At 38.9% G+C, this 61,049-nt stretch overlaps 2 protein-coding genes across 2 annotated transcripts; one reads left to right on the top strand and one right to left on the bottom strand.

The window, feature by feature from the left end:
- Window positions 1-1,618: 1,618 nt before the first annotated feature.
- SEC6 lies at window positions 1,619-38,390 on the top strand. Its single transcript, XM_008786414.6, has 25 exons — window positions 1,619-1,968; window positions 2,804-2,842; window positions 3,081-3,169; window positions 3,326-3,416; window positions 3,763-3,852; window positions 3,990-4,069; window positions 6,479-6,571; window positions 8,131-8,157; window positions 13,572-13,679; window positions 14,591-14,729; window positions 14,856-14,900; window positions 17,909-17,964; window positions 22,857-22,965; window positions 23,135-23,275; window positions 23,371-23,550; window positions 27,897-27,980; window positions 28,071-28,157; window positions 30,792-30,836; window positions 33,562-33,640; window positions 34,306-34,375; window positions 36,107-36,194; window positions 36,302-36,391; window positions 36,665-36,781; window positions 36,986-37,048; window positions 37,887-38,390. The coding sequence occupies exons 1-25, from the start codon at window positions 1,846-1,848 to the stop codon at window positions 38,019-38,021; spliced, it is 2,268 nt and encodes a 755-aa protein (XP_008784636.3). The 5' UTR covers window positions 1,619-1,845; the 3' UTR covers window positions 38,022-38,390.
- Window positions 38,391-39,133: 743 nt separating this feature from the next.
- On the bottom strand, window positions 39,134-40,124 carry LOC103705366 (MIZU-KUSSEI-like protein (Protein of unknown function, DUF617)). The gene has a single exon (XM_008789047.5). It carries the CDS (start codon window positions 40,045-40,047, stop codon window positions 39,235-39,237), a length of 813 nt encoding a protein of 270 aa, XP_008787269.1. The 5' UTR covers window positions 40,048-40,124; the 3' UTR covers window positions 39,134-39,234.
- Between the last annotated feature and the right edge of the window lie 20,925 nt (window positions 40,125-61,049).

Below are 61,049 nucleotides of genomic sequence, written 5' to 3'. Positions count from 1 at the left end.
GTCATCCAAGGGGGCGTGTTATGAATCCACCGTATTTGGGTGGATGACCACTTAACCTTCACCTCTTGAGTTTCCCCACCTCTTGGGTTTTCCATCTTTTGTAACTCCTAGATGTGCCCCTTATCCCTTGGGGATGTCTACATTCATCCACCTTTTCACCTTCTCTTGTCCTTTAATTGTCTTGTGATTATGACTATTATATCTCCTCATTATAACCCTAGGCCTATAAAAGGGTACCTTGAGGAGGATGAAATGTACACAAGTAAAAAGAGAAAAAAAGGCATTAGAAAGAAATGGAAAATACTATTAGTTCATGAAGAACTAATTTTCTATAATTTCTGTGTCTTATTTATTTTCTTGTCTCCAATCTCTTTACCTTTTATTTTACAACATAAAATTATTTATTACAATTTTTTACCTGTTAGAATGGAGAATTGTAGGGGGGGTGGGATGCAGGGATGGGATTATTCTCCCGTTATAGTGTTAGAAAAATGTATTGGTTTATTTTTAAAAGGTTTAACATTATATTTAAGAATCCAGATGTTTAAATGCAAATAGGCTTGCATTTATTGAAATCCAAAAGTTTTAGATCTAGTTGGAATTTATGGGTTTTGGACTGTTGACTATACATGTGCTCGCTCAACTCAACGATGGTAAGTGTGATGCGAAGACCCACATGTTGTCAATTTACTATTCTTCTTTCCAAAAACTTTTTTCTCCTCCCTCAATTTTTATTTTTCCTTTCTTCATACTTATCCCTTTCTTTCATTCTTGGGCAACTAAAGAAGTCCTCTTGAGCAATCATGCTCATGATAATAAGAGGCTTAATGTTGCTGGAGTTTATTGGATTTTGAGGATGACCTTTCAATATACTTGCACGAGAGGGCGAATTCTCTCTCAATTTTTTCTTTTCTTTGTTTCTTTTTTCCCACTATTTGTTCTTTCATTTCTACTATTCCAAAGGTAGAATAGTATCTCCTCGAGTACAGCAGAGGCCTCAATCTGTAGCATGTGAAGGAGATCTAAGTACTTGAGGTGGAATAGTTTCTCCTAAATAGACCGTAAATTCAGCCAATTAGTAGATACTGTCAACCTTATTAACCCTATTATAAAAATCTTGCTAGGTAATTATATACTAAAAACCCAGCTCCGACTTTAATATCACTCTTTATTGATATATCTAAATTGAGCTTAACCTATCCAATGGAAGGGGAATCACACCCTTACTTTAGTAGCACAGGATTTAAGTAGCAAATATGAGTCCTTTGAAGTAGCTTAAAGTTTAATTTCTTAATTATATATTTTATGTACAGATTGTAGATAGATTGTAGGGTCTATACAAAGTATGCCGCAACAAGGATCATTAATGAGTTTCTGGATGTATTTGTAATTGTTTATCAGATGTAGAGTACATGTTTGCCGAGACTGCACATAAATACATAATGTTCAGCTTTTATAAAAAAAATCTGAGAAAAAAAATTATCCCCTAACCCTAGACGCATACATCTTTATTTGCCCGTCCCTAATTGATGAGTCTGATAATACAAATCAGTTACGGACCTAAAAGTAAATTAACCAAGTATACGGACCGCTAAATAGTTCTTGCAGGCTTCCATGAAAAAATCAAACGTCCATGCTCCCCCTATCAAAGGAAAAAAATTCGCCTAATAATCTCTCTCTCTCTCTCTCTCTCTCTCTCTCTCATCCCCCCCATCACCCGCCCTCCCCCCCCCCCCCCCCCCCCCCCCATCACCCCGCGCCCCCCCCTCCCCGGCGTCTGAAGGCGTGTCTGGAGATCACTCGATCCGCCCGCGGCGGAGATCGGCGGCCGGAGCTTGTGTAGTGATGGAGGATCTGGGCATCGAGGCGAAGGATGCTGCCGTTCGCGAGGTGGCGAAGCTCCTCCCGCTGCCCGAGCACCTTGCCTCCATCGCCTCTATCAAATCCGACTACCTCTCTCGCCAGCAGGTCTGGAATTCCCCAATTCTTCTCCTCCTCTAAATTTTACCGGATTCTGATTTGAAAGCTTGAAATGGTTGCAAGAATTCGATTATGAAAAAGAGGTGACGAAAGATATCGCAAATTTTGAGAAATTTTGAATATCATTGGAGGAAATTCGAGGAAAAATGAGGAAAAATGTGATGAATTTGATAAGAAGAGGAAGGAGGAAGGGTTTCAATGAGGTTTGATGCCCTCGTGACTCCTTCTTTGACATATCTTGATTCCGACAGAAGTAACGACTCTTTGATACGATTGAGCCAAATCACATGATATTTTTGTTTTCTTGTTTTTGTTCTTTCCTTTTCTTTTCCGAAGCATATGATCTTTATTATTTGAGAGCTATTGAGCTGTGTTTGATATCGCTCACCCTCTTAGGTTCAATGCTTTGCCTTATAGCACTTTGTCGCTTTTAATAAATCTATTTAATCAGTATTAATTATAGCATGTCAAGAGGATTCTTTTTTAAAAGAAAAACATGAAACCAAGCATGTTCTTGTACCAAGAAGATGATGAATGTATCTAAAATATTGACTCGATCAATGCTAATTATAATAGTTTAGTTTATACTGATAAAATAATGTCCATGATAGACAGTTCTATTTTCTCTATAAATTTTTGAAAAGGGACATAAAAATTGGTGGCGTAACGATGCTTTAAACCATGATGAAGTTTGTAAATTTTCTTTAAATTTGGTGCATTTTCTGGGTGTGCACCCTGGTTCTCATGAGACCAAGATGTTGTGTATTCGCTTAGAAGTTGTATTCTTAGGTGCACTGATCACACTATTGTTCTGTGCTTCCAGGCAAATGATGCACAGCTCAGCACGATGGTGGCAGATCAGGTAACATTATCTTTGTTCTACAATAAATGCTTACAGTTTTTGTCTTCAAATGTTGTTTGCGACTCCTTACTTGGATGGGAAAGGAAGTCTCTGAAGCAGGGAAACATTTACTGATGCAGACAGTACACAGCTTACAACTGATATAGACAATTACAAATTTTGTTTGTACAATAGTTGAGCCGTTCTTTCTTTTCATTGTTTTCATAGTTGTCTGCATATTTTTCAACCTTCTCAACAGGTTGAGCAGGCACGTGCTGGCATAGAGGCACTGGCTTTATCTCAGAAAACAATAAACCAGCTGCATGACAATTTTTTGTTTATTGAAAAGTAAGCACTTATGCATCACGCATTTTTCTCTTTGTTGTTTTTAGAATATCTGATGTGTAGTCTCAAGTTCTCAGTTTTGGTTCTTTTATCTCTTTTTCCAAACTAAGTCTAAGATTGTCTCCATGCATGTTAAATCTTCGCGTTATGTTGTAACAGCTTGTGTCAAGAATGCCAAACACTGATCGAGAATCATGACAAAATAAAACTTCTCAGCAATGCAAGGAACAACTTAAACACAACTTTGAAGGTTAGCCCATAGTTGACCATCTTCATGCTATCGCATAATTCTTGGTTCATTGTTGTTGTAATGTCACTGGCTACTGTGTTGAACCAATAAGAAAGAAAACCAAAGAAAAATCTACTCCATAAATAAAAAACTGACTTCTGCTTATCTGGAAACAAGTCTGAGGCTCTAAGCATTTAAGCAATAAGATACATTTTTTTTTTCCAAGCTCACCAATAAGAAAATCAAATCAAAGAAAAGTCTAATCCATAAAAAAACTGACTTCTTGTTATTTGGAAACAAGTTCCAAGCATTTCAGCTGTAAAGTGCACTTTTGCCAAGCTACTGAGTAGTTGCTTCCTTCTAACAGGATGTGGGAGGGATGATGTCCATCTCTGTTGAAGCAGCTGCAGCACGTGATTCTTTAAGTGATGACAAGGAGTTGATTCACACATTTGAGGTATTCTTATTTTCTTGAAGATATTGGCATTTTACCTATTATAGATATCTGATCGATCCAAACTTTGTTGAATTGCAATTTATATAATGCTCATGTTTTGTTTATTTGTTGCTTTGTTCCGGTTATGCTGGAGATAGAGGTTAACAGCACTGGATGGTAAAAGGCGTTTTGCCCTAGCAGCAGCTGCATCTCACAAGGAAGAGGTTGGCAGGCTAAGGTCAAGATATTTTGCTTTTATGCGCCATGTTTCTTTTGTAATATTTTTGGAGATGAACTTGGTCCTTGTTATAGGACCTGGAAACTATTTTATGTTTGGTCTTGAGTTTTGCATTTGTTGCTTTTAACTTCTGCAAATGGATACTGGTACAAGCCATCCAGGAAAATCCTCTACAATTTACAAATTCTGACATGCTTGGGTAGCAACTCTCTACCTCCCTCCCTGGTGGTATATAAAGAGAGAGGATCTATGATATGATTGAAGCAAACTATACTGGTTCTTCTGGTTCAAAATACAGAGTGGCCTCAAGTTTTAGGAATAGGAATCCACAATTAGTTATCCCTATACTTTTTATATTTTGTGCTAGGATGGTGAACTATAAGGGCTGCCTTCTCTTTTGACAATTTATAAAAGTTTTGAAAATAATATATCACTTAATATTTTCAAAAATTTATAAAAAAGCATTTCTCCAACTTTCTGATGTTTGCTTTGTGAATTGGTATTTGCCATTGGTTTCTAGCAAGGGCTATATCATCTTTCATTGATCACTTTTTTGAGTCCTTTATTATGACTTTCATCCATGTTACCTGGGCTTCATCCCCTCTTTCTTAAATTTTTGTCAAATGAGATTTCTATTCCAATTTCGCACATTTTCAGAAAACCTCAATCAAGTGCCACCTCTTCTCCATAATTGATGCAACTTGTATGCTTTCTCTTAGGTACTTACACCTAAGCATACCCTTGCTGTTCTAGAAATTCATTTTTTAATATCTATAAGGCTGCTTAAAACTTGATTGTCTTTGTTGCTAATATTTTGGGCCTTGTGGACATCATCTAAAATCATGTCTGCAAGTTGTGAAGGCCTGTAACTTGCATTTAGAAAGAATGTAGGAAGCACCTTCTGACAACCCCCATGCCGCTCCAATCCTATTTGATCTGCTTATCTTGCTCCTTATTCTGTAATACTAAAGGCAACAAAATTGAACACAATGGGATATCTCCTTTGCCATTGATTTGGAATGGGGACTCATTTTCATGTTATTGCACTGAAAATGCATTCTGAATTCTTTAATTTAGGGCATCTTTGCTTCGAAGTGGTAGGCTGGAACAGGGTTTCCAAAGGAAGTTGTCACTTACATGTGTTTGGTTTGGTGGAAATTGGCACCAAACTGCCGAGCTCGAGCCTTGACTTCCCCAAAAAAGATTGGTGGGGGCTGGCTGAAGTCAGTTTTGGGATGTGAACACTTGCACTTCTGAATTGTTACTCCAACTCATGTCCTTAGATCTGTTGCTCTTAGGACCCTCTTCCCCCAAACTATTCTCCATAGTTCTACTTCCTCTTAAACACCGATCGTGTCACACTACAGCTTTTATAAGCATTATTTTCAGTATTGATAGAAATTGCTGTACTTAGCGATGCTTGTGTCCAAATGTGTTTAAGGAAATTTTTATGTCAGGTTTTCGAATATCTTCAGCTACTTCCCGAATAGTGATGTAGAAAGTTTCATTCTATCAATTGCTACACTGTCAAAATTAGATTGAAGGATTAGAGATCATATGTTGGATTTTATATGGCTACATGTTTGGTAACATGGCCTTGGAGCTTCAAGGATGTGCAAAACTAGAAGTGGTAACTGATAGTCCATATGAAATCTACTTGGGGTCAGTCGGACAAGTATTATGATGCATTACCTAATCATAGTATGCTTCCCTATGGGCTATGGGATTGCATCCTTCACTTGTGTGCATCATATCACAGGATTGGACTAAATGGCATTCTTTCTATGGGAATCTTTTCCTTCTTTATCTGCTTTCTTTATTTAAAAGTAGAATCCTTTAGCAAACCATGATATATTTATTTATTCCTATCTCTTCTGCTAATATGTAGAAATATATAGTCACAGAATGCATCGTAGACAATTCTGTGTTGATACATGTAATTTTAAGATTGCTGGGCCTATATTGTAATGAAGTCAACTACTTGTGGTATACTTCCTACCCAGGATTGAATTAATGTGCTCTGGTAGTGAGCCGACCTGGCACTGGCATATTGTGCTGGCATGGTGGCATGCCAATTACTAAATCTGGATGGCTGTGTGCTAATGCTTCATGCCAGTGGTGCAGTGACACGGTACATTTCATGTCATGCTGTTCCGTGGTTTCCTGCAGTTAGATCCATGCCCTCTAGCACAAGCCAATATACCATAGAAAGGCTAACTTAATCAAAATTTTCAGAGGTTATAGATAACCTGTGGATTTACTGATAATTTTGTCATCATTGTATTTAGCTTTTAAGTTTATTTCTTCAATAGAAATCCCAAAAGCTTTGCTTATTTCCTTTTTGTACGATGTTTTAGCATAATCCTTATATATGAAAACTTTTGCTGATAACCTTTCTGTTGTTCACAGTCAATACTTTGAAGATGTAGATAGAACCTGGGAGACATTTGAGAAAACATTATGGGGGCATGTTTGCAACTTCTTTAATCTTGCCAAAGAAAGGTATGATTTTTTTCATGAGAATTTGGGTCACACGTTTATTGTATTCAGCAGATATTTTAATTAGGGCAGGCTTACCTAACTTTTTGTCCCCTCTCTTTGCAAAGATGCTTTAGTAAAGATGTGTTAATTTAGCATCTTATTTGAAATTCCAGATGCTAAATGAAAGTTAGGATAAATAAAATTTTAAGGTCACTAGTTATGAACAAATGTTTGTGTCTCCTTCTATGCTGCATTGATCCTTCTCATCTGTCACTCAAGAATATCTTTGTGGAAGGGTTGATTACTTGAAAACTCGCAAATCTATTCACAGTGTATTATACACTCTAATCATTATATTTAGATCTTAGGGTCCAAAACTTATTTGGGATTGTGAAATTATTTATGGAACACCAAACAATATCTAGACAGATGGTGTATATGAAGGTTTGCAGACATTAAAATTGAGAACGATTCTCCTGTTCTGAGCTAAACAGAGTAGATATCAAGTCCTAAACACCAGATATTCTAAACTTGGATTGAAGTTGTACTGTCACTGCATTAGTTTAATGGCTTTTATTATTCAGTACATGATGGGGAATGAATCCCCCTTTTATTAATTGCTATAATGATGTCCACTTCTTTCTAGTCTAAATTTGGGTTGTATTAGAGCCCCAGGGTTTAACATGATTTGCTTAGATGAGTTTTCTATATATTATATATGACTAAGGAATCAGATTGCATTTTGGATATAGTATTTCGGAATAAAGTTTATTTTTATTTCAATTCAATCTATAGAAGGGCTGCGACTGAAATCCTCATTCCATTATTGCATCATTATATTTCGATTCATTATATGTCGATCAATAGCAAACAGCTTCCCGATTAACAGCACTACTTAAAGAAACTTATTTATAGACTTATATCTTTGTAAGTTTGAAGAAAAGACTCATGACAAGAGAATGAAAAGGAGAAAAAAGAGAGCAACGAGAAAGAGTGATCTTGATGTGGTTTGGTAGCTTGTAACCTACTTTTCTTGTCATGTGAAACATAAAACTGTTTCATCTTAAAAAGATGTGACTTCTTCAAAATAAATGTGATTTTCTTTTAGGACTTATACTTAAATCACATATTTGAGCATCATTACATTTGATGTTAGTTATGTCTATCCATCTGTAGATATGTTGACAGTTTTATGTAACAGTAAAAATAGCGAGAGAGGTCGGAGTATGTATCTGTTTATGGCAATGCATGGCAAAGAACGATTCATAAAGCTGACTTCAAAGAAGTTGGATAAAACTTTTGAATACAGTTTATCCATTAAAAATGCATTCATTTAGAAGTTTATTCTCAAGGAAGTGACGCATTAATAATGAGCTCTTATTAAAAGCACATTTTAATCATACATGCAGTTAAGGGTAAATTGTGCATCTGCTCTTGTTTATGTTCAATACTTAAAGTTTTGCTAATGGGATTAGTTTTAGAATGAAACAGAACTTAATCTGTTATTTTCTTTTGCTTTATGCATTCTATAAAATGCTTTTAATGTGCATGTTCCTAATCATCTCTTTTCTGTTTTGTAGCCCACAGACATTGGTGAGAGCCGTAAGGTATGACCCATCAATCACACTGCTGCTGCTTTCCTTGTTCATCCTTTATTTATTCCTGCTGGTTATTATTGGTGTACTTCTTGCTGAATGTTTCTTGTTCCATTATATCTTTCAGATCTACTTTTTGATTTTAAACTTTTGACACAGTTGATCTATATTGAAAGTGTTTTGAGTTTGGCTAGAAGAAACAGGAGAATAAGTTTATTACTTTTATCCTGCCTAATTCAGGATGTTACAAATTATGTCATTAGTGGTTTCTATATAAAGACGACTCCAGGCGAGCCAATGTTTTTGATTTTTATTTTACAAATTCATATGTATTTTCCATCTGCATGGCAGGCCTTGGCACAATAATATGGTTGACCTAGGCATCACGGGTTTGAAACATGGAAACAACTTCTCTCGCTCATGAATAGGGCTGCGTATATGTGACACTCCTCGAATCCTGCAGTGGCGGGAGTCTCATGCAATGAGACAGCCTTTTTCTTGTCCATATGCATTTTCCTTGGTCTCCCCATTTCTTTCCTCTAGTTGTTTAATTTGATTCCAATTTCCAAGTCATCGAATTTTTATTTCTTGCCCTCAGCCACTTTTCCAAAGATTCCTTTCTCTCCTTTTGGACTCTTCAGTCCAAATCTAAGAGCCCTTCTGAAATGGACAGGCTTCTAAATATTTTATCATCAATGCTACCATGCAGGTTTTCAATTTTCTTTATGTACTTATTTATTAACTTTTTGCCAGCCCTGAAGACAATGGCCTAATCATCACTATCTTCGCTTCGCTCTCCACATTGAAATAACATCCCTTTACCTCTAATGGTTTTTTGACTCTATCCTTCTTAATTTTAACTATGACTCTACCTATCACACTCCAAATCGACCACTCGAGTAGGGCATGTGATAGAGCCGCACATTCCCTAGCATGGAAGGCGGTATTGTTCTGAATTGTCTGACTCGGGGCGCACCAGGCTGTACTAGGGGTAGACCAACATGGTTCTTCCCCTTAGTTCGAGAAACCAGCGAAGGAGGGGTAGAGGGAGAAGGAAAGAGAGGAAGAGAGAGAGGGAGGGAGAGGGAGAGGGAGGGAGAGAGAGGTAAAGGAAGGGGGAGAGAGAGAGGCCGAGATAGAGGGCTTTCGACCCCCCCTCTTCCGGCTGCGGCGTGAAACGAAATAGAAGCTCCGGCCCCTGATTTGCTGCCAACTTCACTTAAAAAAAAAAATAAAAAAGGATCAGGGCCCTTGTTACACCGTTACTGGAGGAGAGGGGGCTCGAAAGCCCTCTCCCTCTCCCCTTCCCTCTCTCTCGCTCCCTTCCTCTCCCTCTCCCTCTCCCTCCCTCCCTCTCTCTCTTCCTATCTTTGGTTACACCACAGACGGAGGAGAGGGGCCTCAAAAGTCCTCTCCCTCTCCCTCTGTCGGTCTCTCTCCCCCCTCTCTCTCCCTCCCTTGCTCCCCCTCCCTCTCTCTCTTCCTCTCTTTCCTTTCCCCTCTCTACTTTCCTCTCCGACTCCTCTGTCGGTAGGCCGTGAATTGGCACGGCATGGTACCGTATCATACCATACTGCCAAGCAACCGGTATGGGTCCCCATACCGGTTCTGTCGACCTTGTTCCCTAGGGCAAGGCCCAAGAGAATATACAAGACTAAAGATTGAACACAACCAAGGTCCAAGAGAATATACAAGACTTAAAGATTGGAGACAACCTCAACATTACTTGACAATGTAATCCTCATTTTAAGGAAAGATAAAATAATTTCATTGTTAACAAGTAGTAAGTGTTGTGCTATTACAAATTTTAGATAATTGACTGGTATTAATTATTCTCCAACTATTGCTTCTTGCACTAGTGATCCCAAACCATGTCAAGTACTAAGCATCCTACTGCTTTGAAAAGAAAAATGACAGGGTGGTATGAGCTAATAGCTCAGTAAGAACCTCGCCACACACACCAATATAAATAATTTAAAGATAGAAAATAGAAATAATCAATATCGAAATAAATGCAAATATCCAACACTGCTCAAACAAGATGGTATACATCATATATCATCAAATAACCATTTTACTTAAAAATGATATAGCATATATCATCAAAATATTCGTTCTATTCAATGATGATGTATAAAATAACAACTTGGCATTTTTTGATTAGCAAGATTTGGATCCAATAGCAATTATTTTTCGATTTTGGACTATCCATGGTCACTCCCCGGTCTGTGATTGGCAATCCATAATACGATGCTTCGGTCCATGGTGGCAAACCAAAATATCACTCTTCAGCATGTGACCGACAATCCATAATACCACGCTTTAGCCCATGATGGCAAACCAACATGTCACGCTTTGGTTTGTGACTGGCAATCCATAATCCCACGTTGTGGCCTATAATGGCAAACCAAAATATTATACTTCGGCTCGTGACTGGCAATTCATAATACAATACTTTGACATGCAGTGGCAAACTATAGTGGCACGCTTCGGCTTGTGATTGGCAATTCATGTGAACATGGCCAGTCCAAATCCTCTTACTCAACCATCTAGTTGTTCAATCTTATGCTTGCCAAATAAAATTTAATCTAATACTATATTCCTTGCAAAATTCACTAAATTGGGTATCATTTTCCATTCGAGCCAAAATCTTCGATATTTGATACAAATGTATATAAAGAAACATATATATTCATACAGGTGGTTACAAATGATTATCACATTCCATGCATAACCAAAATCATCGATACATGATACATAAATACATAAATAAACACACACATACACACATATATATCTCCATACAGGTGATTATGCATGGGGATCCACACCTAACATTTTAAAATCAATATAAAAAACCAACTTGTCCTTGCAACCACCATTAATATTAATTAATTAATTAATTATTTACTTATTTTCTAATTTTGGAGTTTTAATGTCCGAATTACTCTAAATCGTAGATTTCCATATCCTACCCTAATTAAAAATCAAAATAAACAAAACTTTAGGGTTTTATCTCGATTTAAAGACTAGAGTGTAAAACCTCTTGCTCAACATCTTTTTCCTCGAATGATTGCACCCCTACAAAGTCAAAACCAATAATTAAAAAAATATAAAGTGATTATGGTCGACGGAAAAATACTAGAGGGGAAAGGAAGGACACGACTTGCTAGGGTAATGATGTTCGCAGCCTGAGTGGGTCAGATTTGGGTGACTCAACTGGTGGATCACGAGGCATGAATTTGATCAGAGAAAGATGGCAGGACAGGGGGTCGTCAATGATGGATTTTAGGGATGCTTGACGAAAGTCAAGCTAGAAGCCGACACGAAGGGTAGCTACAATAATTTCGGTCTAGGATCCTCTACTAGGGTCAACTAGAGATCTGCAAAGAGGAGTATGGGACCCTTCGTTGGGTCCCCTGAAACATGTAGAGAGAAAGAAAGAGGAAGTGAAAGAATTAAAGTGATAGAGAGAGAGAGTGAAGAGAGAGTGAAAGAGAAGAAAATAGAGAGGAGAAGCGGGGTTGTCCCATCCCTCTTAAAAAGGAGGAAGAGGAGGTGGGAGGTGGTGGTGGTCCGGTGATGGTAGTGATAGGCAGCGGCCAGAAGACCGACGGTATTACGACAATGATGGTGGATGGCCGATGAGGAGAAAAAAAAAGAAATAAGGGATCGACCTGAAAACAAAGGTTTGAAAGGGTTTGATAGTCGATTGTGGCTCTACTCGCTCACTGGTAACTGAGGCTCTACCTTGTGGCCACAAGTTGTCAAGGGGTGTTCGATTGGAAAATTGGTGGGTGAGATTTGATCATGAAAGCAGGAGAGGAGTCGCAACCATTGAAATAGGGGAAAAGAGATCTTGGTTAATTTAGGCAATTGCTCAATGGAGTCAGCGATAACTGTCCTCGAAAGGGATATATAGAGAAGGAGAGAGAGAAGAATGAGTTGCTAAGACCTCATCTTCGGCGAGGTCAGGAGCGGCACAGTGAGGACAACGATGCATGATAGGAAGAGAGAGGAGGCAGTGATCAGTGTGGGGGATCAAAGAGGGTTGGGGTGTGAATTGTTAAATAGAGACGGAGGCTATGGTTTCCTAGCCTCAGGCTTCTCCTGGGACTCCGATTCCCATCGAGAGTTGTTGAGTTCTCCAACTCCCTTCAGGAATCTCAATAGGGCCCTAGCATGTGCGGAGCACATGTCTGCCTTGGGTGGGGGTGGGTCTGGTGGTTGGCCAGCAGTCCAGGTTGGTCCAGATGGACCAGGCCTTGCATTACCACAACAAACAAATCTATGCTAACTCTCATTTATTCTTATGTCCATCTTCCACTATTCTGACCAATAAAAGCTGGTGTTGTGATATGTTGATACTATGTTGTTGTGATTTCAGAAAAAAAGGATCTTCTAGCATTAAGCACATGAAGGGGCTGGTTGTTATCTGTTAGATTTCTTAAAACAGATAATCATAAAACCTGATTTTTTGTAAGGTAGATTTTATGAAAAAGGGGGGCATGTGTTTTTTATATAACTCATTTTTTAGGTTTGGTGACCAGACAGATTTTACATTGCAGGATTTATGAAAAGCAACCACTCATATTTTCGTAAAATTTGCTCTCATTTATTTATGTATAATCTAATGTTGCGGGGATGCAGACATTAAGGAATTGGATTTGGAGGTGTGTCCAACTGTTTGACTTGGCAAGAGGGGAAAATGGAGATATGGGGATACATAGAAGAAATAATTTTAACTAACATATATTTTAACTATTATATAAAAGAAAATAGGAACATATATTATTTGTTAAGGTCTCCAATTTGCATGTTGCTCATTCAAATTTCTCAATTAGCTTAAAGATTTTAGAAGAATTATATTCTGCAGAGTTATTTTAATACCTATGTTGTTGACCAAAACCTAGAAAAAGCTCACTTTTAACATCATTATAGGGGATTGAGCAAGGCTGCAATTAAAAAAAAAGATAATATGTAAATTTATAATGCATATCTGATTGGGATATGTATCCAACACCGAATTCTAGGAGCTGGATGAAAGTGTCCACGTAACACGGGGTAAACCCTCTTTTTTTTTTTTTCTTTTTTTTTTTTTGCAAAACCTCACAACTATGCATCCTTGAAAAATGCATTTACGCTGAAACCTAGATTGTTGAAGCTTTGTCAGCTAGGATGCCATGTCATTTTTAAAGGGACATAACAAACTTTTTGCTGTTAGCTCCAATCTAAAGATATGTCCTTTTTGTTGATGAAATTTTTGTGGACTTAAATATTAACTCATAATATTTATTACTCTTGAAGTGTTAAAAAGTATGTACTCAATGTTAAATGCATATTCAGGTTTTCTTGTTTCCTTTTTTCGTGTAATTTAATTCATTCAAGTAGGTGTTTCTACAAAGGTTCAATCTTTCTTATGGCAGGGTGATTGAAATGCAAGAAATCCTAGATCAGCAACTAGCTGAGGAGGCAGCTGAGGCTGAGGGAGGGGGTGCGATGGCATCAATTACCAATCCACGTAGATCTGCCAAGTAATGTTATTGTTTTCCTTTCATTTTTTAAAACTTTGTGTCTGGTGCCTAACATACAGCATTTTCAGTGTCTGCTGAGCTGCTACTCAGTGGTATCTAAATTTACTTCATTGCAGTGAAAATTTTAAATGCTGCTTATATGATAGAATTTTTATATTCATTATTTTCCATGCTCCAAGATCTTATCCTAGACAGAAAGACGAGAAGGCATGAAGATGGAAAATTGTGTAGACATTCAATAGCTTCAATCTTACTGTTACAAGTTTTCAGCCTCTGGCAGTATTTGCATATACTTGCTGTATATTATGGTTTCTATATCTGAATGGATGTAAAGAAGATACAAAATGGTACAAAGGAAACTACAAAGCAGTGTGTTAATTCAGATCCATTTTTTGTGTGGGCTTCGACAGAAGCTTGAATTTACTGATGGTACATTGTATGGTATATATCACCTTATTTTGGTATGTCCCACAGTTTGACTTACCATCAAAGTGTCTCCAAAAGTACCTGTTTCTATGGTTTTGTTGGGGTGCCTGGTTTTTTGAGTCTCACTGGGTCATAGGAGAAGACGTGATGTCCTTGATGAGTAGGATATATCTTGCTGTAGTGTCCCAACTCTCTCTTGTCTTTTAGTAATGTGGTAATAGAACACTAGGATTTTTTTTCATTTGTTGTGACAATCAATTACTTTATGTTTGAAGCTTATAAATTGATTTTTGTACCATGCTGCTTTAATTTGTAAGGGTGCCATTTAGATCTCTTAACCTGTCTGGTCTAATATATACCCAAGACCAATCCTTGAGTACCACTTTGTATTTTACCCAAAGTACTTTGCTTCCTTGTACTTTGTTTTTCAGAGAAGAATTCTTATTCTTACATCATATTATCATTGAATGATACATATTTAGCAGAAAAGGTACTGGCACAACAGCTTCCCCCAGAAATTTAACTCAAGAAAAGCTGAAGGGTCAAGGAAAATGTTATAAGGATAAGTGCTATGAGCATATCAGGAAAGCTGTTGAGGGACGGTTTAACACACTGCTGACGGAGGTAGGAATTCACATGTCTACTATGGAATCCTGAAATGTTTTCTCAGTAAGGATAAAAAGCTATTGTTACGTGTAGTGCATGTTCCTTTTACTGCATAATTTTCTGACAATAGTTCTGGTGATGCAGCTTGTATTTGAGGATTTAAAGGCTGCTTTAGAGGAAGCTAAAGTGGTATATAATCTTTCTAACCATTTTACTTTCTATCTGGAAGCTCATTGCTTCGAATATATGATTTGGTGGTTATGTGTCTGTGTATTCTAATGTATTTCATATTATTTTCCTGGCCACGAAGTTTTGAAGCCAGGATTTTGTTGCATCTGCTTCATGCATGGCAAAATTAGTATTATTTACTTCGTGAAACTGCTAAAGCCTTTGACATTCTTTCATTTGTTTATTGATGAGTTTATCTGGGAAATCTCTTTAGCTTGTTTTCATTCTTTTTTGTGTTATATTTCTTTCATGTGATGGCTCCCACATCACTATGATTGTAACCAAATTTATATTTTATCGGGATGCTTGGATATAATTGGTTTCCTATCCATAATAGGATAGAATAGGCATTGTATTTTGCTGTCTGTGAAGCTTTAAAATAAAATTCCTGCTATTTTTTGTTATAACTTTTAGTGAAAGTTGAAGAATTAATTTTTTTAAAATAATTCTTCCATGCATGTAGTGGACTCCATGTTATGCTGTTGATCATCGACTAAACCAAACCTTTTGTCTATCTCTAATCCTATCAATCTAAATTTGATCAGATTTCTCTCTCTTGCTGGAGATCAGTCCTCCAGAAACTGCTCTATAACATTTGGAATTGAGATTCAAGTGTAAATTTCAACTACGGAAGTAAGAATTTTTTAGATGAAGTGCAGACATCCTGTATCAGAGGGACGATCTAGTATTCTAGAGGCATGTCTTCGAGCCCTGGGTTGAATTTGACAAACAAAAATCCAATGAAACTGAAAAATAGACTGAAAGAAAAAGAAATCAGCACAAAAAATATTAGGATTTTTGTATGGATACCCTTCTAAATATCGGATTTTGCATGAATACCTTTTCAAAATTAATATTTACATGTATACCCTCGTAAAACTTTGTTATTATACAAATGCCCCTAATATAATGGTTGTTCTAACGATATTAAAAAAATATATTTATATTAATTAAAAATAAAATAAAATTTTAAAATTATGCTATTGTTTCTGTCTTTTTCTCCTACTATCGGGATCGCGATTTATTTGCATGTCTACCCATTAAGGGTATTTTAGTCATTTTAATTTAAAACCATTAATTTTTTAGCATCGTTAGATAGCATGGGTACATATGCAAAAACAAAAATAAAAATAGGGTAGAATAGCAAAACAAGTGTTTTACGAGGATATACATGCAAATATCAATTTTGGAAGGGTATTCATGCAAAATCCGATATTTAGGAGGGTATTCATGCAAAAAACCCAAAATATTATCATACGCAAAATTTTTTTCCCTGTTACACCATGTTGCTCCTTCATTTTATTACAAAGACATGGCTGAGAATAAGTCTGCGGAGCATAGGAGCAAACATGGTTGGAACTTGGAAGGCTGTAGTTTGACAATCAGACAGGCTGAAAAGAGAATGAAAGGAGGAGAGAGGAAGCAAAGCTAGAAACCACAACTAGCCCTGCTATTTCTTTTTCTTCTCTTTATTTTTTTCTTCTTTCCTTATCCTCTTTGTTTTTTTTTGCGCCCCCTGTTTTCCATATTCCTTTCCTATCTTTTCCTGACTTTTCTCCTTGTATCCTTGCCCCCTATTTTCTTCGTGCCAGAAAGAAACCACAGCCTATGTGCTATAGATGATGTGGTGTGCTTCTTCTCGCTGCCAAAAAATAGGGGCCTGTCCTAACAAGAACAGCTGCCTGTATGTGCCAAATTGAATTAATTATAGCCCTTACAACTTCAAAACCTGGATGATCTCTATTAGATAGGACCATGGACGATATCTAATTTCAACCTTTGTTCCAGAAGGCGCCTAATACTTAAAAGTAAGCCCCCCCCACCCCTCAAATTCAAAACAGTGATCAACAAAAATGAAACATTCTGCTTTTATTCAAACAACTCAATAGCATATAAAGGTTCGCCATATGGGTGTGTTCCACCCTGTACTGTGCCGGTACCGGACCGAGATTCGGTATAGAGGGCTTACCAAGTCTCCGTATGCGAAACTGACCCCCATACTGGGCGCATCGACGTTGTATCAGGATGGTACTGATACAGGATCCAATATTGAGATTGCGAACCTCGCTGCAACTAATTTAATCTTCGACCCTTCACTAGCTCATAGTTGTATCATTTCTGCTCAAGATCTGTTGTCTGTCTTGTAGATTCACTTGTTTAGATGAAATCCTCATCAAGAGTTCTTAATGTAAATCAGAAGAGAATGACAGATCCTATTAAAGTTTTGAGGAGTGATATGGGTCCATAGTTTTCCAATTTCATAATCTTGGATTATGTGTAGATATTGCATGAACTAATAAGAGTGGAATTTTGGTAGGAATTGCTCCAAGGCTTTGGTTGGTTGCTGGTAAAGTGAAACAAAATAGTGAGAGAGCATGTTCTTTTCCTTCACTTGTTCACCACCACCACCCCTTTTTTGCTCCTTAAGCAAAAGGAGCAGTAAGTTCCCCCGTAAATTACAAACTCTCAAAAGACACCTTTAAACTGCTTGCATTCGCAAAATACTATCAATTCAACTGAAAAATTGTTAACCTGAACTCTTTGGTTGTGATGTAGTAGTCGCTATGCTCACAAGGCAGTCCTCAGTTGATTTCCTTCAGCAGGATGTGGTTGGCTTTAGAAGTCTCCAGAGTGTTCGTAACGTCCCATATATCCTGAAAATAGGGAAGGGGACTACCAGACTTTTTATTGGTCCAATGAAATAACCATGGCTGAGTCCCTTTAAGAGGATTTTTTTCCCAACATTAATGTTAAAAAAATTCAAGAACAAGAAAATAAGGAAAATGATGTTAATGATTCTATTACTTGTATACTCATCAAGTTAAATGACTCCATTTTTAGTTATGCTCATTGAAGTTGGTAATTTGATTCTTATACATGTATCCATTATAAAGAATTTTTCTTTATGATCATGATAAATATGTCCTGCCCATTTGTTCACGATGCCATTGTTGGTTTTTGTATTCCAGATTGGTGAGGAGCTCGGGCATATTTATGACTATGTGGCTCCTTGTTTCCCCCCAAGGTTTGTAGATTTTTGATGCTATCATTTTCTTCTCACTCTTCTCTGAGTTAAAGATAATTTTTGTTGCACCTCAACAGTTCTTCCTGTTTTATCAACTACTCTTGTTATTCTGTGACTTCACATATGTTGCAAACAAAAATCAGTGGAATTTGTTATTCTGCAGCATTCTTGCATGGCTGTTCACATATATAGTGGAAGCCTAACCTGACTTATTACCACTAGTTTTCATCTTAACTCGTCTTCACTTCCTGCTGCAAGTAGTGAACTTGAGGAGAAAGTTGTCGGATTTTATTGGTACCTGAATTGTTTCTTTTTGTCAAATAGATTCTTCTGTTTGTTTGGATTTTGAACACGCTTTGGGAAAGAATGTGCTGAGAGTGATAGCCTTGGTCTCAAATAAGTTTGGAAGGTGGAAGCATGGACTGAGCTGTGAGTTCTGACATCAATTCTGTAATGCATCTAGTTTGATGCAGCTGTAAATTAGTGGAATTTAGATAGACTGGTGAAAGATGCTGGAAGATATTAAAAAGTAGTTATTTTTATCTTCATTGTATCACATGGCATTAACAGGAAAATCCTTTGCAACATGCCAAAAAGAAAAATTCCTTTAGAAATGATAGTAGAAGATTCATCATTTAAAGGATTCCAGATGTTTCAATGAGCAAACAAATGGAGACTTCTAAGGAGTAATGACCAAGTGATAACATCCTTTTAGATGTGTAAAAGTTAGCTCTCTTAGCTGCTAGTTCAATGAGTTTGAACTTTGAACAATGTTACCAGGACATGTAAATATTAGTTTTTTTTCTCCTAATATGCCTGATACTTACAATTCATGGAACTCCTTAAAATATGATAACATGATTTCCTATTGCTGTTGAGCACTTACTAGAAAACAAAGTTAGTCATCAGGTTTAACATTTAATCCTTAAATCCTTATCCTTAAACTATATAAAAATGGCTTAATTCTGCAAATTTCAAATCTAAGGACAACCCTTTTTAGATTTCTATATTACAAATCTTAAAACATGCTAGACTTCTTAGAAAGGATGCTAGACTTTTAAGAAAGGGCTCTAGACACTTCTAAACAAGATTTCTTAGTATATTTGGACTCTAGTAACTCTCAAGGGAGGAAGAAGAGAGATACTTCTGACCCAAAAGATAAAAGTAAGATAGTACGCATTAGATTTTGTGAGCCAGGGGTTGCCCTAGTGGTCGCACCTGTCTGCCATGCAAATAGAGGTTCTAGGTTCAATTCTTAGGTGGTGCATCTACAAAATATCCGACCTTGGGTAATTATACTGCTGGGTGAGTTTCCCGTTTTCAGGTATTTTAAAAATTTAAATTTTAGTTAAATGATCTCAAATCTAAAATCTTTAGCAGTCATATGCATCTGCCTGTGCATTATAACTAGTAGAGTAAAAAAGCTAATCAATTGTAAAATGTTTGAGGTAATTGGTTCATAAAATTATTTCCTGTATACATACAACATGTTATACTAACATTTAGGGCTATTTTAGAACTGGCAAATATGTGAACTCATAACTCAGTGACCTGCCCACAGAAAACTGGGTTTTGTCTGATGCTGACCTGATAAAATCTGGGTCAACCTAAACCAAGCCCAGCCATGGGTCAGATTCAGGATCAGCACCTGGGCCCAGCAGGTGGAGAGGGTGGGTCAGCCAATGCAGAATAAAAGGGACTGGGATCAGGCCATACAGAGATTTGAGAATATTTGAACTCTCTGCCTTTCGATCGCATGGACCAACAACCAGTCATGCTGGGAAGAAACAAAAGGGAAAAAAGGTACTCGTGCCTAAGCCTAATGTTGAATGCGCAAAGTCCAATTTGGAACTCATCAAAGAAAGTACCACTTAGAAGAGCAAAACAAAAGGAAATCTGGTTGTGGAATCACAACAATGCCATCCCATCCCTTGAAACACCATTTTCACATAATCTCCAATCTATGGTTCCAAATCGCACACATTTAAACAAAAGAAATGGAGAAAGGGGTCAGGGAAACCAAGAAGAGGTTAGAACTTAGGTTCCATGACCCGTTGGCTTTCCACTTTTTAGGAGCACACAAACTAGCCACAACAATAGCCACCTGCGCGAGCCTCCTTTTTGACACCCCTCCCTCTCCCCCCTCCTCTCTCTGTGTGTATGTGTCTGTATGTGCACGTGCAGGTGCTTGCATTTTCTTATGTTAAGTATAAATTATTTTAATTCATTAAATTTTAGCTAGATTGTTCTGAACTAGAGTGTATTGATTAGAGGTTTGCATTTTCTTGACCCAGTCAAAACTAGGTTTATGTATGAGCATTTGTTGATCTGACCTAAGCATTGCTGTTAGAATCTTAGGATCTATGATATTGATCACAGATCTAATCAAAGTGACCCTGAACAATTTGGTTCTCATTATGGGATCTAGATCAAAGAGGATCGATCATAAGATCCAGATCTATATCATGAATCATATGATCACTTGGATCATGACATCCAAGTTAATCTTTTTTCTCATATTAAACAAGATGTAAGTTATAAATTCTATCATTTTTTAAAACTTGTTGGTTTTAAATTTTTTTATTTGTTATTTATTAGCCTTGAACACTTGAAATTGATTTTTTTTCCAGATTTTTTACCTCTAAATATTGAAAAAGAATAAATCTTGGAGTTCAAGGTGCCAAAGGAAGAGGGAAATCTTCACATTCTTGCAATTATTTGTCAGAATCTGATTCTTTTTCCCCGTAAATCATTCTAGTCAAAGAACATTGAATTTATACATGTGGAGTGGTTGTATTTGAATCTCTCTAATTTCTAGATATGACATTTGCTTTATTGGATATGCTATTTGTAGGATCGTGATGATGGAAGCTAGACTTCTTACATGCATGTGTTTTTTCCCATTCATCTGTTTTACAATTGTCTCTATTTTTATAGTTTCATTTTTTATATTTTCAAGATTTTCTTTTAAAGAATTGTCTGCATGACCCAATCTAACCCCCTCTATGATTTATGACTCAATCTGGTTTTGACAATGCTGATTTCCAGGTCTGTCAATCAGCCAGGGTTGCTAGAGCAGGCCATGTTTTCCAACATAAAGTCCAATTGCTTCTGGGCCTGGGCCTAGGCTTAAATTTCTGGTGAAGAAAATGGATTCTGGCCAAATTTGAGCTGATACTTGGACTTTGATGGGCATTAGGCTTTGTATGCTTGGGCTTCAAGCTGAGCTGTCAAGCCTTAGCTTTTAACCTTGGGCGGAATTTGGGTCTGAACCCATCCCAGCTTGACCTAACCTGTTTACACCCTTAATCATTATAAACATCTTTCGATGTCAGTTTCCATAGAGGTTCTCTTAATCATTATAAACTCTTCTAGACACTTAAGGACCTCCTACCTGTTTCAGTAAGCTTTTTGTTCTTTCCTTCTTCACATCCTGAAATAAAATGTTCTATATATTAGAGAGGTTGAAGTTCATGTTGAGCAAGGTCCGCCGTACCGGTACCGGTCGGCGTACCGGTGGCGGGCCGGACCGGTACGGTACCGGCCGGTATCGGTATAGTACCGGCTGGTACCGCGAGCCAAAAACCACAGCGCCTCGCGCTGTGGTTCATAAAACGGTTCGCACCGGTACGAGGCCGGTACCAAGCGGTACCGACCGGTACGGGCTTCGTACCGGCCGGTTCGTACAAGAAAACCGGAGATACCGGTTTTCTTGTGGTTCCGGTACCGGTCTAGGACCGGACCGGTACGTACCGGCCGGTACGGCATTCCATGATGTTGAGGATATCTAGAGAAGTTGAAGTTCGTGGTGAAGATATCTAGAGAATCTGAAGTCCATCGTGAGTATATTGAAGAGGATCACAACAAAGATGATGGACATTACTCCATGAAGTGAACTTTTTCTGATAAAGAACGTCGGGTGCAATTGTGAATGATGATTGCAACAGAATTTTCAGAGATTAAGTTGCATTTAGACCCAAGCACTGTTGCATGGAGCTGATGCAAGAATCAGACCTGGATATGGATTATTTTTTCTATTCTGCACAAGGCAAAAACCAAGATTGCATACACATATCATGTTACATTATAATATACATTATAATAAAAACAAACACTATATAGGTATGTAGGTACATGTTTGTATATGTATATATGTATCTATATGTGTATGCTCATGTGCATGCATGAGAGAGTGAGAAGAGACAGAGAGATAATATTTGATAGTATTTAAACTTTAAACACAGATATAGACATGGAACCTTTTGTATCAAGAGATTCAAGACAGACATACTGCATACACAGTTGACTTCGTATGAGCACAAGTTTGAGGTTGATAATCTGAATACTTAAATGGCTTAAAATAAATTACTTTTTTTAACTTGAACATCAATTAGTGTCCTGCTTAATGTTAACTGATGCAGTGGGAAAGGAAGAAGGGGCAATTTGATCGACGAGATTGGTCTTCGAATATTTAACACTCAAATAGAAGCAAATTAGATTGAAAAACACTTCGTTTGGTGAAGCAAACTGAATTGAAGCAAACTGGATTGAAGAACACTTTGCCCGTGAATCAGCTGGCTCCTGCGAAGCCTGGCATGGTCCAGCTGGTTTTAGTGCCTGCTGGTTGCATCCTGTTTTGCATCATTAACCCTTGTAAATATTTGATGTGCTGTCTCCTATGAATATGTTGATCAGAAATCATTGATATGATGCTTTCTCACTTAAGACAGTTTCAACTGAATTTTTCATTGTCTTCCTTGAGGCTGTTGTTTTTGTTTGTCTTTGAGTGGATACATGGCTTGTTATTTTACTCTGTCAAGAAATTGCAAGGATCCTCCATGGACGATTCACTTTATCTTCTACAAACCTTATAATTCATTTCTTGCGTGCAGATATGAAATTTTCCAGCTCATGGTTAATCTCTATACTGAAAGATTTATTCAAATGCTTAGACTGCTCAGTGACAGAGCAAATACATTGACAAATATAGAAATCTTAAAGGTAATGAGGCTTGACTTGTGCGAGAATCTTGCCCATCTAATATTATTTCTTCTTAATATGTTGCAGTAGTGACATGACCTGTAAAGCAGTGCAATATGGTTCCTTTTGGTTTATACTTTGTACAGACTTTGTGATCTTTTTAATGTATCTAAGTTGTTGCTTTTTGCAGGTAACCGGTTGGGTTGTTGAATATCAAGATAATCTGATTGGTCTTGGTGTTGATGAGTCATTAGCTCAAGTTTGTTCTGAAAGTGGTGCAATGGATCCGCTTATGAATGCATATGTTGAGCGAATGCAAGCAACAACAAAGGTAGCTTTTCCACCATCTGCCTGGGACTCGTTAAAATTGAGTTTTGAAAAAATGTGTACATGTAGAAATTTCTTTTTATTTTTTCTCCTCCATAGAAATGGTACACAAACATCCTGGAGGCTGATAAGGTACAACCACCAAAGAAAACAGAAGATGGCAAACTGTATACACCAGCAGCTGTGGATTTATTCAGAATTTTGGGGGAACAAGTGCAGATTGTGAGGGAAAATAGCACAGATCTCATGCTATACAGAATTGCACTGGCAATTATTCAGGCAAGCCTTAAATTTATAATCTTCTATTCTATGTTTAGTATTAACTAAGTTCTTGGCCTTGCCTTACATCTGCACTTAACTTGGGCCCAGGTACTCACATAGTTAACACATACAAACTTGTTGCACACCATACTAGTCTTTAGTCATGTTTATTGTTAAAACAAGTATATCTCATTTGAAGCTTGTGCAGTTGCATGCAACACTAGTGTTTGGGTACCAGTTTATCTCATTTGAAACTGTCTTAGTAATCTTACTGCACAAGAAGCAACACATCATTTTCTGGGAGTACATGTGGATCAAGATTGGTTTAGAAGTGTGGTAATCTTGTACAAGGCAGCAGGTCCTCAAATTGTAGCCACAATCTTGATGCACATTTAGGCCAAAAAATTGCTGGTTCTTTAATAAAAAAAATAATGAGATGCACGTATTTAGCACTCTTCAATTTTGTATTTGCTTTAGGACAATGTATTGATTTCTTTCTTGTTCATCATGTTAACCATGTCCTTGATTATTCTTTTTGACTGAGATGATCGCTTATGAAACTAAACCACTAAAGTGATTCTACTTACGTGATGATAATGCTCAAGAAAATGCATTACCTAGCTGTCTAAATCTTGGATGAGCTCAGTTGGGGTTTAAGGAAGCTTTTGGCATTTGAGCTTGTGCATGGAACTTATTAGGAAGATTTTTATTTTCCTTTATAATGAAAGGAGATAAAGAGCTCAATTTTCAAGCCACATTTTGCATAGAAATTTGGTGCATTAGTTGAATGACTAGGACTGTAGATTTTGACTTAAAAATAAAAGAGAAATAACTAACTTTTTTTTTTTACAAAAAAAGAGGATAAGGAAAATGCTCTTATACACTGAGGTGTGCAGTTATTTTCGCTGTTTTTCAGCAATTTCCGATAGGTGTGTTGGCTTACTTGCATGTTATTAGCTTTGGCTTGTGAACCATATTATCCTTAAGACTTCATGTTTCATAAATAACAATAGCTACTCCTGCCTTTCCTTCTTCCTGCTGCCTCTATTTTGAAGTAGTGGAAGTGCAGGCAAATGATTGGTATGCTGTGAGTTGATATGGTCCTTTGTGGAGATATTGACCAGTTGAAGTGTTGAGGTTACATTTAAAGGAGGAAACTTTTGAACTTGACTTTCCTCCAAGCTAAGTTTTATATCCCGTGCAATGGGACTGTCCTGATTTTCCCATGTAACAAGACACTCCGCCATCTCGCCCCATCCTGACACTCGAGACAGGAAATGTCCCAAGATGTACCGATCGGGATGATGGAACAGTGGTGGGACAATCTTATCCCAATACTTAGGATGGTACCCCATCCCGGTGTCTTGTGGGACATCCCACCAGGATCTGAGACCATGCCTTCAAGGTTTATGATGTTCTTATTCTATATATGTAAGTTGCATGTATGTGACATGATCGAATTAGGTGCTTGGACGCCTTGCTTTGCTTCTGAATCTGGCATTAGCTACCAAAAAAATCAAATTGATTGGAAAATGTTTCATTTTTTGTTTGTTTTTATGAGATTTTGTTGGGGATAGAAGAACAATTACAAGTGGTGGTGCATCCTTTATCAGTTACAATTTACAGAAATGTCTTCCATAGATACAAACCATGGCTGTTTCATTGTGTTCAGGGGAATCCATCATCCGTCATCATACCAAATTATCAATGAACATAAACGATATGGAAAGAGAGAGATAGGTAGTGAACCTTTGAAAACGAAAATGAATTAATGAGGCTTATTTCTCCTAATAACCCATGTGACAACCTTCCTCAGAAAGCAATCTGCAATAGACTCATATTTCTTTAAACATGTTTCGACTCTTTGGGGGCCAAGGATTTTGCTCTCTTGGGCTTCTCATTAATAGTAGGGCTAATGGAAACAATTTAGGTATTTTTGGGTCTCAAAATGTTGATGAAGATAACATCAATATTAAATTAAAAGTCATTCTGGGGGCCCAAAGCAACTTTGTGAGAATGTTCGGGATAATTAATTCAATTTTATGTCACAAATCACCTCTTATATGAATGATGCTAATAAACATGAGAACAACAACGATGCACATCAAAAGCATAAAATTCAGAGGGTTAAAACCAAATAATCTGTTGTCAGATAAAATTTTTCATAAATCATATACCATAATGCAGTTCTACTGATTCTAGTATCTGCTGCTTCAACTAACTTATACAAAAGGTAAAGAGCTAAGAGATGATTGTAAATTGGGTACCAAAGACTTGACCTGTAACAAGTGCTGGATTTTGTGTCAATAAAAGTGGGTGCAAATTAGGGTTGCACCAAAATGTTTTGAATTCATACTTTTTGAGTGAGAGTGAAACTTTATTTTTGCTAAGATAGGTAGCTTATTATATAATTTCATTTTGTTTTAAAAGAAATATCTGAGAAGGGTCGTCTAGTTAATTAGCATGGAAATTCTTAATAATAAAAATTTTATATAATATTTTTTCATTAAGTTATTACATTTGTTGCCAGAATCAAAATCTTTAAATCCTTGAGATAACCTTTTTAGGCAACCTCCCTCTCATCCGGTTTTCAAAATTAAATCCTTGAGGCTGTTTATGTGTTAATTGCTCTCTTTATGATATAATAGCTGTGATTATTCATGAAGTATCCATTATAATGACATAACTACCTTCATTATCATTTTTGCCAAGTGATTTTCTTGATGTTTTGTTGCACCATTCACATTGTTCTAACATCAGACCTACCCAAAGATCTAAGATAATAACTACATCCAATTTGTTAAAGGCAAGTGTCAAGATAGTTTACCAAACTGGTCAAAACTTCAAACTACCAGGTTTTACATCTTCATAATATATTTGACTCCCATAAAGTACTTTAGGGCCATATTTGTAATGTAAATTTGAGCCCACTATTCATTGCATGATGCCATAGAACTTTGAAGGACTTACATCAGACCCAGAACTTTTAAGCTAGAAATAAATATTCTCAGCATTTGTTGCACACTGAAATGCTATGCCCCAATTGTTTTGTATTTTTGGTGCATCGAAATAAGAATATGCTAAATGCCTCTTGCACCATAGTTTTGGGGTGGGCCAGTAATTATACAATATTTATTTCAAATTTGTGGTGTTGCATGATCCTAGATTTGGTTGCTGCTCTCAAGTCCACATTGTCACAAATTTACCCACCGTTACTTTTAAATTTGGAAATTTTTTGTTTGCACTTAACCATATTTGTCCTTTTCTACTAAACTGCACTTAACATCACCAATTTGCTGTGTACTAAAGAGTCATAAGATACAGATTTTATACAGTTGTATCCTCTAAAATTCCCTCTCTCTCTCTCTCTCTGTGACTGTGAGTATGCTATGTACACAAGTCTTTTTAGAAACTACTACCATTCTCTGAATTGTTTTGTTTGTTTAACTTGGAAACATGCTTTTCCGGTTTAATGCATTTCAAAAAATAAACTGTTGGAACATCCAAAACTGATCAAAATTTTTTGACCTTAGGGTTGGGCTTTGTTGGTTGAAGGTGGATCACCAGAACTTTACATTTATACCTTGTCAGAGATTTAGCACAAATGTTTGAAAGGGAGTTCTAGGAATACTGAATTGGGTTCCACAGAGTGATTTGGGTCGTGTACAGCAGTTTAAATAAGCTCTTTAAATCAATGTCCATGCATTGGAAAATTTCAACTTCAGTGTCTAATTGAACAGTAGACTGCAGATTTTTAGACTACCTGAATATGAAGTTCTTGTGCATCTTGAACATAAGTTTAAGTAGGTTTGAAATGCCCAAGTGATCTCTGAAGAGGAAGGTTGCCTGAGGAGGAAATTTGTCAGCAAAAATCTGTAGGAAGTAAATCTATATGTTGTGTGTCTTAAACACAGTTCAAAGTAGGCTAAAGATACTCGTATGTTCAAGAAGTGAGATAATGAGTGTAGAAGAAAGTTCAAATGTAAAACAACAAGAGATTAAATATTTCAGGAGAAAAGTAACTGTTAAAGTGTACTGGAGAATGAAAAATGAAAGTGATCTTGCTATCTTTGCTTTGAGACAACGAAGAAACATGCAAAAAGTAAAATAGCTGAAAAATATGGTAGTTGAGATATACTTTACCATTCAATCCAGTATTTCCTTATTGCCATGTGGTACTATATCTGATGATAAATTTTAAAGAATGAAGGTGTTGGCTTCAGTACCTCCTGGAAGCACTGAAGAAAAGGAATTGTTTTCTTTAATTTGGAAGCATGTGCATGTTCTTTTCTGCTGATCTTCTTGACAAATTTTGTGATCATCTGATTTGTTATCTTCTTCTTCTCCCATTTATCCATATCTAGGTAATGATTGATTTTCAAGCAGCTGAAAGGCAGAGGCTTGAGGAACCAGCTTCTGAAATTGGTTTAGAACCTCTGTGTGCCATGGTTTGTGGAAATTGTATAATTGACAAGCTTTCTGAAATTTCTGCTTTATACTATGCAGTATGATTTACTGTACCTATTGCTTGATAACAGATCAACAACAACCTTCGTTGCTATGAGCTTGCATCGGAGCTTAGTAATAGCACAATGGAAGCTCTTCCACAAAACTATGCCGAACAGGTTATATTGAGGAGCTTAATAAATTTTCTTCCACACAACTATTGTCCTGTTTCTATTAAAGGTTTTTTCAATGCTTTTTATTTGATGCATTCCACTTACCATGGGATTCTTGATAATTTTGATGAAAGTTCTTGGTTGCAGTTATTTGTTGGATGATTGTACCCTTGTACACTGCACTAACTTATGGAGTTAAGTTGGTGGTTTTGAGAATGATCGTATCTAGGTAGAATTTATACATTTGGTATTTAATGATATCATATTTGGCCTTCTTTGGCTTCTCTTTTGGTTTATATGGTTGTTCACATTTGCAAAGTGCCAGATAGAAGCACTATTCGCAGTATTAGATTATAGAGTATCACCTGAGAGTCAAGATGTTGTCACTTATTAGAGTTATCTTAATTGCTCTCATCTTAAATAATTTGGTACTTGTGATCTTCTCATAATTTTTCTCGTCTAATACACTGACTGTTACAAGAAAGCCTAGAGTCATTCCAAGTTTCTTGACTGTTTACTTATGCAAGTTTGAAGATGTCAAAGATGAAGAGTTCCTTTTTGAGGCTAGATTCTTTCGAGAAAAATAACAATGAGAAAGATCACACAAATATAGGTAGATAGGTCAATTAGTTGAAGAATTGCCATCTCTTCTTGAAGGAGAACTAAAAATCACTGTCTAGTCTTCAGTAGACCATGGAAGAGACTGCTTCTTAGAAAAATAAACTGGAACAGCCAGTAGCCACAGATTTTATAGTAAGCACCAACATTTCTCAAGGAGGAGACTTTTTTCAATAAATTCCTTTTCTGCATTATGCTAGATGCCAAAAGCTTGTTCTCTATTTATGGTTTACATTATGAAAGAAAATTAAATCCTCTTGAAACCTAGCCATCCATCATAAGGGGAATATAACCATCAAAAGTTCAAAAATGAAACTGATAGCCCTAACTTATCTTGCACCCTATGAATACAAGTAGGCTAAATTCTGAGTAATTAACTTAAAAATGAACTCGAATTTTAATTCTAATAGTAATTTTTATATGGTTGCATTGGCTGATATTATTTCTAGCAGTGTCAGTGGCAAATCTATGATTTTGGCATAGTTTATTCTGAGAATAGTGATGAGTTCTTTTGGTCAGTTTTCAATTTAGGCAATCAAGATATGCCAAAAAATTGTTCTGAAGCATGATTCTTTGGAAGTTTTTTCATATTCAACACAGAGCTTGCTAGTTTGCTCAAGATGTCGAAGTGTTTGTATTGATGCTCTATAGTCCTGGATTTTAGTCATAGCTGCACTCTAAATTTGCATAATAGCTGTTTTGATGCAGGTGCTGTGTTCTTGTTAGACCTCATGCCATCAATAAACTTCAATTTCATATTTCTTGATTTTTGATCACTCTTGAGCTCAAGTAATGTTTAGTCCTGTAATTTGATCTTCTCATGTAACTTGTATTGCTGTCTTATAGATGAATAGGTGATAAATTGTTGGATCGTAAAACGACAAGGCTAATTAGAACTATAGACAGAAAAAAAAAAAATCTAAGATTAGAATAAATGCCTAAAATTCAATGAAATGAAAACAGAGTAATTGGATTGCATGGAACTAGTATGAAGATGAAGACCTGATCAGAAATGATTGACGAGATATATTTCAACATCATTGGTTTCTTTATTTGATATAATGTCCAAATGAATGGAGTGATAGACGAAGGCATATATAATAACGAAGTTAGAGCTAGATGAAGACATGTATATCTTGCTTAGGGATTTAAGTGTGTTTTTATCATTACTAGTACTGTGAAACTTGTTCTTGTTTAGCAATATACTTGGATTAGTTTATTTTAGATAAGGATGCCATTGGGATGGGTAGGGTCTGGGTACATCCTAACCAACCTTGGACCCACGAAGAGGTTCGGTATGTTGAGATACTTATTCTACCGATACTCATTAGGTTTTGGTCGGGCATGGGTGAGGTCTAGGCCTAGGTCCGGGTTCCAAGCAGGTACAAGCATTTGGTAAGTTCAGTTCCTTCATGCCATAAAATGACAACTTCAAAATATAATAAATCATTTTTATAATAAATGCAAAGGATGTAGTAAATAAATGCAAAGGATGTAGTAAATAAATGCCATAAATGCAAAGGATGTAGTAAATAAAAGTTTATACTTTATATTATGCACTATGAACCATTGGTTTTTGGTTTGGTTCACAAAAACAGTCTCCTATCCAAATGTGTTATATGATCAGGTCAGGCTGGTCTGGGTCAGGTACGCTTTAACTTCAACCAGAACCAGAGGCGAAATTTTTGTGTCTTTGAACCATGCCCAGCCCATAGGTATGTGGGTGTGGATCAGTTCTGGGTCAATATTGGATCAGATCCGGTTCAGTTCCGATCTTGTGAACAGTATATAATAGAATATGAACAAAAAATAGAATATATGGATAAGCTTTTTGGAACTTTTTATTTTTAAATATTTAACATTCTACAATTACCTTCCTTAGTGTGAAAGCAAATACTTGGATATTCTTTCTTACCCAACTTTGTAACTTTTCTTTCATTCTAGTTTGCATGGTTGAATGCATCAATTAATAAAATCATTAAAATGGCTCATTTTCTAAGTTGATATTCTTTGCTTTTGCAGGTTAACTTTGAAGATACTTGCAAAGGCTTTCTTGAGGTTGCCAAGGTTTGTGACTTTTGCAAACTCGTGCATAGTTCTTTCTTTCTGATACTGAAAAAGTATATCACAGTCTCAAGTCACTCCTTGAAGAAAATACAAATATTTGAAGTACCGGGCTGAAGTTGGAAACTGGAAGGACTTAATAACCAAATTAAACTGATTAGTAAAATTTCAGCAAATGATAGGAAAAGGTCACTTGGTTTTTAATATCTTATAACATTTGCAACATTTTGAACTTTTTGGAATTCCAAAAGGTTCATTTCATTTAGATTTGACTATTGTAGTAATGATAAGTATGTTAGCATATTGGTACGAACTCTGTTATTTACTAGTTATTCAATATTAGAGTCAAGTTCTATAATATGTATAAAATTTTCATGACTAGCAGTTGTATTATGCAAATTTCTAATATATGGAATATTTGTTTCAAGCTAATTGTATAAATATTTTATCCATGAATAAGCATGTTTTGTGTAGTGAAGTTTGTCTTTCGAAAATGTCAAAATATCAAATTACATATGAGAAAATGATAACATTAAGTATTTAAGTATTATTTGGTTGCAACTATGTATTTATCCATAAGATGTGAAGACATCATAGGGCATCGAAGTGGAATTTGATGGGAGCTATTGGTGAGGTGACGTAGTGGGAAAGGAAGAAGAGGCGATTTGATTGATAAGGTTATACTTCGAAGATCAACATGCAAATAGAATTAAACTGGATTGAAGAACCCTTCGCTTGGTGAAGGAAATTTTCTCGAAAAGAATTTTATTAGTATCTAAAAAGACTACCACATATAATGTATTAGACACAAATATATAGGACATGATCTCCTAACCCTAATTCGGGCATTAAACCCAATACAGAAGCATACTTAAAATAGGACTTGATGAAAAGGGAACATGCTAGAATTATTCTACTACAAATATGGAAACATGGCTAAAATTCGATATCGTCTCAAATGAAAAATTTATAAGAAAATCCAGCGAGAACCTCTAAATCAAATATTTGCTTGTTGAGGTCTTTGCCCATGAATCTGCTGGCTCTTGTGACCCTTGGCATGGTTTAGTTGGTCATGGTATGTGCTGGCTGCACCCAGTGTTGCATCTGTGGTCTACATCCTTGACATATGAGGGCAAAATTAGGGTGACTAGAGCCCATATACTTTGTTTTCACCAAGCCTCCATATAGGAACTTGGGTTGAATGGAGGTTGTAGCTCTTAGTAACTTTTAGAAGCTCATCAGATTTTTCTTGCAATATGAAGCTGGAATTTTATTTAGAAATAGCGTTGTAATGAAAAGTTACGTATGATGTAATGTGGATATGTTTCTAGCAGATTAAACTTGGCTACAGACATGAAAGAAGAAATTTCTTTTGTTTGTATTCTTAGATCCATGAATATGGAAGATTTTTAGCTAAATAGGAACTGAAAAAAGGTTGTGGATGAAACAACTACAATTGTTATCTAGCAAAGATTTCTACACATGTTATTGGGTCATATGTGCATTATCTAGTGACTTTGTACACACACACACACACACACAGACAGAGAGAGAGAGAGAGAGAGAGAGAGAGAGAGAGAGAGAGAGAGAGAGAGAGAGAGAGAGATTACATTAGGTTTATCATCAGCATATTGAGGTAGTGCTAGATTTAGCAGATGACAAAAATGACATGATATTTAATCAGATGAACTAGAGCAAAGAAAGCTGGCTTTTGTATGCCTTAATTATTAGGCAAGGAAGCATTTCTAATTGATGACCTTGCATGAACCAGTAAACATAGATTGTTAAGTAACATCGTAGCTCTATAATATCAAGGTCTGTGGAACTGTCCTGAACCACCCAATTCAGGGCGACCCGGGCCATACCGACGGCGGACCAGGACGGTTCTGCCATTGAAACCGAGACTCCTTGCCGAAGGGGAAGAAAGAGAAGAGGAAGAGAGACCCCAGCCGACCTCTCTCTTTCCTCCTCTCCCTCTCCCTCTCCCTCCCTCCCCCGCTCTCTCTCTCTCTCTCTTTTTCTCTCTCGTTCTCCCTCTCTCTCGCCGTAGATGTGTCGGTACGGGCCTGGCACGGCACCACGCGGGCCTGTACCAACTCGTCCCGCCGGACAACCGGTACGGTGCCCGGTATCGATTTTGCCGTCCTTGCTCTATATCATTGCAAACTGCTCATTAACTAGTTGCAAAGGATTTTATTTTTTTTCTGTTTTGAATTGCGTAATATAAAAACTAGCTGGACGACTTGCTTGAATGGATTATGGCATGAATGAGGTCAGGAATGCTGGAGCTTCAATGTTTATTAGTGGTTGAAAGAGATCAGAGAAAGGAAGATTTTAAATTGAATCTCACAAAATGCTTCATATGAGGATGAAGTAACAATATTGCAGAAGTCAAAAGTAAGGTACAATTTAGGAGTTTGAGGGAAACTACATTGGAAGCTTTTAGAAGTGTACTGTCAGTGGTTGAAAAGATGATGGTATATAAAGAAATTAGGAGTGTGGCTGAAAAATTTGAAGCCCTGGAAAAATTTTAAATTAATAAGGGGCCTAGAAACAAGTATATAGATACTATACATGTAGTAGTGTTTCACCATAGTTATAAGTTTTCTTTTCCATTAATATTGTTCATTAAGTGCTACACTCTGCCTAGTTCTCATGGAAATTGCATATATCAATAGAGACACGACACATATAAAGTTATGAGTGCTGGACTTGTTTACAAATGCAGGAAGCTGTCCATCAAACTGTTAATGTTATATTTGAAGACCCAGGTGTTCAGGAGTTACTTGCTAAGCTTTACCAGAAAGGTATTTTCTTGAGTAGCATCTTTTACATGAAAAAAAAGCTCATTTTTCATGGTATAATATGTTATCTATAGTGCCAGATAATTGATTGCTATAGGTAACCTCCTTTTTGATTGCTTTTATGCTCATACAAATAAATGATATGGTATCTTTTGTTTGTGAAGAAAAGTTCTTAAGCAAGCACGTTTCCAGATCCTATGTATATGTTGAATGCATGTTATCTTAATACTGAAAACTTAGAAACATTCATTCTTGATTCTGTATGAAAATATTTGATATGAATGTACTGGATTGGGAATTAAAATCCTGAACTTATGTGTTTTTCAAAAAATAAAATTCAGAATTATATGATTACAGAGCAGTATTCTCATAAATTTTTCCATGTTTTATGTTGTGCTGTCTTCTCTATCATGAAACCTTTTTGTGACTGTTGGATTTTCAAAGTGCATGTGAAATATGGGCATATTATTCTGTTTCACTTGTTTAGATTGCATGATCACTTGTCTAACTTTTTAGTAGTATGGTGATTCAGCCTCACTGGGACCAGTAAAATGGTCAATCTTAAGTGATGTACTCTAATATTGAGCTCACCTTGGATGTTGCAATTATTTAAATGAATGTTCTTTAATTGCATTTCATTTATCGGGGATTTTTCTCAATGATTTCAGATTGGTTAGAAGGATTGGTCACCGAGTATCTTGTTGCGACATTTGGTGATTATTATGGGGATATCAAGATGTAAGCCTCCCTTTCTTCAGTTTAAGTGAAAAGAATAAAATGATACTAGTTTGACCATTCAATGCAATATGGAAGTATTTTTCATCAATGATATATTTGTTTTTGAAGTTCTTAATTACATGCGATAACACCGATCCTGAAGAATTGTACTGTTATAATCATATCACCAAGCCTTTAATATCTTATATATAGACCCTTACAAGCCCTAGCACATTGACATCCATTGTCTTAGCTCTGTCTCCTTTTCCCATATGATATGTCTGAAACCCTCATTACCAGCTCAATAGGTCCTCCATCACTATATGTCCTATCACCGCATCAGCCTCAACCATCTCACTTACATACATGTGCATGCACAATCTTTATTTTCAAAAGTCGAATCAATACAATGTCTGAGGCTTTATTGTTACTAAATATAATTTTCTTTATAGAAAATTGGGATGTGGTAATCACACGAGACCAGACGTCTCTACAATGTGTACTATGCTTTTGTGATATTCAGATCACCTTTATTTAATTCCTCATTGCTTTGTGTGGATTAGAAAGAGAGCAGCAAATTAGCTCCACTGTAATGTAGACTTTAGGGATCTTACATTCTCTCTTTGAATCGTTCCTCCACCGGACCAATCTAGCATTAACTATGCTCTTTAATTAACAATCAATATTAAATAGGTAGCATAACTATATTGTGTCCTTAGAAACCAGTAGTTCATCTATACTAAAAGGTAAATAGGTATAATCGTATGGGCTTTTGTCTTGGTATGGGCTAACTGATGTAGTCCCTCTACATTAAACTAAGCTGAATTATGTTGATCCTAAAGTTCATGGATCTGCATAAAATCACAAGAAGATTCCTAACACAACTATATTACTTGAATGACAAATCCTATATGGAAAGCTGTATAGGACTCCTGAACCAACTTAGCCACAAACAAATGCCTCACTAATCAACTCCTAAAAGCTGGGACATTAAAGGACACAAAATAGACCAAAAAAATAAAAAAGTTTCATGTGCATCATGCCAACTAGTTGATCAACCTTTCATTTCTGATGGCCACCATTTTTAGAAATACAGTTGAAAACTTTTTCTTCCATTGAACAATTGAAGATGCCTAGTTCATAAAGATATATGTTTCGAGTTTGAAGTACCAAGGCCCACATGGAGGGTCTCCTGAACATGGATTGAAGTGCTGGCCAGCATGTCATGTACCATGCAATGCCGTACCAGGACACAGCTCTGAAACATTACCAGCTGAATGTAAATACTTGGCATGCAAGCACTAGAATGACACAGTCTACTGTGCTGGTGCCAAGATGGGCCATGCGGGAGCTCAATCCTTGTTCCAGATAGGAACAGACTACCATGTCAAGATTTGGTACTTCAACCTAACTTGATGGTCATCTAGCTTCGTAGGCCATTTCGTGTCATATTGGCATTCCAACTTTATGAACAATTCATATATTCTTTATCCTTTATGTAAATCATTTGTCCTTATTCCAGAACATGAAATGAACCATGTGTCATCAAGCCCTTATCAACTTGTGACAATTGGAAAAGAACTTGCTTAAGCTTACATTGTACTATCTAGAAAAAAAATAAACTCAATGCCAATTTACTATCTATAAAGTCAGCGGATATTTACATCATTGACTGCACTTTTGCTCACTTGGACATAAATCTCCTACGCTTTAATTAACTTTGTGAAAGTTTCGCTATCTTGTTTTCTTAAGGTACATTGAAGAGAGATCATTTAGAAGGTTCGTTGAAGCTTGCTTAGAGGAAACTATTGTGGTATATGTTGATCATCTTCTCACACAGGTTTGCTCTGTATTTTTTGATTGAGATGCCTTTTGCCAAAAAAGTTCAGATTTCCAGTAGTAGTAATGCCCATGGCATATTCAAGTTTCACTGTCTTGTTTCTGTAGAGAAACCATATCAGAGAGGAAACCATTGAAAGGATGAGGTTAGATGAAGAGGTTATTACAGATTTCTTCAGGGAGTACATCAATGTAACTGTAAGTATCATTTGTTGCTATTATGTACTACTTAATTGTGTTCTTTGCACCCTCATTTTTTACAAGCTGTGTTATGTTATTTTTTTGCATTGGGTGTAGCGGGTTACAACATGATATTTGAATTCATCCTGCATAATTCATTAGGCTGCTCTTTCGCTGATATTTTTATGATGTACCTTGTTTTTTTAAAGTTTATGTTGTACTTGTTTGTTGTGCTCAAGTCATGATTGTTTGGTTTCCTTTTCACCTGAAATTCTGTGAATTTTACTGCAGAAAGTTGAAAACAGAGTGAGGATTCTAGGTGATCTAAGGGAGCTAGCTTCAGCTGAGAGTTTGGACAGCTTCACTCTCATCTACACAAATATTCTTGAACATCAACCAGATTGCCCAGTAATTTTTTTTTTTTTCTTTTTTTGCCAAATAGAAAACTTCTTTGAATATTTTGACTGTTGGGCATTCAGTTGTTCAATTACCAAATATGATTTCATACACAGAATAAGATCGCTTAGTTGTTTCTATCATTCAGTAATGATTTCTATATGTGAGGGTTCCTGTTCTACATAACTCTAACATGTGTTTTATGCTGGTATGCAGTCTGAGGTTGTGGAGAAACTGGTTGCATTGCGAGAAGGCATACCACGGAAGGAAGCCAAGGAGGTAATGTTGCTACTGTTTTCCATTGACAATTAGACAAGTGACAGGTGCTCAAAATTTGCTCAATATTAGCTATAAATGCAGAAAGCTATTTTAATAGGATTTGAAAAATTTTCTTTGTCTATTACTCTCAGTCTTTTGAACTAGCATGAACTGGGACTTTGATTTCACCACAGCCTGCAGAAACTAAAGTTTGTGATTTGTGTAGGATTTAAATATATATATTTCTGTCGCAATTGCTCTGGTGATTTGATAGTGGCTTTCCCATTTATAGATTGACAATCACCCCTATCTTTTTCTGTATTAAACTAATCTTGAAGACCAGTGACTGCCTTTGGTTTTGATCACAAACATTCAATTGCTAATTTGGGAGCAGTGCTATGCCTCCAAACTGTTCAGGCATTGGGGGTGTGAAGAAAAAATGCTAGGATCACAAGGCGACCGTATTTGACCAAGTACTGTTTCACACTGGAGAACTCTTGATTCTAATAACTACTTGAGCAAGCACATACGTTGCACAATAGGAGATATGAGGAATTAATTATTTTTGCTGAAAATCTAAGGAAGAAGTGGCTATAAAACTAAAAATTGAAAGGTGGACCTAGTATAGTGCAGTTTGTCTTTGATGATTGAGTATTAGTAGAAGGTCATTAAAGGGGATGGTGCATCGGAAGTTAGATTTTATCTGAATACTCATAAATAAGAAGTCTTTTGCTATGTATTTATAAAAACTACTAATATCAGGTGAAAATAATATGTTGTAAAACAATTTCCATAGGCCCTGGATGGTCGAAAATATTTTGGAAAACACTTCTAAAATTTGTTTGCTTTCTTTGATCAGGTGGTACAAGAGTGCAAAGAAATATATGAGCACTCCCTTGTTGATGGCAACCCTCCAAAGGCAGGCTTCGTCTTCGGAAGAGTGAAGTGTCTTGCAGCACCAAAAAGCTATTTGTGGAGGAAGCTTGCCCACTAATAACAATGTTTTTATGTTGGTTGTGTGCAACTCGAAGAAATCAACTATCAAAATTTTGCCCAGATTTAAGCATCATTTTGTTTGTTTGTTTGGTCCTGCTTATCTCAAACTATTTTGGCTCCTTTGTAAAGAAAGATCATCTTGAAAGAACTGTGGTGTTTGCTGTGGATGAACTAGCCAAGTCGGGTCGATGTACAGGAGAATTAAGAGTATCTTTTTTTGAGAAAAAAAGTCTTACAATGTTTTGTATTGTTTGGCTTTTTTTGGTGAGGCCTGGCAAACTTGCAAAATTCTAGTCAGGCAGCTTATGTTGATTCCTAAGATTTTAAGGCAGATTTGATGTTGTAATTGTTGTTTTATCATGTTAAACGACCCTCGTGCTTCTCAAATTCGCAACATTTATGATGTTATTATAAAGGAAAACGAAAACACCCTTTTTACGGTACCAGAGCTTATATGCTAAAGGCAATAATTCTTCTTCCCATCCACGAATCGTACTAAAAAAAAAAACCATGAACATAAGAAACCCTAAAGCCTAATGCCAGGAACGTAGGGTAAGCATAATGAAACCTTTGCCTTCTCATCTTGTGGCAGGATTAATGTGAAGAATAGCTGCTCCTTAAGACAGCAACGCTTTTCTGAAGGATCAAATGGGGAGAAACAAGCATACTAAGTGCATGTTTTTCAAAGTACTGGGATTAACTAGGATTAGATCGATATAGCATTTCTATCATTGCAACGGCTTGCTATTTGTTTCATAATCGCCAGTACCATACTTCTGCCGATATCATTGAGATCATCATCGCATGTCCGCAACTACGCTCTGCCTCCAGATGAGATGTTTTGCCATCTCCTGCCACCATGTACGTTTTTTGCTTCCAGAATAACGGAAGAAAATAGAGCAAATAAAAACAATAATAAGCAAAAAGACTGAAAACTGGCAGCCGTGGATTAAAGTGGATGCCATGCTCAAAAAACGTTACAATAAGTTTCAACGTATACCGAAAACAAAAGTGAAAGCATCGATCACGTAAAAAAAGTCTCATTGAAATTTATGTACTTGAACTTTCGTTACGCCGCGTCGTAAACCAACCTACGTCAACAAGAAACTAACCGCCCTCCCTCCGCCACCAACCAACAACTCAGACCCGGAAAACTCTCCATCGCAAAATGTTTGCTTTCTTGCATGAATATATCGATCGATCATCCATCATCAAATCCTGACAAAAAAGATGGTGATCTCGGGGCCGTTGCCGCCGTCGGGGGTGACCATGTACAGCTTCTCGGAGTCGCGGCTCCCGATGACATGCTCGAAGCCCGAGCGCATGTAGGCTACCTCCCCGTCGGGTCCCTCCACGTCGGACCTCCCCGGCAGAACCCCGGCTCCCATCGACACCGCTCGCAGCGTCTCCATCACAGCCAGGTCCTCGTCGGTCGCCTCCCGCCGCATGCCGTACCCGCGCTTCTTCCCGTTGCAGAACACAGTCCAGAGCGGCTCGTCGAGCAGGAGCAGTCTCGAGCGATGCGACTGGGACATGTCGGGAGGCCGCTTCTCGCACTCGAGGGCGATGCGGAGCGTGCCGGAGTTCATCTCGCGGAGGAAGGCGTGGGTCTGGAGGGCGAGCTCCACCACCAAGGAGGGAAGGCACCGGGAGTTCTCCTGGACGGAGAGGGAGACGCGGCCTCGCCGGGGGCCGAAGAGGGTGCCCGTCACGAGGGAGGCGGCGGCGAGGGAGGCGGCGGCGGAGGGGCCGGAGGGGAGGTGGGACATGGAGGAGAAGGAGGAGAGGGAGGAGGGCGCGGGGAGCAGCTTGCAAGGGGCTTGGGGGAGGTGGCAGCGCGGGGTGAAGACGGGGAGGGTGCGGCAGAGGGAGCGGATGAGTCGGAGGACGCGGCGGGGGCGGCGGCGACGCGGGGGCTCGACGAGGGTGACGGCGGCGGAGGAGGAGGGGCGAGAGGTAATGGGCTGGTCGTAGTTGGAGGAGGAGGAGGAGGAGGCGGCGGCGCTCCAGCGGGGCGCAGCCATGAGGACGGGGAGGGGATCCTCAGGCCTGGCCGTGGGTGGAGCGGAATGAGGGGATGGTGGTGGGGGCCATTAGAATAGCTGTTGCCTATTGGTCGACTAGGAGTTGGTTAGTTTGGTTGGTTTGTATTTCTGGTGCTATATGTGAGGCGGGTGTTCGGATAGGGAAGGGGCTGGGGACTCGGGGGTGGATTGGACTGGGTCTTCGGTGGCTATTGTTAGGCCAAGCCCTTTTTTGTGGTGGCTAAAAACGGAAGTATCACACATAACGTATACGGATACAGTTAAGAAAATCGAAAAGCAAAACATCACGGAGGGCCCTAAGCAATTCCGCCTCTCCCACCCATAGATGGTTCCCTGAGTGATTAGCAACAAAGGATGCGACCCAGCCCGCATTCGCCTCCCTAGACACATGCCTCGCTTGAATAACCATCCCGTCATACCTCAAGGCCCAGATATCTCTCACCAATGGGTGGTAATCGTCTATCCCGCTTGAAGCCTGTGATAGTCATCCAATGACCATCGCGACGCACATACCTCAAACCTGCCCAGGCTGCCCTCAGCTCTGCCCATGGCATTGATATATCAAAAAGCTAGGAACCTCGGCAGCAATCACCCTAGAGTTCGGGCCCCTGACAACAAAGCCTGCATCTCCCCTCTCACCGCCCTGCAAGACGGAACCATTGAAGTTAATCTTGAGCAAACTTGGAAGTGGGGGCTCCCAAATGAAAAACACTATGCGGGGCGCTCCACGAGCAGATGTAGAGCCCCATGTGTCCCGAGCTATCAAGGGTCCATCCGAGTGGGTCGCCTGAAGGACCTCCATCGCCAAAAGCCGCGCTCTCTCCACCACCACCCCCGAAGGGGGAATAGTCTCTCCAAACGTCAAAGCAATCCTCGCATGCCAGATCTGGTAGGCAATATAAGTCGCCCGCACCGCCACTAGCCTGGACTGTGAGGACCCGCCAGACATTTAAGTGTCTGTAGGAAGGAAGAAGCGTGACACCAGATTTCCATGGAAAACTTCGCCCTCCTCCAAACCTCCTCAGCCTGGTGGCACTAAAATATAGCATGGTCCAGCGACTCCTCTATCTGACACACCGGACATTGGGGATGGATCCCCATGCCCTTCCCACTCAACAAAAGTTTCGTCGGAAGCCGTCCCCAAGCAACCTTCCAAAGGAATAAGGCTACTCAGGGGTATAGTCCGAACCTCCATATCCAACCAAAGTCCGCTGCCACTCACCCCCACCCTGAACAATATTATATATGTTGGCGACCCTGACGCCGGTCATGCAGGACGAGCTCCAGACCCTGATGTCAGGATAAGGGTGCTCCGGCACTCGGAGCGATCTGATCCGCTCGGCAAGAAGAACATGCAGACTAGTAGTGTAACATGAGCTTGGAAAGCCTATATCACTAGTTTTGCTTGGCAATGCCACTTGTATCCTATTTCTGTTATGTTGCCTGCCTTAAGGTGGTAAAATAACATGCCTTATTTTTTAGCTACACAAGTCATTGGTTTTACTTCATGGAGCATGCTTCCTTTCTATTAGGCCTGCGCGGCTGCGCCCCTTTTATTGGCTACTTTTCTCTTTTGGGTATTATCAGCTGATTGAAAGAAATTTATTTGTCATAAAACTACTTCGATGACATTTGCATCTAGCAGAAGATGACAAGCAAAGCGAATTATTTTCTCTTTAGTTAACCAAAAATCAGTTGATGATTAAATTTAAGGCAACTTAAGAGCCTGAACTCAATATAAATAAAACATAGAGAGCGTGAGAGAGAGAGCGCATGCTAAATTTTGCTACACTTGAGTAGATCTCCATTCAAATTTGCTAAAACTCATGATGATATGCTCTACTTGATTGATGATTTTGTATGTTAGCATGCTGAGACAGCAAAAGGTTCGTATATATTTTGATACGACGAGTTTGTATTCCGAAATTTTCTAGAAATGATAAGTTGACCGGTTTTGCGGTCTGCAATCTAAATTTAGAGCATGAAAATAGAAACTCTAGGCATAAAAATGAAGACATGAGGTCAATGAGGCCATGCTCAACGTGAGGTGGAGAATAGAAAATAGAAACCCTAGGCATAAAAATGAAGACCTGAGGTCAACAAGGTCAATCAATCCTCAGGGGAACCGTACACGTATGTTTTGTACGTGTTGATTCGTACTAGGACTGGTCCACCAACTCAACGGTGGACCTAGTCCAACTAAAAATTTCATGGCACAGAGACCCTTACCATTCTCAATTAAAGATGCATATGTGACTAGTCCAAAGCACACATAATGGAGGAAGAGGCAAAACGTCCCATATTTATTCCCGTTCTCTTCTGCAATGGATCAGTAGGCCTCGTACTCGTTGCCTGGTCCTCATTAAGGCGTATTCTTCATGATCCCAAGGATTCTCCTCATGAAGAAGAGCATAAACTTCCAGCTAGTGTACTCTCTATCTATCTATCTATCTGTCTAGCTCTATCGTTCTCTATCTTTCTGTGTATTTTAAGTTTTAGCTATGTTTGAGTTCCACAAATTTTCAAGGGTCCTCTACAATAAATTTATTTTTCGTGCTGAACTAAGATTTCTCTTTCATGGTTCACTAATTTTCTATCGTATTTTCATCTACGTAGGAGGCTTTAAGAAAGCCTAAAGATCCGTCTCCAAGCGAAGAAAAAGGTGGCCAGACCAACTCAACGGAGAGTAAAAACCAGACATCTGAATCGATCAAGCTTAGAAAAAGCTAGGCTTTTTAGTTGAGCATGCACCCCGTGGCACTGGGTATGACTAGTGTCTCTTCTTTCTTTCTTTTTCCCTTACATTCGTTTTTCTATTCCTTTCTTGCGGAGAAACGGTGTGGTTTGGAATCTAGATTTTGTAGTTTGTTACCCAAGCAACATGGGCTAAATAATGAAAGATAAATAATAGAGATGAAACAGTTTTCACTCCATTCCTTTTTCCTTTTTGAGGTGAAGTTTTCGCTCTATTCCTTGTTTGTATAGTTACGATCAGTATCTCTATGCATGGTTTGAGTTTAATCTTCTCCAAAAGTGCTATCCTTTGGCTGTCAATGGACATCAGGACTTTGCCTAAGATGAGAAGGGGCCGTCCATCTATAGAAAAACATAATTTAATTTGGAATCTCACAATGCCGCCGCCCCCAATCCAGATATGGGTAATCAGTGCTGGTAAAATATGAGGGGGAAACACATACTATATAGTAGAGGTGATCACGGGCCTTCTGGCCCGCCCGGCCCGCCCAGCCCGGCCCAAAATTTTTCGGGCTTGGGCATTGAAAAAGAGCCCATTGGTCGGGCCTGGACAGGAAAAACGGCCCGATCAAAAAAATCGGGCCGGGCCTGGAAACTTTTAAAAATGGCCCGGTTCAGCCCGGCCCGACTATAAAACAGTAAAATATAATATATTAAAAAACATTAAGAAACAAAACTAAAGCCCTAATTCCTAAACCCCCCCTCCCCCTTCCCTCGTTGAGACCCCCCCCCCCCCCCTTCTTCCCTCACTGAGTGCCGCCGCCCCCCTTCCCTCGCCTGAGAGCCCCCCCTTCCCTCGCGGAGAACCACCGCCCCCTGTAGCCGGTTTCCACCGGTTTCCCTGTAGCCGCCGCCTCCTCTCGGTGTCCTTCTCCCCCGGACGGCAACCTCCGTGGCTCCGGTCACCGACTCACAGTCGCCGGTAAGATCTCTCCTCCTCCTCCTCCTCCTCGAGCTCGATTCCGGATGAATTTTGCCCAAGCTCGGAAGTAAAGCCCCATATAGCTTCAAGCCCGGATGGAAGAGAGAGAGAGAAAGAGAGAGAGAGAGGTGGGGGGAGCGAGAGAGCTCAAAACTCGGAGGTGGGACTCTGGAGCTTCCCCATCGGGCCGGTTTTTTAGGTGGGGGGGGGGAGAGGGAGGTGGCTACGAGTCTTCCCGTGGGTGGACCCAGTCGAAACTCTGAGGAAGAAAGATCCACTGTTCATCCCGTGACCCAGTCGAAACTCTGAGGAAGAAAGATCCACTGTTCATCCCTTCTCTTTTTCGGTTTTGGTCTTCGGACTCCTCCCCTCACATTGCTCCAGTTCCACTGTTCCAGGCTTCCAGCTATAGTTCTCCCTTGACCTGAGATGGGCTCCTGATTTTCTTTTTTTTTTGCCGGTTGGATGGGGCTTTATTTTTATTATGATAAATGCTACTATCCCAACTTCCAAGTAATGAAGGGATGGTTTGTTCATTGTTGATAGGATAATTCTTCCCCTCGCCCCCTCATGCGCTAGCCGACGATCCCACGACCGAGCAAGTCTCCTCCGCCGCCGCCTCCCCTGCCGAACTTCCAGCATCCGCCACCGCCAACCCCACCGTCGAGAACCAGCCCGCTCGGGTCCGGCTCAAGTACCGGAGCGGCACTGGGAAGAAGGCGGAGCAGCGGTGGGCTAGGAAGTCCGACGGCAGCAAGACGAATGTGATGCGGCCACCGATGCCGCTCAAGGAGGCGGTGGCGGCGACGGCGCTGGCGGTGGAAGAGGAGTTCAGCCCCTACAGCGAGAACGGGAGGCTGGCCGGGCTAGGCCAACCACGGTGATGAAACCGAAGTCGGTCATTAGACATCACGGTGATGGAGCAATAGAAAAAGAGCAATAGGCCCAAACGAGAACGAAGATGAAAGAGAGAGGGGAGAGAGGGGAGAGAGAACATAATACCTCAATGGAACCACAGTCGGCCGACGATAGGAGGCTCGCCTTCGGCTTGGACCGCCGACCGGCGATGAGCGACGAGGTTCAGGGATCGAAGAGGCGGTGGAGGCGGAGAGACGAGAAGTCGAGAACCCTAGCCGCTGATCGATGATTTCTTTTTCTGTTGGTTGAAGGGTTTGACTGTTGATTTTGATTAGGATCGGGGCTCTTCGAGAGAAGAAGAGCCCGGCGAACCAGCGGTCAGGATTTCGACCCCTGCATCAGTTGGTCTGATCAGACCACTTACCTCAATTTTTCGGGCCAAACATCGGCCCAGATATCGAGCCGGATCCGGGCCTGTCCGGGCTCGATTTGCAGACTCAAACAGGCCAACACAACTACCGGAGCCGGCCCGAAATATATTCGGGCCCTAATTTTGAACCTAAACCTAATCCCAATTTCTTGGGCATAGCCCATAGCCCGACCCGAAGTCGGACTGACCCGGGCCCACTTCCCGTCTTACTTAAAGTGAATTTGTACATAAACACTGATGTATCATATTTATATACAGATCCCTAAAAAATAAAATTAATCACCCATATATCCCTAAACTTTGCATATTGGACAATCTAACGAGCACAAAATTAGTCAAGGGTCTTATTGACTTGCTTCTCTTGAATTTGAACATATGCTGGTATGAGTATCTTTTCTCCTTTCCCTTCTAATGCCTTTTTTTTCAAGGGGGCAATACTCACCATGGTGATCCTGTTGGGGTTACCAAACGCCCCCATAGAGTTAGGTGCCGATCAACCGAGCTATGAATATTGGCCATAAGCTGGCCAATATGATTGTTTGTTGGCCTCAAATCCCATCAATTCATCCCGTTAGTCAATTGCTCTTTCCTTAAGCTCCTGATCTTAGAGAGTTTAAAGCTGATTTGGTACCCTTCAAGCTGCACAAACCCTGCTTGAATTTAATTGTACTCAAGGTTTGTCGTACCGGTACCGAACCCCGTACCAGTGCCGCACTAGTATAGGCGTACTGAGTGTCGGTACGGTACGGTATGCGGTACGCCAGACGTACCGACATTGGCATACTGATACCGATACCCATCGGTACAGATATGGTACGTCCGGTACCGACCGGTATAGCATACCATGCTTGTACTCCCTTTCACTTAATGCCAACATCTTCACTTCTTCCTTAAGTTACTAATACATGAACTTATTTGGACACTCACTATGTTCTATGTATATGTAGATAAACTATACTGCTAGCTTGTATGCTCTTTTGTTGAACTGAATATTTTAGCGTGTACTGAAATTCTTTGACTATCTACAAGTTTGATAACATTACTGAAGAGTGGCTTTTTTTTGTGAGACCAGGTCGGGCTAATCCCCACCAACTTCCCTATACCTGCCCTGCCCCCCCCCCCCAGGCTGCAGGCTAGGCCCCTAGATAGACCAAACCACTGCCCGCAGAACAAGGAATTTACTAATCGGGGGTCAAAAAGGGGGTGTTGCCACCTGGAATCAAACCCTCAACCTCTTGCTTAGAGGGCAAGAGGAGGTACCATCCAAAGTCCAAACTAAAGTTCGAGGGCTTTGTTAATTTTAGTCATCATCATCTAGCCTTTAGGACTAACATGGACCCACTATCCAGCTAAGAGACACTCTGTCTTCCAATTAGTCAGTAAATCTTTGCCATCGAATCAGGCTTCCTTAAACTCGTTAACCTGTCTACAGCATTCATTATAATATTCCAACTTATTCCACATCACCATGTCAAAATTCCTATATTATAAATTTTGTGGAAACAAGAGGGCACTGTCCACCTGTTCTGCTTCTTCTGCTTCTCGTTACAGCCACTCCAACAAGAATTAGTAGGGCTACAGTCATGGCATGAGGAGATCTTGTGGATTGTGCTCTATGCATGTGACATTATCAACAAAATAGCATTATCCCATCAATCCACCATCCAAGGAAAGCCACATCCTTTTAATTCATGTTTCAAATTTCAGTACATGACTGTAATGATCCTTACCATGGTCCAACAGATGAAGTTTACTATCTGCTACATGTCCTTGATCCAAATGTGATTCTTTAGTTATGTCTTGGCCTTTCCTTGGTGCATCATTAGATGTCTTGATGAGTCCACTATTTAGCATTTTCACTAAACATTCAAGTTACTCTTGTTTCAAGACATCTCATTACTTTTACATGGTGCCACTGCTATTCTTTCAAGTTTTCAGATATGAAGACCTTGCTCCACTGATTATGGCTCACGAACAAGAGATACTTAAGATCTTAAGCATTATTATTTGTCACTCATCAAACATGCGCTAAAAGGATCCATGCCAAAAATCTATATTCATTGTCTATGATACCAGTGGAGCTTGAAGATCAGCCTCAAGCTTCTCCCGTGTTAATGGCCGATATCTTGGTGGGCTCCAAGTATGTTTCATCATTGCAAAAGTATGTCCTTATAATCATATTCCACCTATGGTGATTGAGAGATGAAGTGGGCAAGCAACATCATGTATTTAAATAAGGGGTGCAAGTAGGTTAGCTCATAAGGAGAAGAACTCATAAGGGAGTAAGAAGAAATAGATAGAGCAAAGGCCTAGCTTAGCAGGTCAGATCTTGGCTCAGCAGACTCAATAGATCATAGCTCAGAAACAAGACTTTAAAAAGGCACGGAGCAAACACCGGTATCTGCCTTAGATGGCTTTGATTGATTTCCACCCTCAAATCTTAGATTAAATGACTTTCCCCACTTGATTGAGTTCTTCTGACTTCCTTATTGAACTTGAAGGCTGCTCAATTCCTAGCTTAACCCAGAACAAGAATATATAAGACAAGCATCAATGCCCAACCCCAGTTAAGCAAAACACCCAGCCTTTGGTTCAGGTCCTGATTTAAAGTATGTGGTGGCCATATCGGAGGTTCATCTCATCTACATTGTTTGCATGCAAATTACCATTCTAGATTTGCTTCCTTCAAGTACCCATTCCATATAGCATCAACCTGTACTTCTTACCAATCTACTTTGCCAATTACCTCAGCTTGCAACCTGTAGTATCCAACTGTCATTTATTAGCTTTTTTGAAGGTAATTTGATCATTTGTCCAGTGTCCGAGGGATGTTTAAAGTCTTGACTGCATTACTTTAAATTATAGCATATCTTCATATCATGTCACCTTCTATTATCACCACATTTTTTAGATGCAGCCCCTCCCAGTACCATCTAAGGTTCCATATTCTCCTACCTTATTGGTGGTTCTGGATATTTCAAGCTTTTAATAATTAATTGTTTGTATTGACAGCAATTGTGACCTCAAGCATCATATTTCAAGCTTATCCTTTTCAAAAAAAAGTACCTTGGCCACTTTTTATCTAGTCTCCTTATACTTCTATTAATATGCTACCATTCTTGCGCTATAATTTTCCCATAAAGGATATACTGCAACTTGAGTTTGAGAAAGATGGAGGTTCAACATAGTAGTACAACCCAGAGTTTTATTATATATTAGTAAATTACAGCATGTGTGTTTCCATCATTATCACCCTATCATCCCTCCGATCTTCTGTATGAAATAATGCATGGACTATCTTCAATAGAACCTGTCTGTCAGTTTCATTTATGTTACTTCATGTGCTTTTATCAATAATATATGGGTTATTTACAACCATGCAGAGTTGGCATTGCTACTCTAGCACTTGCCTAAACGATACTAGGAGAGACATGTTCACATAGTTAAAGAATATTTGCCATCCAAAGGGCTGCAATAACTGGTTCATGGAAAACAAAAACTTAGCTCATACATTTTTACAAGAAAAGGGATTGATACCACCGCCAGTAGGAATGCTAAACAATAACATATATGTTGGTTAAAATATTGAGATCCCTAGGTTAACAGGCTAAAAGAACAGAGTAAGTACTGAACCATTGATCAAAAAACAAAAAAAAAAAGAGAAATTCACTGAACAGTTTCCAGAAATCATGAATTCAAGGAAAAAAAAATTTTAAAGATATGAAGATGTATAAAATAGCTTTTATGAAGAGCACATCTTATTGAATAAATGAATAACTACTGCAACCAGATTCTGTTCAATCATAATCAATTTTTTGATTTCCTTATTCGATATGCATTTTAATTTATTAGCACATAAAAGAAGGTATATTAACCAATCCTCTTTCCATCTGGCAGCCAAAAAAGATGACAACTTCAGTTTTTCTAGGGGAGAGAAAAAAAAAAGGTAATTCAATGAAACTAAGAATGAACAAACAAAGACCTCCTACTAACATAACAAACAAACTATGACCTAGCCAAATTAGTTTCAGCCTCAGTATACTTACATGCATCTCAACATCTACAATAGGCTCCACAGTAAATTCAGGGACCTTTGAATACCAAGCAGGATCCTCCTCCTGTCAAGGATGTTACAGTGAACAGTTATTTGACCCATATATACATTTTCAACAATATTAAGTCTCCAAATGTACCTCCAAAATTTTCACAAAAAGACGCATTGCCTCTGCTGAAGACATGTTTCCGAGCCCATGCCAACTGAAAAGATGAATAAAATCAGTTTTAAATACTCCATATAATCAAAAGATGAGAGGGAGAGGAGGGAGAGGGAAGAGAGATAGCAGTTCATGCTGCAAAATGTAATTAAAATTCGACTATATGATCATATCATCAGAAAACAGTTTCCTATTAAATTAATTAAACTGAACCTTCATATGTACATACTCATTCGAAATATTCATCCAAAATTGTTGAACATGGTTCAATAAGGTTAAAAATATCGTGCCAAACAATCTATCTTATGCAACCGAACAATATAGTAATTCTCATGGTTTTTTGCAAAAAAAGGAATCATGAAACAGGATGTGGAAAACTTTGATTAAGTGCCTGATAGAACACCAAATTTCTAGATAGCTAATCTTTAAATAGTCTATTTTAACCAGAGACTCTTCAGAATCAATGAACGCAGAGGCATTGTAACAGAAAGAATTTTATAATATAAAAAATAGTAATAGTAAGAAAAATTCTCTTCCACTGATCAAATGGCATAATTTGAACCCATTAGCCATATTGTTGTGTGATGCTCTTGCTAATCATAGCCCTAAGATTCAAGAATGGACCACCACATGTTCCATCATGCCCAAAATATATACCTTCACAAAAATAAAGACCACCAAACATTCTCCAAGAGCTTATTGATTTCAACAGAGAATCCGGACTAAAGATAATACTCTCAGTGTCAAGTCAAAGGTCACAATACTCTGAAATTCAGTTGACTAAGAACAAGAAATTTGAAGAAGACTAAATTGCACCCAAAAGTAGGCACTATGAAGCAGATAAATGAGTAATTTATTTCATGTACAACAAGTTGGCAGGCCAGAGACCACCACAGATCGGCTCAAAATAGTGAATGTGATCATACTTTGAATATCAGTTCACAAGGAGAAAAACTAGAGAGCCTCTCTTTTCAGCCAAGCAAGCAGCAACCAAAGGTCCAAAACATTGTTTTGAAATCAAATATTGACAAGATTCTCCAACAATAAACTTCTGGAGAACATCAGCTGGCAATACCTTAAGTCACCTAGATCACAACTCTAACTCTAAGCATCATAAGTATTTAAAGAGTATCAAAACCTGTTTGATTCCATACTTTAAGGCTCAGTCATGGACGTGAAACCATATTTCAATGTCACTCTTACTAGGTCCACTTTCTCAAATCAGTGTGGTCAAAATCTTACAACCCACAATTGAGATCATAGCATCTTATAATCCAGATCAAATGCCCAATGTAAATTTCATCCTTGGAATAGGTCTAGAGAGAGTCACATTATCTAGATAAGTGTTCATATACAGATCGTGGGATTACTCAAATGGAAGGTCTACTTCATATGATTTATATGATTATTAGCTTTTAGAATTATAAATTTTATTAGAAAGCCTCAAATGCATAAAATTAGCAATCATGTCATGGTACTCAACTTCTCAAAAGTAAACACAAAAATTTTTGAGTTTGTAGAGAGACTACACCTTAGCAAACTTGGCCTAACCCATGCTATCGAACATGCCTAGCCCATTTGGGCTGGCAGTAGGATTCATATTGCTCTGTACCATCCCGGCCACCCCATCAAGATTGAATCATGGTTAAATTGACCATACCAGCCTATATAGACCTCTTACAAGTCCTTTGCTACTCAGCACCACGCTGGCTATAGGATTCAAATCAGGGTTTGCCAAATCGTGCATCTTGCCGATCGGCAATTGGTTCGGTATGGTACCACTAAGTAATGTACCACCCCAAGATGTGCCGGAACTAGGGGAGGGATAAGGAGAGGGGAGAGGGAGAAGGAAAGGGAGGCAAGCAAGAAAGAGCGGAGGGCTTCTTGAACGGAGAGGATGAGAGAGAGAGGAGAGAGAGGAAAACAAGAAAGATGAAAAAGAGAGAATGGGTAGGGCGAGACAGAGATTGAGAGAGTAAAGAGGGATGTGTATTGGTCTGTCATCGTCATCGTTGGCGGTGATGGCAACGACGAATCCCCAGCCCTAGCGAGATGCGAGTGAGAGAGAGAGAGAGGAAAGGGCTTCCTCGAATGGAGAGGGCAAGAGAGAGAGGAGAGAGGTGAGCAATAGAGGGAGAATGGAGAGGGCGAGAGAAAGATTGAAAGAGGACACGTACTAGTCTATCAGCACCATTATTCACGTTGATGTCGTGACAACAACGAAACCATAGCCCTAGTGAGAGACAAGCAAGAGGGTTATATAAAGCCCGAACTCAAAACGAATCAAAAGCTTGTTCAATCTCGATAACCAACTAGTTCAGTTCTGTATGCACCGAACCAAACGGTTCAGGATGGTTTGGTCATCCTTGAGACAAATATTGGCCCATATTGTTTGGTACCCTATCAGCTAGAAGTTTATATTTAGGATCCCATCATGATTGAATCATGGGTACGTTGACCCGTACCAGCCTATACAGACCTCTTACAAGCCCAAATCTACTCGGTACCAAGCTCTAATGTATTTTTACACCCTTTTTTGTTTTGGCACTAGCTGGTGAAATGAATCAGTACAATAGACACTATACTACATAATATAATGACTAAGGAGTCATATGATACCATATCTCAAGATTTAAATCTTTGGATAAACACAGAGAAGCGATTTCGGCCCAATCAGCTCACCTAACATCGAATCTCTAGGTGTCATCAAGACTTGAGCCAAGCAGTTCTCAATCAACAATGAAAAGGTCTAGCTTGACCCAACCTGACCATGCATTTTATGCAGGGGTGACAATGCTTAACTCGTTTAACTTGATTCAACCCATTATAGGTCAAGTTAAGTTACCAATTTAATAAAATGATCAAGTGTGGGTTTGGATTTTTGACCTGTTGAGGGGTTCAAGTTTACAAATTTTTGACCTAACCTAGATCCAACCCGACTCATATTTGGTTCGACCCGACCCAATTACCACCCCTAATTTTACATAGTATTTTATAAAATTGGTACATAAACTTTATCAATACTATGACTCCACTTCTTGAACGCAACTAATCTAGGAGAGACAAGTTATCTACACCAAATCCCTTTAACCCTCTCACTTCTCTCTTCTTTAGTACCTCCTCTCCTCTTTCTAGTCAACTTGCAGCTGGAATGCCACAGCTGCATGCTGATTAGCAATCTTGGACCTCTTGGCATGCCTCTCTCTCATCCTTGAAAAGTATCTCCTTAAACCAGCTTTAGAAAAGAGTAATTGGGATTGTGAATCCTCTAGAGATGACAACATAGAGGAACCTCTATGAGGATTAGGGATTCTCCTCTCTATGTTCTATTAAAGTACTTCTCGCAATCTAAAATATGACTAGGTACGAACTTGAGGGCTTGGATTAGGCACGGGATTAGTGAGGGGATTAGGCCTAAAGAGGAGAAAAGGGGTGGATGAGGCTAGGGGGGAGGTGATGGAGGGTGGAGGTTTAGCCAAGTGGGGTTAGGTCGAGCTCAAGCCAAGCTTAAGCTTTAAATCTTAGGCCCGAAGTTAGATTGGAAAGACCTCTCGTTGGTTGATGATGGACTATGACCCAGCCTAACAAATGCTCCAGTGTACAAGAGACTAATTTTTATATTCTTGCAATCAATTGTCAAAATCTAATTCTTTGCATCATAAAAATATCCTACCTAGAAGGATAATTGAGCTTATATATTCAAGGTAGTGTACAAACACCTTTTAATAACCAGATGATGTTTGTTTTCATCAAACACGCTATATATAGCCTTGTGGTGGCGATAGACTCTTTTCTTTGTGCTTCATTGCTCTTTGCTCCTCCATCAACTTCACTATTAGCTCACCCTTCCAAATTTGACATTAAAATTTTGGAAGAATTTCATTAAAAGAATGGCTTATTTCAATCCATGCAAATTATGATCTTAATCATTCTGCCATTCCAATATTTATGACTTGATCTTGATCAATCTAGACAATCGCCTACACCATTCATCTTGATTCTTCACTATAACCTGCCTTAATTATAAATTTCTTTGTCTAGATACACAAAAATATTTTTATTATAGAATCGGTTTTTCTACCAAAACCTTTAAAAATGTATATTTCTTCTTTTGCTACACTAATAAAAAAATAATTTTAAGGTTTAGTAGACATTTGAATTGTATTATTAAGAAAGATCATAAAACACAAGAAATCAAAGTGGATAGTCACCTCATAACTACAAAGTTAATTGACAAATAGTTGGCACCCAATGTAAAAAAGCGATGTAGCAAATGGATAAGAGATTGAAAACACTAGAAAATGTTCAATCAAATGGGGTTGCAACTGAAAGTTTACATCGATCAACTACAAAAAACAGTAGTTATAATAATGCCCCACAACTTGCATCCATTAGACACTCTTTTCTATTAATTTTCACGTACTCCCCCCTGAGAACATACAAAACAGGTAACAGACGATTTTGTTGTTTGTAGTATGAATATTTCTAATTGTAACACATTTATATTGCAACTAAGAAGGCTGTTACTGCACATGTTGCCAACTTAAAGTACCGTACATACAGCCAAAAACAACTTATGCATCATATCATAGTGAAGAAGATAAAGAGATTGCCACATTTTTGTCCTCACACTAACAATAAATGCTATCCACATTGTTCACTCTCGGCTAGATGTTATCTAAATATAAGATCCTTTCTGTAGTGGTCAATAAGGTGAAAGCTTTAGGCCTTAAGCAGAGGCGTAATGTCCCAAACCATCTCTCTCGCCCACTAAAAGTATCACAGTTTGTCATTTTATATATGACCTAATAACAGACACCTCAAAATTCAGTGTGTCCATAATTGCTCTCTTTTTTTTTACCTCCTTGTTTTTCAAAAGCCATCTCATCTAACAAAACTAATAACCGAACATACTTCATCTTGATAAAGATTCCTTAAGTACGTCAAATTGTAGTTATCACTCTTTAAATAATGCTTGATTAATCATCGTGATTTTGGCATTTTCATGATTTTTTTTCAAATAGTTTTAGCCTTTATCTGCTATGTAGCATGTTTAATTTGGCAAAAGCAATTGTAGCATCAAAGAGAACATGGGCAAATATCCATAAAGAAAGTAGAAGAAAAGGCCCTAATCTCCCCTAATCCTAGCATAACATAAGAAATGAGAGGAATTTCATGCTTCTTCGGTAGGTAGAATCAAACGTTCAACTAGTTCAAGTAGCATTTCTAGACAGTGACGAGTATATATTACATCCCCAACGTCCGTAGCTTTAGATTTTCCCCAAGTTGATGAGGTTGATAATTTTTGTCAAGTCTTCCATTTTTCTTCAAAATTCAAACAGAATGCTAGCATGACAACTTTTACTTCCTATCAGGTCTGGCAGAAACGGCCATTGAATGACACCAACCTCATCCATTTGCTGTTCTCCACAGGATTCCATGCCCTGGGTTTTGGAATATTGCAAGGCCCTACTGTTGCCTGCAACCAAGAAAAAACGCAATGGTTGATCATAAACTATAACATTTTTGAAGCTAATTGTACAATCACATGCACTTCACCTCAAACATCACAGATCGAAATGAGACAACACCCCCCCCCCCCCCCCCCCCCCCCCCCCTCCTTCCCAGATCTACCACCATTCCAATACGAAAACGATATTCAACAAATATATATATATATATATATATATATATATATATATATATATATATATATATATATATATATATACCGAAAAATCGAAAAACAAAATTATAGACGCGGATAAATAAAACTATACACAGATCTCAACCCCACGAACAAATCGAAACCTAGAAAACATCAAACTCTCAAAAAAGACCCCCAGATCAACGAAAAAAATCCCAGAAAAATGGGTAAGAATCCGCTCTCTTACTTGCTGGTAGAGCGCGTAGAGCAAGAGAGCAACATCATTCCGGAACTTGGAGATCGCACCAATGGAGGAGGAGTTGGAGGATCCGCCAAATCCGGCGTAGGCGGCGGCGGCGTAGAACCTCTCGGGGTACGCAGGGCCGGAGCTCCCCCTCGCCATCGCCATCCCTCCGACGAGGAGATCGAGAGCCGGCGGCAAGATCTCGTACGACGCCACGAGGCCGAGAAGAAAAAAACCGAAACCGAGAACACGTATTTATAGAGCCAGACGTCGAGCGAAGGCCTCTCTCATGCGCGCGCTCTCTCGCCCTCTACTCCTTTTCTTGAGATCGCGGGATCTTCTTCTATCTTATCTCGCTCTCGCCCTCTTTCCTTTTTCTTTAGATCTGGAGCTCTTCTTCTCGCTTTCTTTCTTCGTGAGCGTTGCATGGGGTTGTAAAAGACCTGGCGCTCGGTGACTCGCCCGAATCCAGGATCGAAACGGGGCGAGGCGTAGAGGGTAGAGGTGATCAAAACCCGGGCTCGGGCCGGGCTCTACAGCAGAAATTAGGCCCGATGGCTGTGCCCAGACCCGGCCCGACTGTCGGGCTTAAATTTTTGTCCAGGCCCGACCCAACCTTATAAATCTGGTCCCAGGCCCGACCCGACCGGCCCGACAGGCCCGACCCGACAGGCCCGATTTTTTCTTTTGGAATCTAGAAATGGACAAAAATGGCCCAACAGCTTAATAGGCTCTCTAAATTGGTTAATTGGTTAATGTTAAGGATATAACTAGCCTATTTTAAATAGATAGTGTTGGTGGTGGTTTCAAACTTTAGAATTTGGATATATCTACAAATATTAAAAAAGAAAAAATTTGCAGCTTCAAGCCAATAGTGTTGTCCAGCTGAAAATTACAACCTAACAATAAAAACTGCAAACTTAGACAAAATACAAATTACATTGTCCCATTAACATTATAACAAACATGCATCTTTGTGCATTCAAAAGTTCATAAAAGTTCATAATTCTTGAAGCCACTTCCATAATAGAAAATTGTAGAACATCCTTGCATCTTCTAACTCTCAAAACCTACAAACACAAAATTGAAACATTAGCAATTGTTGATTGAACATGAATAATTATTAGAGTTATTAATAGAATATCTAAATGACCGAACCATGTAATCCCTCTTCCATCTCTTCCTCGTCATCTTCATCCTCACTAGATTCTTCCATGTTAGCTCCCAAGACACCCGATTGTCCTAAAAAAATGTAAAAACAAATAAATATGAAACAATAGAAAATTAGTTTTTATTCAAATATATATTAAAGAAAAAAATAGAAGAACAAGCAAAGATTTAAAGAATTACCTAATGAGAAGCCCTTTGCTCGCAACCAATCCTCATAACATGTAATAGCTTGAATTGTCTTTGGTGAAAGTGAGTTTCGCCAAGGATTTATCAACTTTTTACCCATACTGAAGGCAGACTCTGAAGGGACCGTTGATATGGAAATGGCCAAAATATCACGAGCCATCGATGCAAGCTCGGGAAAACGACCTGAGGCATCTCTCCAATATGCTAGAATATCCAAATCGATGTGCAGCCCAAGATTTTGCTCCTCCAAGTAAAGATCTAATTGTGACTTCCCATGATCATGCTTTTGTTTTTTACTCAAAAATAATTCATAATCTTCAAAACTATCTGCATCATGGTTACCAACATCACTGCCACTAGAAGTTCCAATCTTGGGAGAAAAGACTGAAGTTGAACGCAGCATATACTCCTCAAATAAATCATACAAAGTATTCTTAATATTCTGAACCATCTCCCTTGCACTAATCTCCCCATAAAGTTTAGAATAACAATATTCAACTAACTCTAACTTGCAACGGGGATCCAAAACTGTAGCACAAGATAAGATCAAACTATACTCAGACCAATACTTGTTAAATTTAACTTGCATCTCTCTAACCATATCAACCATAAAATCATATGGGCCATTAGCAGTCTCTATCAATTTTCTATGAATCTCTCACACCCCCCTAAAATAAATATTTGTTGTTGGATGCTTACTAGCAGAAAACTGATTAGTCACATCATAAAACACTTTCAAAAACTTATGAAGAATAGCTATTTTTTCCCACTCTTCTTCAGAAAGTGCAAAGATTCCAAATTCTCTATCACGCTGTCCCCAGTGATCTAAAACTGCCTTGAAATAAATAGCACGGTCCAGCATTATAAAAGTAGAATTCCATCTAACACAACAATCAGAACGCAATCTTTTTCTGGTATTCAAATGAAAACTTTGTTCAGCAATTTCATAAAACTTCTTCTTCTTTGGAACTGAATTTTTCAAATGCTTGGCCACATTTCTAATTTTACAAACAACACCATCAATGAGATTCAGACCAGCTTGCACAATAAGATTTATAATATGGCAGCAACAACGAATTTGAAAAAAATCACCACCATGCAAGAGAGATTTATTTGCAAAAAGACGAATCTTGAGAGAAGTAGCCATGGTATTATTATAAGATGCATTATCCAATGTCAAGGTAAAAAACTTACTATCAATTTTCCATTGAGCCAAGCATAAAGCGACCTCATCAGCAATAGAAAGCCCATCAAAAGGGGGGGTTAAGGCTGCAAATCTAATTATTCTTTTTTGCAACTTCCAACTATTGTCAATCCAATGTGCTGTGATGCAAATATATTCATCTTGTGTGTAATCATTTTTCCAATTATCAGAAGTCAAACAGATTCTCCCCGGTGCTTGTGCTAACTCCTCCTTCACAACCTTCATTTCATCCATGTAATATTTCAATGCATCTCTCCTAATAGTATGCCTACTCATGGTTTTGTATTGAGGACACATAACAGATACCATATATTTAAAACCAGGTTCCTCACAAGTTCTAAAAGGATGTGCACCAGCAACAATAAACATACAAATAGCTCTACGAACTTCTTCCTGATCAAACTTGGGATTTTTCAAATGCAAAGATGTGCTTCCAGAAGTTGTGGTTTCAGTTGAAATAGTGTAATTCCTTATGTCATGATGAAAACGTTTAGAACATCTTTTTAAGTGGCGCCATATATGAGACGTACCATTCTTAGAAGCAGCTGAAAAAATCTCCTTGCAATACTTGCATTGTGCTTTCAATATGTCCTTATCTTCAGTTGGAAGCTTGACCATGTGCATCCATACCTTTGATTTTGCTTTACCATCCTTGACATAACAATCCTCATGCTCATTATCCGCCACAGGAATAGGTGAACTTTCGCTTGCCATTGACATAAGCCTATCAAAAAATTATACAACTAATTATACAAAAAATTTAGTTCATAAGAATTATCCTATCAACAATGAACAAACCATCCCTTCATTACTTGGAAGTTGGGATAGTAGCATTTATCATAATAAAAATAAAGCCCCATCCAACCGGCAAAAAAAAAAAAAAATCAGGAGCCCATCTCAGGTCAAGGGAGAACTATAGCTGGAAGCCTGGAACAGTGGAACTGGAGCAATGTGAGGGGAGGAGTCCGAAGACCAAAACCGAAAAAGAGAAGGGATGAAAGATCCCTCGTCCATCTCCAATCCCCCGATCTTTCTTCCTCAGAGTTTCGACTGGGTCACGGGATGAAAGATCAAGGCATCAAAGCATCAAGCCAACCAAATCCCTCCTCCCTCTTTCTCTCCAGTCTCCACCGGTCCACCCACGGGAAGACTCGTGGCCACCTCCCTCTCCCCCCCCCCACCTAAAAAACCGGCCCGATGGGGAAGCTCCAGAGTCCCACCTCCGAGTTCTGAGCTCTCTCGCTCCCCCCACCTCTCTCTCTCTTTCTCTCTCTCTCTTCCATCCGGGCTTGAAGCTATATGGGGCTTTACTTCCGAGCTTCTAAAATTCATCCGGAATCGAGCTCGAAGAGGAGGAGGAGGAGAAAAATCTTACCGGCGACTGTGAGTCGGTGACCGGAGCCGCGGAGGTTGCCGTCCGGGGGAGGACACCGAGAGGAGGCAGCGGCGACGACACCGGCGAAAACCGAGAGGAGGCGGCGGCTACAGGGAAACCGGCGGAAACCGGCTACAGGGGGCGGTGGTTCTCCGCGAGGGAAGGGGGGGCTCTCAGGCGAGGGAAGGGGGGCGGCGGCACTCAGTGAGGGAAAGGGGGGGGGGTCTCAACGAGGGAAGGGGGAGGGGGGGGCTCTCAGGCGAGGGAAGGGGGCGGCGGCACTCAGTGAGGGAAAGGGGGGGGTCTCAACGAGGGAAGGGGGAGGGGGGGGGCTCTCAGGCGAGGGAAGGGGGGCGGCGGCACTCAGTGAGGGAAAGGGGGGGGTCTCAACGAGGGAAGGGGGAGGGGGGGTTTAGGAATTAGGGCTTTAGTTTTGTTTCTTAATTTTTTTTAATATATTATATTTTACTGTTTTATAGTCGGGCCGGGCTGAACCGGGCCATTTTTAAAAGTTTCCAGGCCCGGCCCGATTTTTTTGATCGGGCCGTTTTTCCTGCCCGGGCCCGACCAATGGGCTCTTTTTCAATGCCCAAGCCCGAAAAATTTCGGGCCGGGCTGGGCGGGCCGGGCGGGCCAGAAGGCCCGTGATCACCTCTACTTCCAACCGAGGATTATTCTCGAAGCTGCAGAACAAAAGGCAAAATCATGAGAGAAATAAAGATAAGACAGCAGACAGACACTAATCAGCACATTACCAAAACTACTTTTTAGCAGGAGTGAAACTACTATTACTATTACTATTACTGAAGTGCATAAAACTATTTATTGCATTTTGTAGACAACAAAAATCAAGACTATCAGCAGGTTTATGCAATCTTAATTTTTGCAGTCGAGCTCAGATTCTATTACAGAACAAAACTTGCACCTGCTTAAAGGTGAATACTCAGAACAGTACTTCCTACTTGTCAAGAGTTGCAGACAATTTTTGTGATGGTAAACATTCAAAACATGCTCATTGTAAATGTGTTTATACAGTGAAATCAGAAGATGAATAGGAGATTTATAGAGCATTTCCAAGAGAGAAAAAACAAAGAAAAATAAAAAAAAAACATCTCAGGATGCAAGGCTCCTGCCACCACAGGATATGGAGAGGGTCAGATATGTGCAACGTTAAGCTCATATGTGGAGAGACTGTTTCCGTATTTCAAACCCATGACACTCAGGTCATAATGGAGCAATCTTACCATTGCTCCGAGGCCTGTCCTCTAAGAATGAGAAAACAACAATATAAAAATGTAGAGGACTTTGAGAGTACAGCTTGATGATGCTAGACAGAACAAATTAATGTCTAATTCACACAAACAAAGAGGTAACAAATAGCTTAGAGTTTCAGGAACATGCAGACTAAGTTAATTAGTAGTCCCTGCAATATGGCTAATGACGAAAAAGATAAATATGATAATGAAGCACGAAAAAAGAACCAATGAAATTATCACAAAGAGAAAAGAAGAGCAAAAACAAAAAAGAAGAGTAATACCATGATCTCTAAAGCAGATCATGTATAGAATCTTTTTCAGTTCAGGTTCCAAAATAGGACTTTCGGAGGAGCCAGGCATAAATCTTCACCCATGAAGTAGTAATTCTTTTAAAATTCCTTCCTTCCATGAAACCACTATATTATCAGCATCCTGATTTGACTACCTTAGAAACATATTATCCAAAGAAATCCTATAATTTTTCAATTGAAATTATATTAAGCTCTAGCATAACTTCCCTATGGATGAGATGACGACTAATGCCATTATGAGTCAGTATTGATCTAATACCACTTTCTTTTGCCACCTAGGAAATCCCAGATCATCATATTCCACAACCTTTTTGCCATAGAAAAATTCATGTAATTGCCCAGTAAAATGTTACCTCTTTAAAGCCTGCTCTTTATATTTCTTCTAGAATTTCAAGTTTTTTCCAATCCTT

Source organism: Phoenix dactylifera, chromosome 7 (genome assembly GCF_051530095.1).
Source record: "Phoenix dactylifera cultivar Ajwa chromosome 7, Ajwa_hap1_PhDact_Kaust_v1.1, whole genome shotgun sequence".
Lineage (NCBI taxonomy): Eukaryota > Viridiplantae > Streptophyta > Magnoliopsida > Arecales > Arecaceae > Phoenix > Phoenix dactylifera.
This window is presented reverse-complemented; position numbering and strand designations above follow the sequence as displayed.

What these genes read in the sequence shown, in the direction of transcription:
- SEC6 (XM_008786414.6), top strand. Translation starts at nt 1,846, where the DNA reads ATGGAGGATCTGGGCATCGAGGCGAAGGATGCTGCCGTTCGCGAGGTG. An exon ending in CTTTAGAGGAAGCTAAAGTG is followed by an intron (nt 14,901 to 17,908) that starts GTATATAATCTT and finishes TTTGTATTCCAG; the next exon opens with ATTGGTGAGGAGCTCGGGCA. An exon ending in CACGGAAGGAAGCCAAGGAG is followed by an intron (nt 37,049 to 37,886) that starts GTAATGTTGCTA and finishes TTCTTTGATCAG; the next exon opens with GTGGTACAAGAGTGCAAAGA.
- LOC103705366 (XM_008789047.5), bottom strand. Translation starts at nt 40,047, where the DNA reads ATGGCTGCGCCCCGCTGGAGCGCCGCCGCCTCCTCCTCCTCCTCCTCC.